The 60,948-nt window shown below is 37.2% G+C and overlaps 1 protein-coding gene across 1 annotated transcript, besides 3 other annotated features; it reads right to left on the reverse strand.

Annotated features, from left to right (window-relative positions):
• Window positions 1-12,055: 12,055 nt before the first annotated feature.
• SULT1B1 (sulfotransferase family 1B member 1) lies at window positions 12,056-51,509 on the reverse strand. The gene is made up of 8 exons (NM_014465.4): window positions 51,348-51,509; window positions 45,959-46,150; window positions 45,559-45,687; window positions 40,610-40,707; window positions 25,027-25,153; window positions 24,302-24,396; window positions 21,390-21,570; window positions 12,056-18,089 (listed from the first exon to the last, which is right to left on the reverse strand). Exons 2-8 carry the CDS (start codon window positions 46,104-46,106, stop codon window positions 17,977-17,979), a joined length of 891 nt encoding a protein of 296 aa, NP_055280.2. The 5' UTR covers window positions 46,107-46,150; window positions 51,348-51,509; the 3' UTR covers window positions 12,056-17,976.
• Window positions 33,722-34,221: an enhancer, noted in NCBI's record as "H3K4me1 hESC enhancer chr4:70608551-70609050 (GRCh37/hg19 assembly coordinates)". NCBI's record gives its function as "activates a minimal SCP1, AML or CMV promoter by ChIP-STARR-seq in primed H9 embryonic stem cells {active_cell/tissue: H9 hESC(primed)}" and the evidence as "EXISTENCE:reporter gene assay evidence [ECO:0000049][PMID:30033119]".
• Window positions 34,424-34,925: an enhancer, noted in NCBI's record as "H3K4me1 hESC enhancer chr4:70609253-70609754 (GRCh37/hg19 assembly coordinates)". NCBI's record gives its function as "activates a minimal SCP1, AML or CMV promoter by ChIP-STARR-seq in primed H9 embryonic stem cells {active_cell/tissue: H9 hESC(primed)}" and the evidence as "EXISTENCE:reporter gene assay evidence [ECO:0000049][PMID:30033119]".
• Window positions 34,926-35,425: an enhancer, noted in NCBI's record as "H3K4me1 hESC enhancer chr4:70609755-70610254 (GRCh37/hg19 assembly coordinates)". NCBI's record gives its function as "activates a minimal SCP1, AML or CMV promoter by ChIP-STARR-seq in primed H9 embryonic stem cells {active_cell/tissue: H9 hESC(primed)}" and the evidence as "EXISTENCE:reporter gene assay evidence [ECO:0000049][PMID:30033119]".
• Window positions 51,510-60,948: the final 9,439 nt, after the last annotated feature.

Raw genomic sequence — 60,948 nt, forward strand, 5'->3', positions numbered from 1 at the left:
AGTCTGTTCTTATGCTGCTAATAAAAAAACCACACTCCAGAGTAGGTAATTTATAAAGGAAAGAGGTATAATGGACTCACAGTTCTGCATGGCTGGGGAGGCCTCACAATCATGGCCAAAGGCAAAGGGGTAGCAAAAACACGTCTTACATGGCAGCAGGCAAGAAGATGTGTGCAGGGGAACCCCCCTTTTTAAAACCATCAGTTCTCATGAGACTTACTGACTACCACGAGAACAGCATGGCAAAGACCCACCCCCATTATTCAATTACCTCACACTGGGTCCCTCCTACAACATGTGGGAATTATGGGAGCTACAAGTCAAGATGAGATTTGGGTGGGGAGACAGCCAAACCATATCATTTGGCCCCTGGCCCCATCCAACTCTCATGTGCTCACATTTCAAAACCAATAATGCCTTCCCAACAGTTTCCCAAAGTCTTAACTCATTTCAGCACTAACTCAAAGTCCAAATCTAAAGTTTCATCTGAGACAAGGCAAGTCCCTTTTGCTTATAAGCCTGTAAAGTCAAAAGCAAGTTAGTTACTTCCTAGATACAATGGGAGTACAGGCATTGGGTAAATACACTCATTCCAAATGGGATAAATTGGTCAAAATGAAGGGACAAGACACTCTATGCAGGTCTGAAATCCAGGGGCAGTCACGTCTTAAAGCTCCAAAATTATCTCCTTTGACTCTATGTCTCATATTCAGATCACGTAGATGCAAGAGGTGGGTTCCCATGGTCTTGTCCCTGTGGCTTTGCAGGGTACAGCCCCCCTCCTGGCTGCTTTCATAGGCTGGCATTGAGTGTCTGTGACTTCTCCTGGTGTACAGTGTAAGCTGTTGGTGGATATACCATTCTAGGGTCTGGAAGACAGTGGCCCTTTTTTCACAGCTCCAGTAGGCAGTGCCCCCAAGTAGGGCTCTGTGTGGGGGTTCACAACCCACATTTTTCTTCCACACTGCCCTAGCAGAAGTTCTCCATGAGGGCTCTGCCCCTGCAGCACACATCTGCATGGACATTCAGGCATTTCCATACACCTTCTGATATCTAGGTGGAAGTTCCCAAACCTCAATTATTGACTTGTGTGCACCCACAGACCCAACACCACCTGTAAGCTGCCAAGGCTTGGGGCTTGCACTCTGAAGCAAAGAACTGTGCTCTATGTTGGCCCCTGTTAGCCATGGCTAGGACGCAAGACACCAAGTCCTGAGACTGCACAAAGCAGCAAGGCCCTGGGCCTGGCCCAGGAAACCATTTTTTCCTCCTAGGCCTCCAGACTTGTGATGGGAGAGCCTGCCATGAAGACCTCTGACATGTCCCGGAGACATTGTCCCCATTTTCTTGATGATTAACACTTAGCTCCTAGTTACTTATGCAAATTTCTGCAGCTGGCTTGAATTTTTCCTCAGAAAATTGATTTTTCTTTTCTATTGCATTGTCAGGCAGAAAATTTTCTGAAAGTTTATTCTCTGCTTCCCTTTTAAAAAGAAGTTCCAATTCCAAACCATATATATGTGAATACATAAAACTGAATGCCTTTAACTATACCCAAATCACCTCTTGAATGCTTTGCTGCTTAGAAATTTCTTCAGCCAGATGCCTTTAAACTATCTCTCTCAAGTCCAAAGTTCCACAAATCTTTAGGCAGGGGCAAAAATCCACCAGTCTCTTGGCTAAAACATAGCAAGTCACCTTTGCTCCAGTTTCCAACAAGTTCCTCATCTCCATCTGAGTTCACCTCAGCCCGGATTTTATTGTCCATATCACTATCAGCATTTTAGTCAAAGCTATTCAACAAGTCTCTAGGAAGTTCCAAGCTTTCTCACGTCTTCCTTTCTTCTTCTGAGCCCTCCAAGCTGTTCCAACCTCTGCCTGTTACCCAGTTCCAGAGTCACATTTTCAGGTATCATTTCAGCAGCACCCCACTACCTGGCACCAATTTACTGTATTAATCTCTTTTCATGCTGCTAATAAAGACATAATTGAAACTGGGTAATTTATAAAGGAAAGAAGTTTAATGGACTCACAGTTCTGCATGGCTGAGGAGGCCTCAAAATCATGGTGGAAGGTAAAGGAGGAGCAAAGGCACATCTTACATGGCAACAGGCAAGTGGGCTTATACAGGAAAACTTCCCTTTTTAAAACTATCAGATATCTTGAGACTTATTCAATAGCATGAGAACAACATGGGAAAGACTGGCACTCATGATTCAATTACCTCCCACCTGGTCCCTCCCAGGACATGTGGGAATTATGGGGGTTACAATTCAAGATGAGATTTGGGTGGGAACACAGCCAAACCAAATCAACCTCTTTTTATTTTAATTAAATAACTAAGCTCATTTTACTTTTGCAACTTGCTGTTTTTCTATTTGTCACTTATTTTATGTTTGTGTGTGTTCCTCTGTGTGTGAGATAACAACAGGAAAAATGTGGCTGGTTTAATAATATACTTCAGCTTCAAATAAAAGATTAAATCTAAAACCAATTGTGCAGACAGAAAATATTGCTTTGAAGGGGATTATATACCTTAGGGAAGGAACTAGATGAGATTTTTCTGGACTAGCCAAAAACTAAAATGCTTTTAATGTCCTAGGCAAGTCACATAAATGTGAGAGAGACTGAGAGGATAGTGGTGCTTATGTTGAACTGGAGATTATATGCCCCCAGGTAAAGATATTCAAATTCTTAAAAAAGTTAAGGACAAAAAAATGCCTTAGTACCAACAACAACACTGAAAATTCTACTGGCCAAATAGAATACTTCCAAAGCCAAATTTCAGTGAAGAAATTCTAGCTTGCCTTTTCATTGCAGATAATAATCAACAACTCATTCAACTCATTTTCAAAAGCTAGCCATTATATTAGAAATCCAAAGTAAGTAAAAGACACTTTTTATGTATTTTGTACATAAAGTTTTCAAAGTAGAGAGAAACACCAATTTGTTAAGGGAAGAGTGAGGAATTCCCAGTATTCCAGGGAAGGAGAGGTGCTAAAGCAGCTAATGTGCCCAGATGAATTCACGAGAGGAGACTGAGGTCTAGGAGAAGGAAGGAGAGCACAGCGGTTAAGACTATGCTCAGGTATTACACTACCTGGTGTCAAATCCCAGCTCCACTACCTCACAACTGAAATAAAATAATTATTTTTTTTAAAAAAAGAAAACCTAGATGGAGTGCAATATCTAACTCAAATGAATGAAGGAACTGATGGAATCAGGTAGGTCATCAGAGATGAGTTTATTGAGGAAAGATTTCTAGCCAAGAGTTTCAGGATGAGCTGTTGTTGCACCTAACTCCTGTCTACTCCAGTAAGGATGGCACCAGGTTCAAGAGGCCAAAGAAGAGACCAGAGTCAGCAAATGACACATTGGGTTTTATTGGGGACTTACATACAGGCCTAAAAATCTAGTATTAGTGGGCTGGACAGGAGAACCAACCACATAGCCCAGTGGTGGCGGGTTGGGCAGAAGACTGAAACCACTTGCAAAAGGAATGCAGTTTGTATAGCATTTTCATGTAGCACCCTTTCCCTAATAATTTCCACCTTACAACGTTTATGCAACCCAGAACTCACTCTCCTGTATGTCCCATGTTCCATAGGAGAAGCCAGGGTCTCAGAAGTTCCTCATAGGCTAGAAACAAATCTCTGGATGGCTACTCCAAAATTCTCTAGCTCTAGATCATAATACACATTCAGGTGCATGTGCCATGCAGGATCATTCTCAGAATATGCTTAATTATTGCTATCAGGTGCATTTACCATACACCTGTGCCTCATCTCAGAGTGGTCAAATCCTACTCCTCAACCTCCCTGATATGGTTTGTCTCAATGTCCCCACCCAAACCTCATCTCGAATTGTAATCCTCACGTGCAGAGGGGGGTACCTGGTGGGAAGTGATTGTCTCATGGGTCTGATTTTCCCCATGCTGTTGTCTTGATAGTGAGTGAGTTCTCAGGAGATCTGGTTGTGTGATAAGCATCTGGCATTTTCCCTGCTTGCTTGCTCGCTCTCTTTCCCTGCTCCCTTGTGAAGAAGGTGCTTGCTTTTCCTTCACCTTCCATCAAGATTGTAAGTTTCCTGAGGTCTTCCCACCCATGTGAAACTGTGAGTCAATTAAACCTCTTTTATTTATAAACTACCCAGTCTCATGTAGTATCTTTATAGCAGTGTGAAAATGGACTAATACACGTCCCTACCTCCTTGGGTCATGTGTTGTTAGGCGGATGAGCCTTCTTACTCAAGCTATTTGCTTGTGCATTTATGTGATCAACCTGTTAAAAGAGCCTGGATATTTCTCTACTTCATTTCTCTTCACCTGACCTCTGGGACACTCATTTCCATAGGTGAAAGGGATGGGAAAATGCCCTTACAAAAGCCCAGACAATGATTTCAGAAAATAACCTCCAAAGCAATGTGAGCAGGCAATGGTGGATGGGTTCCATGAGACAGAAAGGGCTGTGAGATGCCCAGGAGCCGAAGCCTGGAATCCTGCTCTCTGATTCTATGTAAAAATACAATTGATTAACAAATGAAAATTGTATATATTCAAGGGGTACAAAGTGATGATTTGATAATCATGCAGTGAGCATCAGCTGTTGGCAGTGAGCATCAGCTGTGGTCATCATTATGCAATAATCATGTAGCTAGTGTCAGTTGTGTAATAACTTGTGTAATGATTACCATAGCTGATGCTCACTGCATGCCTGCTTGCCTGCTCTTATTGCAATGTCACAGCAACAGAATATCTCACTTTCCGGCATGCAGAAAGCCCCTGTATAAACAGCACTGTCCCTATAAACAGTGGAGCTGAATTTGATGCTGGTTCTGAGGTATCAGCTCTAATTTTGTGAAAGTTACTTAACCCACTGAGCTTCAGTATTCTCACCTTTAAATAGGATAATATAAGACAGGAAATAAAATAAATGTTTGAATTTAATGCTAATACAACCTGGTACTTTGAAAGTTGTAGTGTGGCAAGCCACAGTGGCTCTGCACTTTGAGAGGCTGAGGAGAGAGAATCACTTGAGGCCAGGAGTTTGAGACCGGTCTGGGTAACATATCAAGATCTGTGCACTACAAAAAATGTAAAAATTAGCTGAGCATGGTGATACACATCTATAGTCCCAGCTACACGGTTGGCTGAGGTGAAAAGATCACTTGAGCCCAGGAGTTCCAGGCGCAATGAGCCATGACTGAGCCACTGCACTCCAGCCTGGGTGACAGAGCGACACCCTGTCTCAAAAAAAACAAAGACAAAGAAGTTGAAGAGTGAAGATAAAAAAATGTTTCAAGTGAATTATATTGATATGCACATATTAGAAAATTTAAATCTTGAAATTAGGAGAAATATGTTCTGGTGTTCAGCACAGGAGGGTGACTGTGGTTATGAATATTTTACCGTATATTTTTAAATGGCTGGAAGAGAAAATTTAGAATGTTCTAAACACGAATAATAAATGAGGTGATGGAAATCTCAATTACCCTGATTTGATCATTACACATTATATGCATATATCAAAATATCACATGTACTCCATACACATGTACAATTCTTACGTATTAACTTTTTTTTTTTTTTTCCGAGATGGAGTCTTGCTCTGTCACCCAAGCTGGAGCGCAGTGGCACGATCCTGGCTCACTGAAACCTCCGCCTCCCGGGTTCAAGCAATGTTCCTGCCTCAGCCTCCCAAGTAGCTGAGATTACAGGCACCCACCACTATGCCTAGCTAATTTTTGCATTTTTAGTAGAGACGGGGTTTCACCATGTTGGCCAGGTTACTCTCAAACTCCTGACCTCAGGTGATCTGACCGCCTCGGCCTCCCAAAGTGTTGGGATTACAGGTGTGAGCCACCGCACCTGGTCGTTTCAACTTTAAAAGCTGAAAATTAATGATCAAAGCTTCTATCTCTAGAAACTTGAAAACAACGCAAAACAAGCCTCAATTAAGAAAAATATAAAGGCAGAATTTAATGAAATCCTAGATGTAATATCAAAAAAGCCAAGTAAGTTTGGTATTTTTTAAGAGTAATAATATTGACAACTACCTGGCAAAACATTAAAAAATGGAGAGAGAACAATCATCAATATTAGGGATGAAAAAGTGGACATCACTAATATTTCCATAGAAAATATAAAGATAAAATAATAAAGAATAAATTAAAATTTTGAAAGAAATGGAAAAATGACTCAAAAAGCACAAGTTGTCAAAACTGACAGAGAAATAGAAAATTACAATATTTTTGTATACATTAAAGAGCTGAAAGTATTATTAAGAACTTTTCCACAAAGAAAATCCCAGTCACTAATGGCTTCACAAAGCTTAAAAGAGAAATATCATCAATCTTATTCACACATTTCATAGGCTAGGAGTAGAGTAAACACTTTCCAATTCTCTTTATGAGACTCCCATAAATTGATATAAAATCTAACATGGGAAATATAAGAAAAAATATTATGTATTAGCCTCATGAATGTAAATAAAAATATCTCAAAGATTTGTAAATTGAATGTAGGAGTAGATAAACAGGATAATCCACAACAATCAGGTGGGTTCATTTCAAAAATGCAATATTGATTTTACGTTACTTTACAAAAAATAGTCATTCACCTCTATTAAAAATTATAAAAGAGAATTAAATAATCTCAATATATGCATAAGGATACAATTCTAGCAACACATAATTAGAGAAAATTTTCTTAACAAATTGAAGAATTTCAATTTAAGAAATACAAAAAATAGAATTAGTGATAAAATATTAAAAGCTTTACTTCTGAGACTGAAAACAAAAGCCTAAGTGCTCAATTCACTATTTTTTAAATATTTTATTAAATGTGCTAGGCAGCACAAGAAGAACTAAAAAAAATACAAAGTTTTTAAAGGAAGAATTATAAACTGTCATTGATAACTGACATTATATTGTATGTAAAAAGACTTGATAGAATCTGTAGACTATTAAAATTAACAAGTGAAATTAATAAGGTCTCTGGATAAAAGGTTAAACTAAAAATCAAATGCATTTCTACATACCAGGAACAAAAATTATAAAATGGCCTTTAAAGAAAATATCATTTAAAATGATCAAGATAGGTCAAATGTGGAGAACTGAATCTAACAAAAGTATACGACTTCTACATTGAAATAACAAATTATTAGAGGTAAGCAAATAATTCCCAAATAAAAGCATAGTTTTTTGTAATCATGTAATTACTTGACTAATTGATCAATAGATTAAATGCAATCCTAATACAGATCATAGCAGGTTTTTTTTTAAGGGAAATTGTCAAGATTCTTCTAAAATGTATATGGAAAAACAAAAGGCCAATACTTGACCAGGCATTCTTGAGGAAAAATGAAATTGAGTTCTACTATCAGTCATTCAGTTACATTGTTAAGCTATATTAATTAAAGCAATATGGTGTTCATGTAAACATTTATAAAAGACCAGTGGAATAAAATAGTCCAGATACAGACCCACATTTATAAGGACAACTGATGTAATACAAATGTGACTGCAGTAAAGTGAGGAATGAATGGCCTTTTTAGTAAATTGTGCTAAGTCAACTGGATATCTCTAGGTGGGGAAAACCACTGGAGTCCTACCATATAAATATTCATTCCAGATATATTTTAGATTTACATGTGAAAGACAAACAATAAATCCTGTAGAAAAAAAGAGCATCTTTATTACCTCGTTGCAAACAAATATTTCTTATGTGGGATACAAAATGCTTACTCTGCAGAAAAAATTATAAATTGAACAATATTAAGACTAATAATACCAAAAGACACTGTTAAGTGACTAAAAACTCAAGTCATAGAATAAGCAGATGAAATAGCAGATGTAATATCAAAAAAGCCAACAGTTTTGTGTTTCTTAAGAGTAAGAAAATTGACGACCACATGGCAAGACATATTAAAAAAGAGAGAGAGAATACTCATCAATATTGAGGATGAAATAGGGATATCACTAATATTTCTATAGACAATATGAAAATAAGAAAGATTTTGAAAAGAGCAAAGATACAAAAAATCTTAAGGTGTATATATATACACACCTACATAAAAATATGTACATATGTGTAAGCAAACATATGCACATGCACACTCATAGATATTCATATTCTTCAAATCAGTGAAAAAATAGGGCAACACATAAAAAATAGACAAAAGAGTTGAATGGGTACTTCACAAAAGAGGTATAATGAATAATCAATATGATGAATTAATGTGAAAACTTACTCAAAATTTATCAGCAGTGAAATATCAATTATAACCAGAACATAATAAACATTTACCAAGATGGCTAAAATGAAAATTACATAAAATAATAGGTGATGAGTATAAAATCTGGGACTGGAATGCTTTTGTACAGCTGGTGTAATTGTAAATCAATATAACCAGGTTGGAAAAGTATATGGTGGTATATCTTAAACGTATGCACATCACGTTATTTAGTAAATCAATACCTAGGCTACACTCAAGGAAAATGCACATAAAATATATATACCAAAAATGTAAATAACATGTTCACTGTAGTACTATTTGTAGTAAACCAAACTGAAAATTTTGAAATGCTTATCAAAAGCAAATAAACATTGGTATAGTCTCATAATGGAATGCTATATAATAATAAAAATAAAAACTACAACTACATGCAACAACATGGATAAATCAGTAAAATACAATGTTGAGTGAAAAAAGTCACAAAGTCCACAGAGTCCATCTATACCATTCCATTAATATAACTTTCAAAATAAAAGGCAAAAGTAATCCATGGTGTTAGAAATCAGACTTGTGGTTTCCATTGGGAGTAACATTGACTGGAAGAGTGAGGCTCCAGTATGCTGGTAATGTTCTAATTCTTAAACATTAACCAAATTAACCAGAGACATGAAATCTGGTTACACAGGTGTGTTTATTTGGAAGGTTTCTCTGTATATCTATGATTTTTGGAGTTTTCTATCTGTATGCTATACTTAAAAAAATGGTAAAACTTCAATGACCATGAAAAATTCAGATATTGAGATGAAATTTTGGTACCCCTAAAATGTGCCTTGACCACTAGGCTGCTTTGAATAGACTTTATATCTATTTATTTTTATTGTATGTTGCTATCCCTTTCTGGTTTGCTTCCCTTGCATTTTGGCTTTGTTGCAGAGGCCCAGTGTGGTTCAAGCTCAAGACCCCAAAATACGACAGTAAGAACAACTCAGGCAAAACAATGAGAGAGTATAGTTTTATCATGTACTAATCTATTCAGAAACTTAGCTTTCAAAAAATGGAAGAAATAATTACCCAGGGAATAAGAAAAAAATGTTCTCAATGAAACCCAATTTACACTCATTGTTTAAGCGAATGAATAGTTTACACACTAAGCAAACTGTACTAGGAAAGTTACCCATTTATTTTAAAACACACTGCATATTTGGCTAAAGGCCAGTTTTAAGTTATGTGATTCACTTAACTTCCTCTTTCCCTTCAAATTATATTTAGCCATTGGCTTTAAGTTTTAAGTTTTCATTATTTTATTTTTCTGCATTTCTAAATATGAATTTCATTCGTACAAAAGGAGCTACTTTGTAGCTGTTAAATCTGTCTATCTATCTATTACTTGCAAAATGAGTAGTTCATCTTCGTCACTTGGAAATTGCAATATATAATATGGCTATTGAGTCACCTCTGGTGTTTTATAGAATGTGTAAATTAGAGTCCCACTCCAGGCTTTCTTAATCAGAATCTCTAGAGAGAGCTACAAGAATCTTTCTTTTACAAAAACTTCTACTATGCACAACAATGTTGATACTCTTGCCAATAGTTCTAGAGGAAGGGAGGGAGGGGATATAGAGGATGCAAGTTGTGAGAAAATAGTTTGTTCCCTCTCCTTTTTTCCCATATTCGAAGTTACAGGAGAAGCTTTTTCATAAGATTTGTGACATCTTGTTCTCTTTCTCTCAATAGAAGAGAACAGGACAGGGTACATTTAGTGCCCTTCTTATGAATAGGCTGCATTATCTTATTAATCATTTGTTGGGACTCTATGCATTTTACCAGAGACATTCCTTTCTAATGAGTAAGTTTTAAAATCAACACTTGAAACTCAAATTAACCTAGATGAGTTTGAACTATGGTATTGCCATCATTATTTAAGACTATAAACAAGCACCAATTATGACATAGTTTATAGAGAAAAAGCACTCATAAATCTAATTTTCATAAGTTCGTAGGCAGTGTCCTTGCCATATGAGGTCTCTAAGAGAGAATAGAACTTGTAAATTTCACATTGTCAGTTTAGGCACCATTACTTAATTATTTCCATGACATGTTTGAGAGGTAATCTAATATCCGAAGGTGATTATTTACATATAATTCTATGAAGTATCATGTAATGTTGAATGACATTTTGAAGACAAACAGACTTATATTTGAATCCCAGTTCTGAGTCTCAGTTTCCTTGCTTTAAAATGGAATTTATGGATACTTCTACAGTATTGTCTCATATCTAATAACTTATCAATTAAAATGGTAAAATATAAAATATACTAATTATATATCATTCTACATATCATAATAATGTTGAATTAAGTTACACAATTGCATATATCCAATTCTATTATCATATTCTATAATTATTAAGAAAATTATTTCTTCTTGTAGACTAATGAGAAAAGGCTGTGATCAGCCTTAGGTAAGATGATAAAGTAAGAGATAGAGCCCATTTGTGTTTAGCCATTTCCCAATTGCTGACCAATAAATTTATGATTTTAATAGGGCCAAGAAAATTTGCATTTAAGATTTTCAAGCACATTTGAAAATCATTTTCTATGTGTCCACTGGCATTTTCTAAAAAATGCTGAGACACGGCATTTCCCAATTGCTACCAAAATGATTACAAAGCATTACTGAGAGAATATATATGTGAATTTACATGACACCCAAATGCTATGTTTGACAGTGTGGACTTTATGGCTGGGCATGGTGGCTCATGCCTATAATCCCAGTGCTTTGGGAGGCCGAGACTGGAGGATCACTTGAGGCCATGAGTTTGAGAGCAGCCTGGACGACATGGCAAGAACCTGCTCTATAAAAATACATAAATAAAAATTTAAAATTTAAAAAATAGGCTTCCCCATGTAATCAAATTCCCACTGAGAAATTTCAATCCACCTATGTCACAGTATCTAACTTATCTTTATTTTTGCAATAGCTGGATTATTACAACCTATGTATCATTTGCAGTGTTATTCCAATCTTTATAGCCTTGCTGTGCTTTTCTATTGAATGATGATCATTGACACACGTTGAAAATATTAAGTACTCGAGAATAATGCCTTAAGCAGGAGTACTTGACACACGTGAAAAATTTAACTTGGTAGCAAACAACAAAAGAACAATGGTAACAGTAATGAAGCCAGAAACCTCCTTGCCTCCCAGTAATTTGCGACATATTTCTACATTTTGAAGCCAGCTAGCAGTGTGGAACAAGAAATCCGATGCCTCAATCCCATTTAGATAAATAAAATTTCAAGATTTTCACAATGATTACCTTCATGGCAGCTGATATTAAATGAGCACACTGAAGTATGCTAGGCACTGTTTTAATTGTTTTATGTATTATTTCATCTTTGCAATAAATACTCATTGTCTACATTGTACAGATAAGGAATTGAGCGCAGAAAAGTTGTGACTTGCTCAAGTTTTCAGGGTTAGAAAGTGGCAAAGACCTAATTCTAAAAAGGCTTTATAATTACAGATTTTGTGCTCTTATCTTTTATTCTATACTGCTTGGTCTTCAATGTTGCCTCAAATCCCCTCCTGATTTAGCCCCTGCTCCACGCACAAAAACAATATGCAGAGTTATTAACTAGGGAAGAAGCTGTTAATTTTTATGATTTTCCTACTACAAAGATACTCATCTATATTTTGAGGGTGGAAAATTAAAATAGCCACAGAAAACAGAAATGAGATTTCAAAATATAAGCCAGTTAAATGTCATAGTGGCAAGCAAATTGTCATCAAATAGTCATCAATAGTTTATTATAGCAAAATACAATAAATTATATTTTATTGAATTCATTAAGTGGCAGTTAAAAAAGGATTACTTCACTGCTGAAAGTAATGTCTCGATAATGTGGAAATTTTACATATATATATAAAACAGTTCTAATGATCATACATAAGAAGACATTTGTGAAGACAGCTTACATAATAAAAACAATTTATACATGGGTCATTGATAACCACCAGTATCTCTCTTTTTCCCCGGCCTTTCCCAGTTATCTGAAGATTGCTGCACAAAATAATTGTTTTCCCATATATCATTAATATCAAGCATTTTGAAGAAATTATAGTATCTTTTTTTCTGTATATGAAAGGAATTACAAAATATGGAGAAGGGTTGTATGTTGATTAATGGTGAAATGGGGCATAATACTTAACCTTCAAAAGCCTCCAATGACGCAATTTTTATCACACAGAACATAGGGTCAATGGGAAAGAGAATGAAGAATGTAGATAGAAAATAATTTAGGAAGATAACACAATAGAATAGGGTGGATTGAAAGGGAATACATGACACTTCCCTTTGAATGTATGAATCTGAGTGTCTATCCATGTCATGATGAAAAGTTCTTGTAAGCAATGCTTTGGCTTTTTAGAAAATAGCCCTTTAGTTTATTAAGGAAAATTTCCATGGATGAGGAAATAATCATATCATTGTCAGATATTTGTTATCACTGTCCTTACATCATGGTTCTGTTAGAGAAAGATTGTAATATGAGATTATTTTAAGTGTTTTCATTTGGAAATTGTACTGATGATTCAACAGGAGAAATAACGATAAAAGCATTGTTTTAGAAAAATTAATTTTGCAGTATTCTGATTGATTTCAAAGGGTATCAAATGTATTTGAATCATAGAAGTGCCACTGTGTGCTGTTAAACATAAACTGAGGAATTAGGATAGTGACATTTGCATCATAGAATAAATATATAAGAGGCAACAACCTATTTAAAAAGTAAAGGAAAATCTAAATTCTATTTTTATCTCCACTCTTCACTCAGTGCATAGAAACATACCTGAGGCATAATTACAACTTACTAAGTTTTCGTTGAATACAGTCCAATTACAGAGAGTTATTTCTACAAAGTAAAACTAGAAAATGTGGAAATTATTTTATCTTGCTAGTGAAGAAAGTGTAGCTAATCTATTACACAGATTAGAGGATAGTTTAGTGGTGTTTTTTCCCTCAGTAATAGACCATAGTATCAGAAATCCGTATATATTCAGGCCACATTAACTTATTATTTAATAAAGATAATAGAGGAAATAGATACATGATTTAGTTTACTTCTCGTGGACAAGGGTATTGGAGAAAGCTGGAACTAGTTCACAATACCTTTAGATAGTCAAGATTAACTCCTATAAAATATGTTTCTGTGGAACATAAACACAAATTATATACTCTAAAATACTTTATAAAACATATTGTAATAAATCTATAGAAGCAAGTATCTCCAGAATAATAGGTGTACTACTTCTATGAGGTTTGTTGTTACCACTAGACCAATCCTTTGCTGGGGTTGGAAAAGAGAAATGTTACAGCTTAAGGAGCTATTTTAGCTATTCCTGGCTATTCCTGGCTGACAGCGGAGATTCACCTGTGAAGTCAAAATACGATAAGCCATAGCTACCTCAGTTGTGGCTCAGAAAGTCTAACAGTATGTCCAAAACCACCACCCCCACCCCTTTCAGAACAAGTAAGGGCCCAGGGTACTGTACCTTCAGCTTGAGAACCATGGCTTGGCATATAACTTGGCACATGTGATATGATCTCAGGAAAAAGACTTTGCTGCACATGGGGATATAAACAACTACTTCTAATGCCAAGCTGGAGTTAAGATCAGAGCATAACTGAAGGAGACAAAGACACAAAAACCCCTTCAAAAAATCAGTGAATTCAGGAGCTGGTTTTTCGAAAAGATCAACAAAATTGATAGACCACCAGCAAGACTAATAAAGAAGAAAAGAGAGAAGAATCAAATAGATGCAATAAAAAAAGATAAAGGGGATATCACCACCGATGATCCCACAGAAATACAAACTACCGTCAGAGAATACTAAAAACACCTCTACGCAAATAAACTAGAAAATCTAGAAGAAATGGATAAATTCCTCGACACATACACCCTCCCAAGAATAAACCAGGAAGAAGTTGAATCTCTGAATAGAAAAATAACATGCTCTGAAATAGAGGCAATAATTAATAGCTTACCAACCAAAAGAAGTCCAGGACCAGATAGATTCACAGCTGAATTCTACCAGAGGTCCAAGGAGGAGCTGGTACCATTCCTTCTGAAACTATTCCAATGAACAGAAAAGGAGGGAATCCTCCCTAACTCATTTTATGAGGCCAGCATCATCCTGATACCAAAGCCTGGCAGAGACACAACAAAAAAAGAGAATTTTAGACCAATAACCCTGATGAACATTGATGCAAAAATCCTCAATAAAATACTGGCAAACCGAATCCAGCAGCACATCAAAAAGCTTATCCACCATGATCAAGTGGGCTTCATCCCTGGGATTCAAGGCTGGTTCAACATATGCAAATCAATAAATGTAATCCAGCATATAAACAGAACCAAAGACAAAAACCACATGATTATCTCAATAGATGCAGAAAAGGCCTTTGACAAAATTCAACAGCCTTCATGCTAAAAACTCTCAATAAATTAGGTATTGATGGAATGTATCTCAAAATAAGGAGAGCCCTCTATGACAAACCACCAGCCAATATCATACTGCATGGGCAAAACCTGGAAGCATTCCCTTTGAAAACTGGCACAAGACAGGGATGCCGTCTCTCACCACTCCTATTCAACATAGTGTTGGAAGTTCTGGCCAGGGCAATCAGGCAGGAGAAAGAAATAAAGGGTATTCAATTAGGAGAAGAGGAAGTCAAATTGTCCCTGTTTGCAGATGACATGATTGTATATGTAGAAAACCCCATTGTCTCAGCCCAAAATCTCCTTAAGCTGATAAGCAACTTCAGCAAAGTCTCAGGATACAAAATCAATGTACAAAAATCACAAGCATTCTTATACACCAATAACAGACAGAGAGCCAAATCAGGAGTGAACTCCCATTCACAATTGCTTCAAAGAGAATAAAATACCTAGGAATCCAACTTACAAGGGATGTGAAGGATCACTTCAAGGAGAACTACAAACCACTGCTCAATGAAATAAAAGAGGATACAAACAAATAGAAGAACATTCCATGCTCATGGATAGGAAGAATCAATATCATGAAAATGGCCATACTGCCCAAGGTCATTTATAGATTCAATGCCATCCCCATTAAGCTACCAATGACTTTCTTCACAGAATTGGAAAAAACTACTTTAAAGTTCATAAGAAACCAAAAAAGAGCCCGCATTGCCAAGTCAATCCTAAGCCAAAAGAGCAAAGCTGGAAGCATCATACTACCTGACTTCAAACTATACTACAAGGCTACAGTAACCAAAACAGCATGGTACTGGACCAAAACAGAGATATAGACCAATGGAACAGAACAGAGCCCTCAGAAATAATACTACACATCTACAATTATCTGATCTTTGACAAACCTGACGAAAACAAGCAATGGGGAAAGGATTCCCTATTTAATAAATGGTGCTGGGAAAACTGGCTAGCCATATGTAGAAAGCAGAACCTGGATCCCTTCCTTACACCTTATACAAAAATTAATTCAAGATGGATTAAAGACTTAAATGTAAGACCTAAAACCATAAAAACCCTAGAAGAAAACCTAGGCAATATCATTCAGGACATAGGCATGGGCAAGGACTTCATGTCTAAAACACCAAAAGCAATGGCAACAAAAGCCAAAATTGACAAATGGGATCTAATTAAACTAAAGAGCTTCTGCACAGCAAAAGAAACTACCATCAGCGTGAACAGGCAACCTACAGAATGGGAGAAAATTTTTGCAATCTACTCATCTGACAAAGGGCTAATATCCAGAATCTACAAAGAACTCAAACAAATTTACAAGAAAAAAAAAACAACCCCATCAACAAGTGTGCAAAGAATATGAACAGATACTTCTCAAAAGAAGACATTTATGCAGCCAACAGACACATGAAAAAATGCTCATCATCACTGGCCATCAGGGAAATGCAAATCAAAACCACAATGAGATACCATCTCACACCAGTTAGAATGGCAATCATTAAAAAGTCAGGAAACAACAGGTGCTGGAAAGGATGTGGAGAAATAGGAACACTTTTACACTTTTGGTGGGAGTGTAAACTAGTTCAACCATTGTGGAAGACAGTGTGGCAATTCCTCAGAGATCTAGAACTAGAAATACCATTTGACCCAGCCATCCCATTACTGGGTATATACCCAAAGGATTATAAATCATGCTGCTATAAAGACACATGCACACGTATATTTATTGCGGCACTATTCACAATAGCAAAGACTTGGAACCAACCCAAATGTCCATCAATGATAGACTGGATTAAGAAAATGTGGCACATATACACCATAGAATACTGTGCAGCCATAAAAAATGATGAGTTCATGTCCTTTGTAGGGACATGGATAAAGCTGGAAACCATACTTTTCAGCAAACTATTGCAAGAACAAAAAAACCAAACACCTCATGTTCTTAGTCATTGGTGGGAATTGAACGATGAGAACACTTGGACACAGGAAAGGTAACATCACACACTGGGGCCTGTTGTGGGGTGGAGGGAGGGGGGAAGGATAGCATTAGGAGGTATACCTAATGTAAATGACGAGTTAATGGATGCAGCACACCAACATGGCACATGTATGCATATATAACAAACCTGCACATTGTGCACATGTAACCTGGAACTTAAAGTATAATAATAAAATGTACATATATATATATATATATATATATATATATATATATATATATATATATAAATGTTCCAAGAAAACATAGATCAGAGACCACACAAATAGATATAAGCATGTAATAATAAGTAGAAGGAACATTGGGTCAAGAGGGCAGAGTGGAGATTCAGCCTAGAGAGTCTTCCTTGGGCACCAGATTGGGAAATATTTTGCAGAGGTTATGATCATGTCTAGGATATTAAAGGTGCTATTAAGGTATCCAAATCTATCCAAATATAAGATTAAGTAACTGAAGTTCCCAAATGGTGACCAGAACACAGCAGTAGGTGATTTCTCTGAAGTTCAAACGGGTCTGTTGGGAAAAAGAGGACTCCCCATAAGAAGTAGGTCACAGCCCTCAGGGCTGCTTTTCAGAACAGAGCTCCAGTTCCCAGGTAACCAATCCTACAGAGACTATTGTAGGCGTTTGCCTTTCGGAGACTTAGACATTAGGTATGATATAGAAAAAAGATTTCCAAAATCTGAACTACATGATCGGGGACATGAACTTTGTTATCCAAATAGAGGCACTGCAGGAAGATGAGCTATGACTCAGAGAACAACTTGAAACTCGGTAGACAGCAGTGGAACACAGTGTCCTGGGTCAAATTTTCGGCAAAGGGAAATTGGGGCAGAGTTAGGAAATATAGTCTCATTATGAAAACAGCATTTCTTGGACCATGGTACTAGGGAGGGGAACTTAATTCTAAATCATAATATATGGGAGATTAAGTAAAATAAATCCCTTCTTTCTTATCAGTACTAGTGTAGAAAAAGGCAGGAAGAGCCTGTGGTTACATTGTTCCTTTGTTACAAAAAGTTAACAATGAACTTTAGCCTTAGAGAATTTGGAAACTCAGAATCAAAGGAACAAAACTGGGATCTGATTAATAACATTGAAAAGAATCAACATATTAAAAGCATATTATTCTCCTTTATAAATTCATTTGATTGCCCAAATCAATTCATAACTGCCCTCGTTTCAATCAACTACAGACAATCTCTTATTTCTTCAGATGTGTGATTTAGACACTTTAAATCTCTGTGCGGAATTGAAGTGCAGTTTTGGACATTTCTGTCTCATAAATAGCATCAAATTTCTCATTTTGGGCCACGGTGAAGTAATTCTTCCAGTCACCAGCCGTCCCTAAAGGTAAATAAAAAAACATAGGAAAGAATAAAATATTTCCATAAGAAGAAATCAGTATATACCAAAGGAAAAGATTAGAAGGCCTAAAGAAAGACCTTCCTTTTATTTGAATGAATTCAAACAGTCTTTAAATTGTATTAACCTTTAAATTTTTCAGGCTTTTAAAATTTGAATAATTTTTTACATCTGGAAAGGTGGTTTATAATTAAATAGAGTCTGACATTTGAAGAGGCATTCTGAGAAAGACTAATTTTCTTGTTTAAATTCCTGGGCTTTACAATAGTTTCCCAAGAGTGATAATTTTACTGTTTCTAATGGTCGTAGGTCATGAGATTATCACTGAGCACTTGGATCAATAGTCAGGCATATTTTATTTCACAAAGTAATTTTTGGAAACTAGACAAAAAATTAGTCATCAGCACAGCAAAACTGTGAAATAAAAAGTTGATAAGTATCATTTCCTAGAATTTATAAACAAGGATGCTATGATATGGAGATGACAGTTGTTTTTCCTAAATTCACTAGGCTTGTTCTTTATTTGTAATTTAGGTGGGAATAATAACATTAATATCAAATATATAACATCCTGGAACCATGTTTTTTAAAGTAAATCTTTGAGGATAAAAATTTAAATTTAGTCTCTCATACTTGGGTATTTATAAATATGTGTTTGGAAAATGAATAAACTTTTAATGTACTGCCAATATTTTTAGAGAAAAACATCTCACTATTTTATGAAATAGTAATACATCATATTAAATTACAAGCTATATTAATCCACAGTGGTTTGATAAAACTTCCAAGTCTTTTAAAAGAAAAACATTCCTATAGATATGCTTTTTTCCCTAGTTGTTACATTTTGTTCTATGTTCACCAGATGTCAATAGCTCTGGAATTCAACATAGGGTTGAATAAGGGTTCAACATAAACATACTGGGGCTAATGCATCCGTAAGGATGTCATTAAAAACAGAGGAGAACACAGATTTAAGCAATTAAAAGTTATATATAAATCATTCCAGTGATCTGATCTGCATATAAATTTTATAATATACGCAAACACATTTACTTCAAAAAAGAACTTTTGATAAATGCTGGCCAAAGGCCAGGTTTTTCTATTTGTTATAATTTAGGACATACGACCAAACATTGGACATAATCTATCCCACCCTCATAATAATAACATTGATTTATCTAATATGGCATCTTTCAAGATTCAGTGTGCCTGGCACATTTGTTCATACTTAACTTCTTTCAGCATTCATTCATGTACATGCCCCTTGCACTACATTGTGAGCTTCTTGAGTCAAAGATATGTATCATTTACCTTTGAATCTTTTAAAGAATATGTGCTGTATATAGTTATTCATGAAGAAGTTTTTCTATATGCAAATTAACGAATGAGTACTCTAAATGTTTACTGGATACATCAGGGAAGGAAGGAAGGAAGAACGGAAGAATGGAAGGAAGGAAGGAAGGTCAAACTATTTAGACTAATAATGCTTTTTACTTCTGTATGCATTATTTATTGTGAGAAAATATCCTAAATGCTTACATATAATTTACCATAATCCTCCCCAGAAACTTTTGCCACAGGTGTTATTATATTATCTATTTTGCCAGTGATGTAATCAGAGCTTTGGCAGGTTAATTAATGTATTCAGGGAATGGTGTAGCCTGGATAAACCTCAGATCAATCTGACCACAAAAGTATGTTCTTAACCCCCTAGAGAGGGGATATAAAGACTACCTTCAATATTAGAACAGCAAGTGCTTTTTTTCTATTGAGGTTGGAGAAGCCATAGAATCCAGATATTGAGCTTGTCTTCTTTATGTCTACATCATAATTAGATGTCATGAAATGGCATCAATTTTCATATGATTTGAGATAAAATTTCTGGGAAATTATATTCACGTATCTATCACAATGAGAATTTGCCTTGTTTAATAAAGATTTATTTTCTGATTCTTCTACCAGGAAAAAGAATATATATGTACATGTACACAACTGACCCTTGAACAATACAGACTTGCGCTGGCCAGGTTCACTTATATGCAGTTTTTTTCCAACTAAAAGCAATAAAAAATACAGTATTTGCATGATGAGAAACCCACCCACATGTTTTGAGTGCCAATTTTCATATAGGCAGGTTCTAGTATATTCAGAGGCAGAGTTCCTGGAACCAATCCCCCACATATAGCAAGGGATGACTGTCCATACACATACATTTACATCTGTGTATAAGCATACAGATAAGATATATACACATCAGTCTTCTTTGCTCAAACTTATAATGCATACAATTTTTGATGAAAAATATACCTGCTTTCTTACTCTAGAAGTTATTTTTAATAGGTTAAATATATTGTTTTTAGAAAAGAAAGAGCACAATTTGAAAACACTAGGACTATTTGCTACCTTAATAAGTTAACAAACAACTTTTCAAAAAATTAATCATATTACTCAAAATTGGCGGTTTTGTTTCATCTGTTAATATGCATAATACATTCCTAAGGCTATGCTCACTTCCTAGCATACAAATTGAAATTCTACCCATCTCCCTCCAATTCAATCAAAGATATTGAAAACAGATCGTGGCATTATTAAGTGGATAACTTCTCAAAGTTATTTAAGTTAGTAATTGGTTAAATGTATTGTTATTATTAACACATTTTTGACATATATTATGTGTAATAAGCCACAATAAACAGACTACTTAAATGGAAGTAATGTATTTCAACAGTAAATGCCATATTCTTCTAAGTTAAATTTAGACTCTATGTTACTAATAGTTTAGACAGTATTTGCAGAGGGCTAAAACTTCTTATAAGGTCAAATAGCAGTTTCTCCTTTTGGTGAATTATTTTTAATACAATTACCATGGTTTTCTAAGTGATATGGGGACTTTAAAGACTATGGTACTGTACTAAGTGAAATTAGTATTTCACTGAGGAGCAGAAGGAAGGAAGCTTATCTATGCCATCTTAGACAAAGATTGAAGGGAGTAAGAATGACAAATTTGGAATTGCTCACATCAGAGTTGCCAAAACCACTCTCATTTAGCACAGTAGTAAATAGAAGAATAAATATTTATCATATATTCAAGGTATTCTAGTAATAGCTTTACATGCATTGTTTCATTTAATAATTTTGAATCTCAGCAACTTTTGGTGGTAGGTATTTGCTATAAAGCTTAAACAGGCTAAGAAACTTAGTAGAGATCACAGAACTAATCCTTAGCTCATGATAATTCATAAGAAAGTACGAAAGGGAAATTAAACCCAGCAAAGTATTTACCTTTACGCATAAAAGGGGATTTGCTATGATCCATCACTGTAGTTGGTAGATGTGTATAATTTACCAAAGGATTGTCCTTCATCACTTCAAATGAGGTGTGATGGATGATCCTATCCAAGATCTCATCATTCAGGTTCTTCTCTAGAAATCTAATGATCTTCTTGATTTCCTCCTTTGGATTCTATTAGTGGGTAAAACCCAAGACAATAAACAAGTAACTCACACAATGTGAATATTTATAAAACATTTATAATCCGTTTTTTTAAATGTTGACTCTGAATAGTATAGGAAATCCATATTTGTTTGGGTTTTTCTCAATTTTTAAATAAACTAATCATAAAATATTAAAAATCAAGAATATCTGTTATATTTTCTGTGTCAGTCCTCTCTGACAGAAGAATAAGATCAGAACTTAAGGTGTGTCAGTGGTTAGAATGAGTAAACGAGCAGACATGATGATAGTAGAGAGAAGCCCAAAATTAAAGATAGTAGTTGTGCTAGGAAAACATATAGATGGACAGGCAAATAGAGAACATTTTCTTTTTGGGGTCAAAAATATTTGGAGAATAATTTGGCTAATCCTAAAATATTAATGATGATAGTAGTCCAGGGATCGCCAACCCACTGGCTTCAGATCAGTACCAATCAGTGGCCTGTTAGGAACTGGGCCACACAGGAAGATGTGAGTGGTGGAAGAGCAAGCACTACTGCCTGAGCTCTGCCTCCTGTTAGATCAGTGGTGCCATTAGATTCTCATAGGAGCATGAACCTTATTGTGAATTGAGTATGTGAGGGATCTAAGTTGCACACTCCTTATGAGAATCTAACTAATGCCCAATGATCTGATGAAACAGTTTCATCTGGAAACCATCCATATACAGCCCCCTTGCACCCTGTTCATGGAAAAATTGTCTTCCACAAATCCCGTCCCTGGTGCCAAAAATGCTGGGAACATCTGTGTTAGTCTATAGACCAGTAGAAGTTAAAGCAGAGTCCTGGCTCTGGCTGAATCTTCCTCTGATCTGTTATTCTTTTACCTCACTTATTAGGAATGCATGTAGATACTCATAAACATGTTGTAAATTACTGGACTTTTTTTCAAATTTTATTATTGATGTATATTCTATAATTTTCTTCCATTATTGTTGTTGCATTAAACTTCTCTATAATATTATCTACAAATGATTGTATGGTAGAAGAAAAATATTGTCTGTTAATGCAATGTATGTTGCAAGTTTGAAGGAAATTGTAAATATATGGATATGCTTAAAAAGGTAACCGGTTAGACTATAAATCAAAATGAGTAAGTTTATTTGAATAAAGCATTTTAGCTAAATAAAGACAGAAATGGTCTCAAATGTTATGTGGGAAACAGTGTAATGGTTGATTTGGAATTTGAATAACAGCCAAACAGAGAGAATGTATTTCTTAGTCTTATGGAGAAAAGGGACTATTGCCAGAAGCTAAAATTGTTCTTTTCATAAAGCTTTTAAGTGGTGCTCTGCTGTCCAAAACATGAAGAGAGTTATTTGTTAGAGAGCTGGAATAATTTTCTCTCTTATGAGGAATTTATAACTTACCTCCGGCTAAACAAACTCTCAAGAGACATATCACTTTGTTACAGTAGTTTCATAAACCATGCAAGGTTTTGCAGCTGTGTGGTATGAGCAAATTAACATTAATACTCTCAAACCCTGTGTAAAGGGACAATGATAAGACATAGATCACAGATTCTTTATGGGATGTGGACAACTGTGATGGAGAATGAATACTTGGGCAGTGAATAAAATCTCAGAGGATTCTTTGTGCTAAGATACGAGAAACCCCTGGGAGTTTCCCAAAACTACCTAAAGCAAGTAATATTTCACATGGGGCCAAATTTCTGTGTTATATAAAGTAGGATTAATGCCATTAAAGTTTTGGATATTACCACTCACTCATTTATTTATTGAAACAATCAGTGATCCATGCAAGTAATCTTGAGCCCCTGTTTATGTTGTATGCACTGTATTAAGTACTGGGATGTAGTTACAAAGAAGACAAACTTCGTAATTTTCATTGTAGATCTGAAAGTATTCTAACTTGTATGTTCAGGCTTTTATAAGTAAGGAACTAATTTCAACATGTTTACCTGTTGTGTGTATGTCTGTGTGTATTTGGCAATTTAAGTAGAAGAGTTCCATAATGTGGCATGAAAATTTGTAGTTGTATTTAATTAATACTACTTCATACTAGATAGATGATTACAAGTTTCTACACTAACAGTGAGATAGTAAGGAAGTAAAGGAGGGAATGTTTTGAAAGATACAATAGATACACTATCTGAACCAATTGAATGTGCAAAATATAGGAAACAAAGACAGTAAGAATAACTTTTATTGTTGAAAGAGAACAAAATAGTAAAAATATTACATGTTGGAGAGAAAGAAAATAAGTTTAGTTTTGAGCATGTTAAATTTAATACAAGCATGGGCTAGAAAATCGAGGTAGAAGTGAAAATGCAGGCACAGATAAGGGATGATTAGCACATAAATAGTTGTGAAAACAATAAGCGTGGAAGGGGTAACTCGAATATAGCAAACAATTTTTAAAAACAATGTTAAAATATTAATGAGTAGATATCTAAGGATAACTGTAAGCATGTGATATCCTGGTAAATATAGGAAATAATTGCAGAAGAAAGAGTGGTCAGATATAACGCAGTGGCTAAGAAATAAGAGGAATAAAAATAAATAATTCTTTTCACAATTAGAAACTCATTAATTATAGCAAGATTTGGGTAAAAACACATGGTGGATAGGCAAAGCAATCATCATTTTGGACTCGATAGACTAAGTTGGAAAGCAAATATCAACCCTTTTACAGCATGATGCAGTGGGGAAATTATCCAGAATCCATATCTACCATTTTACCTCTTTCATATCTTCATAGTACAAAAAAAGTATTGGGTGTTCTTCCTTTTTCTTCCACCAGTTTTTAACATGAGTAAACCAGGAACCATAGGCCACTAAAACCAGATAAAAGTCTATTTTCATAAACATTCATCAAATTAAATATTTCTGTCTGAATAGTAAATCAAATTGTGAAAACATTTTGAATTTAGTAACCAAAGGAAGTAAGAATATGAGGACAATCTTAAAAAGTAAAATTAGCTATTTATGGATATATAAACATCAGATATTTTTTAATGTCAAGTACAAAGAAAGCATTTCAGACAAAAATACACTGACCTCCAAAAAGTTATACTTAGTCTCATAAAGAAGAAAACTATTATCTTACAAAGTACTCATATCAACTATTTACCTAAGTACTATAAATATGACATATGCATTAACAGATCTAACTAATTGCTTAAGCAAGTTAAACAATGTCTATTGTGAGGAGAGACTGATAATGGACTTCTAGCAACTGAGAACAGATTATAGAATACTTTTGTATGCCAATGATTAATACTAGTTTTATAAATTGAAGGTCATAGTAAAAATATTAGATGCATTAGATTTAGTTTTTTAGATAATATTTGAACATACTTTTCACTAGATTGGAAAAATAAGTATTTTGAAAGTCATAAAAGTTATTGTTAATAGTATTATTAAAATAAAAAATACTTATCAATTTTAAGATAAAGTCCACATACCTTTTCCAGTTAAGAATTTCTCCAGATATTCTTCCCAGGTACCAGGAAAAGGCTGTAAATTATTCATTAAGTCAAAATGGTAATATGAGACTGAAACATCCTTGGCATTACGAGCCAGATAAATCATCTGCAGTGGGGGGTGGGGGTAGGAGAAAAAAATAAGATAAAAGACATTTTGTTTAGGAAAAAATTAACCTATACGCATGTAAAAAAGCAGAGTACTTTTTCAAATAGAAATTGTGGGCCAGGGAGGCCCTTCTATTAACAGCTAAAATATAGAATCAATTCAAGTGATTTTCAATACAGCAATGCATTTTTGAGATTAGAACCATCGAGCTATAGACGTTTTGAAAAAAAGATTTCAGTTTCTGGCCACTTGACACTGTGAAGCATTAATAGACCACTGTGGCTTCTGGAAGATCTGCAAGGTCCTAGAACACACATTATCAAGAAAATGACACTGTGACTAAAGAGAATACCAGCAAATTGAAAATAACAAAATTGTGGGAAAAAAATAAAAGTTTTCACTTTTCACTTCTACCAGTGAAATACCGAGAAAAATATTAGGTGCTGATAAAAATATATAGAAAGGAAAAGAAGGTAAAGATATTAAAAGGCATTAAAATAAGTTTGGGGGCATCCAGTTCAGAAACTAGAAGGTATAGACTCACTATTTTCTACTTCGCTACTCTTTTTTTTTTTTTTTTGAGACGCCCTGTCGCCCAGGCTGGAGTGCAGTGGTGCGATCTCAGCTCACTGCAAGCTCCGCCTCCCAGGTTCAGGCCATCCTCCTGCCTCAGCCTCCGGAGTAGCTGTGACTACAGGCGCCCGCCACCACGCCTGGCTAATTTTTTGTATTTTTAGTAGAGACGGGGTTTCACCATGTTAGCCAGGATGGTCTCGATCTCCTGAGCTCATGATCCGCCCTCCTCGGCCTCCCAAAGTGCTGGGATTACAGGCATGAACCATCGTGCCCGGCCTTTTGTATTCTTAATGTCACTAAAGCCCTGGAAATTATTCAACTTACAATGATACAAGAACTCCAAAAGCATACTGGACAAAGAGCTGAGTAATGCCAATGTGGTGAGTTCCTCCTAGGTGTCCTTTTTATCTCCTATATACTCTTGGATTGGGCAGCAAAAAGGACTGTGACCTGGAACCATTTACAGGCATACACGAAACAAAAAAATATCTAGAAAAACCTGCTCTCCCTGGTCAAAGGATTAGGAAAGAGGAAGCCCAACAGAGACATAGTGGAGAATTCCAAACTCTGCTCCACACCCGGGTCTCTGTAGGTGAGCTAACTCACTGCCAGTAATGGCAATGAAGTACTGGGACATTCAAACTCCTGCGATATAAACGGGGCTTTATAAGCAGTCCCACCCATTCACAGTGATGACATCAGAGAAGCCCTGTTTCTCCCAGGCCCGAAGGCTTCTCTCCAATTTTCAAAAAGTCAGCTAACAAGAGTGGGAAGTCCAGGAAAGTACCTTATACTCCTTTTATGTGGCATCAGCAGGGATGGTACAGTATGTCCAGCAGCCCCAGAAATCAAATAAGCAAGAAAAACAAAACTGAGATGAATCAAATGTTAAGTTATCTGACAAAGATTTAAAGTAGCTATCATAAAAAAGCGTCAACATTCCATTACAAGTTGTCTTGGAGGGTGGACCAATCATCCCCCACACCTCAAAAGGAATATCAAATTTGCCAACTACCTACACACAGAAAGTACCTTCATGAGAACCAAAAATCAGGTGAGCACTCACAGTACCTAGTTTTAACTTCATATCACTAAAACAGCCACTGAAGATGATAGGAAAGACAGTCTTAGAATTGCTATTTCCATGCCTCCCCCAACCCTTAGTAGCAGCCGTGTGGCATGGTGAGAATCTGTGCACTTGGGAGAGGGAGAGCACAGCAATTATGAGACATTGCATTGAACTCAGTGCTGCCCTGTCACAGTGGAAAGCAAAACTAGACTGAACTCAGCTGACAGCCTTCCATGAAGGAAGCATATAGACCAATCCTATCTAGAGGGGAATCACACGTCCCAGTGGTAGAAATATGAGTTCCAGCAAGCCTCACCACCATAGGCTAAAGTGCTCTGCACCTGTAAATAAACTTGAAAGACAGTCTAAACCACATACTTCTAGACATGTTCTAGTGCTGAGATGGCCTCAGAGCCAGTGGACTTGGAGGGTACAAGACACACTGAGACATACAAGACTAAGGGACTGCTTGTGCCACCCTTCCCCAGACTCCAGGCTGCACAGTTGGTGGATTCAAAAGAGATCCCTACTTTCCACTTGAGCAGAGGAGAGGGAAGAGCAAAGAGGACTTCGTCTTACATCTTGGATACCAGCTCAGCGACAGTGGGATAAGGTACCAGTCTGAGTTATGAGGCTCCTATTCACACAAATATATATATACATATGGTATACCCACAAAAGTTAAAAATTGAAAAAAAATTTAAAATAAATGAAAAAATAGAAAAGAAATTGGAGTTATATTTGTAAAGTTAAATATATGGAAATTATAGATCTGCAATGTATAATAACTGAAATAAATAAATAAATCACTAGATGGACCGAATAGTGTAATGGCAGTGTTAGAGGACAGAATCAGCAAACATAAAGGTATATCAATAGAATTTACTCAATGTTAACAACACAGAGAAAATAGAATAAAGACAATAAAGAGAAACTTAGGAACCTGTGGGACAATAACAAAAGGCCTAACATTTGTATGTTTAGAGTTACACAATGATAGGTGGAAGAGTAAGGAACTGAAACAGTATTTGGAGAATTGGTGACCAAAAACTTCCCATAAGTGTTGAAATAAATAAATCAATATATCTAAGAAGTTGTGTGAACTCAAAAAAAGGAAAAAAAAAACTATGTCAAGAAACATCATAAAAGTACTTCTAAAATTTAAAGATGAATAAAACTCTTAGAAAAAAAAGCCAGATATACAGCACATTGCATAATAAAAATCACCAATTCAAATGACAAGTTTCTCATCTAAAACCATGAAGGCCAAAGGGAAATAGCACAATAGTTTTTCAAGTGCAGAAAGTAATATATTGTCAATTCCAAATCCTGTATCCAGTAAAACTGTTCTCACTCAAGAAGGGAAAAAAGACATTCTCAGAAAAAGGAAAACTAAGAGAATCAATTGCTAGCAGACCTATCTTATGAAATAGCTAAGGGAAGTTCTCCAAACAGAAAGAAAATGACAGTAGAAAGATGAAAACTTTAGAAAAGAAAAAGAAAAAGAGAATGGGTAAAAATAGAAGTAAACATAGTAGCTAATCACTCACCCAATGCATTTCTTAAGTCATATTTTACAATTGAGGCAAAAGTTACATTATCTGATGCGGTGTTCAGTTTATGTACAGGATCACTTGGGACCATTATGTTGAAAATACGGAGATAGTAAAGGGGCCTAAATGGAAGTAAGGTATTTACACTTCACTTAAAGTGAGAAAATGTTGACACCATTAGACTGTGATGAATTATGTATATTTATGGCAATAGCTAAAGCAATCACTAAGAAAACTATACAAAAATATATTCAAAAATATTATAAATAAATAAAAATGAACTCCAAAATGTTTAGGTACAACCAAGGAAAGGAAGAAAAAGAAAATAAACGAGATATGAAAGAACAAACAAATAACGTGATAAATATAAGTCCTAAAATGCCAATAATGTCTTTATTTATTTATAATTTTTAACTTTTAGGTCCAGTGGGCGCATGTGCAGATTTGTTGCATATTTGTGTGTCACTGGGGTTTTGTGTACAAATGATTTCGTCACCCAGGTAGTGAGCATATTACCTGATAGGCAGTTTTTTGACTTGTACCCTCCTACCACCCTTCACCCTCAATTATACCCTGGTGTCTATTGCTCCCATCTTTGTGTCCACGTATACTCAAGGTTTACCTTCCATGCATAAGTGAGAATATATGGTATTTGATTTTCTGCTCCTAAATTAATTTGCTTAGAATAATGGCCTCCAGCTGCATCCATGTTGCTGCAGAAAACATGATTTCCTTTTCCTTATGGCTGTGTAGTATTCCGTGGTGTATACACACCACATTTTCTTTATGTGCTCCACCATTAATGAGTATTGTATTAATAAGTTTTCACTCTGCTATAAAGAACTGTGTGAGACTAGATAATTTATAAAGGAAAGAGGATTAACTGACTCACAGTTCTGCATTGCTGGAGAAGCCTCAGGAAACTTACAATCATGGCAGAAGCAAAAGAGAAGCAGGTACCTTCTTCACAGGGTGACAGGATGGAGTGAGTCCAAGCAGGGGAAACACCAGACACTTATAAAACCATCAGGTCTTCTGAGAACTCACTCACTATCATGAGAACATCATGGGGGAAACTGCCCTCATGATCCAATTACCTCCACCTGTTCCCTCCCATGACACATGGGGATTATTACAATTGAAGATGAGATTTGGGTAGGAACACAGAGCTAAGCCATATCATTCTTCCATGGTCCCTCCCATATCTCATGTCCTCACATTTCAAAACACAATTATGTGCTTCCAACAGTCCCCCAAAGTCTTAACTTAATCCAGCATTAACCCAAAAGTCCAAGTCCAAAGTCTCATCTGAAATAAGGCAAGTCCCTTCTGCCTGTGAGCATGTAAAATTGAAAGTCAGTTATTACTTACTAGATACAGTGGGAGTACAGGCATTGGGTATAGACACCCATTCCAAATGGGAAAAAAATGGTTGAAACAAAAGGGGCTAGAGGCTCCATTCAAGACAAATCCAATGGGGCAGTCAATAAACCTTAAAGTTCCAAAATGATCTCCTTTGACTCCATGGCTCACATCCAGATTAGGCTGATGTAAGAGGTAGACTCCCACGACCTTGGTCAGCTCCACCCCTATGACTTTGCAAGGTACAGCCCCTCTCCTGGCTGCTTTCACAGCTGGTGTTGAGTGTGTACAGCTTTTCCAAGTGCAAAGTGCAACTCTCAGTGGATCCACTATTCTAGGGTCTGGGGGATGGTGGCCCTCTTCTCACAGCTCCACTAGGTGATGCCCCAGTAGGGACTCTGTGTGGGGGCTCCAATCCCACATTTCCCTTCTGCACTGCCCTACCAGAGGTTCTCCATGAGAGCTCCGCCCATGAAGCACACCTCTGCCTGGAGATCCAGGTGTTTCCACATATGCTTTGAAATCTAGGCAGAGGTTCCCAAACATCAATTCTTGACTTCAGTGCACCCACAAGCTCAACACCATGTGGAAGCTGCCAAAGCTTGGGGCTTGCACCCTCAGAATCCACACAGCCCAAGCTGTACATTGGCCCCTTTTAGCCACAGTTGGAAGGTCTGGGACACAGGTCACCAAGTCCCTAGACTGCACATAGCAGGAGGGCCCTGGGTCTGGCCTGTGAAACCATTTTTTCTTCCTAGGCCTCTGGGCCTGTGATGGGAGAGGCTACTGCAAAGGTCTCTGACATGCCTTGGAGACCTTTACCACATTGTCTAGGTGATTAGCATTTGGCTTCTTGTTACTTATGCAAATTTCTGCAGTCAACTGGCTTGAATTTCTCCCCAGAAAATAGGTTTTTCTTTTCTACTGCATCATCAGGCTGCAAATTTTCCAACTTTTATGCTCTGCTTTCTGTTGAATGCTTTGCCACTTAGAAATTTCAAAGTTCTACTGATATCTAGGGCAGAGGCAAAATGCTGCCAGTCTCTTTGATAAAGCATAGCAAGAGTGACCTTTACTCCAGTTCCCAACAAGTTCCTCTTCTCCATCTAAGACCACCTCAGCCTGGACTTCATTGTACATATCACTATCAGCAGTTTGGTCAAAACCATTCAATAATTTTCTAGGAAGTTCCAAACTTTTCCACATCTTCCAGTGTTCTGAGCCCTCCAAGTCTCTAGGAAGTTCCAAACTTTCCCACATTTTCCTGTCGTCTTCTGAGTCCTTCAAACTGTTCCAACCTCAGCCCATTACCCAGTTCCAAAGTCACTTCCAGATTTTCTGGTATGTTTAATAGTAGTGCCCCACTACCTCAGTACCAATTTACTGTATTAGTTCATTCTCACACTGCTATAAAGAACTGCCTGAGAATGGATTATTTATAAAGGAAAGAAGTTTAGTTGACTCACAGTTTCCTATTGCTTGCAAGGCCCCAGGAAACTTACAATCATGGTGGAAGGCAAAGGAGAAGCAGGTATCTTCTTTATAGGGTGGCAGGACAGAGGGAGTTTTAGCAAGGGAAATGCCAGGTACTTATAAAACTATCAGGTCTTGTGAGAACTCACTCACTATCATGATAACAGCACAGAGAAACCAACCCAATGATTCAATTACCTCCACCTGGTCCTGCCCTTGTCACATGAGGATTATTACAATTCAAGGTGAGATTTGGGTAGAGACACAGAACAAAACCATATTAGGCATCTAGGTTGATTCCTTTGCTACTGTGACTAGTGCTATGATGAACATACAAATACATGTGTCTTCTTGGTAGAACAATTTATATGCCTTCAGGTAACTACTCAGTAATAGGATTGCTGGGATTCATGGTAATTCTGTTTTAATTGCCTTATTTTGAAAAGTGCTGTTCATGTCTTTTGCCAGTTTTTAATTGGGTTGTTTTCTGCTCATTGATTTAAGTTCTTTATAATTCTGTATATTAGATCTTTGTCAGATGTATAGTTTGTAAATATTTTCTCGCATTTTCTATGCAGAAACTATTTAATTTAATTAGGTCCCTCTTCAACATTCTGGTTTTTGTTGCAATTGCCTTTAGAGTCTTAATCATGAAACCTTTTTCAAAGCCTATATCGAGAATGATATTTTCTAAGTTTTCTTCTGGGTTTTTATAGTTTTTGGTAATACATTCAAGTCTTTAATCAATCTTCAGTTAATTTTTTGTATATGGTAATAAGGGCTCCAGTTTCAATTTTCTTCATCCTACTAGTCATTTATCACAGCATCATTGATTGAATAGAGTTATTTCTTCATTGCTTATTATTGTCAACTTTGTTGAAGATCAGCAGGTTGTAGGTAGGTGTGCATCTTTATTTCTAGGCTCTCTAACCTGTTCCATTGGTATATGTGTCTGTTTTTGTACCAGTACCATGCTGTGTTGGTTACTGCAGCCTTGTAGTATAAAGTTGGATATTGTGATGCCACTGGCTTTGTTCTTTTTGCTTACGGTTTCCTTAGCTATTTGGGTTCTTTTTTTGTTCCATATGAATTTTAAAATAGCTTTTTTTCTAGTTGTGTGAAGAATGTAATTAGTAATTTGATAGGAATAACATTGAATCTGTAAATTCCTTTGGGCAGTATGGTCATCTTAACAATATTGGTTCTTCCTATACATGGGCATGAAATGTTCTTCCATTAGTTTTTGTCATTTCTGGTTTGTTTTAGCCATGTTTTGTAATTCTCATTGTAGAGATCTTTTACCTCTTTGATTAGCTATATTCCTAGTATTTTATTTTTTTGTGACTATTGTGAATGAGATTACGTTTTGATTTGGCTCTCAAGTTGGACGTTATTGGCATATATAAATGCTACTGATTTTTATACACTGATTTGGTATCCTGAAAGTTTGCTGAAGTTGCTTAACAGTTTTAGGTGCTTTTGGGCAGAAACTGTGGAGTTTTCTAGCTAAAAAATCATATTGACTATGAAGAGAAATAATGTGACTTCCTCTCTTTCTATTTGCATGCCTTTTATTTCTTTCTTTTGTCTGATTGCTTCAGCTAGATCTTCCTGTACTATGTTGAGAAAGAGTGATGAAAGTGGGCATCCTTGTTTTGTTCCAGTTCTCATGGGGAATGCTTTTAACTTTTTCCTGTTCAGTGTGTTGGTTTGTCATAGACTGCTCTTATTATTTTGAGGTATGGTCCTTCAATACCTAGTTTACTGAAGGTTTTTAATATGAAGGGATGTGAAGTTTTATCAAAAGCCTTTTTCTAATTTGTTGAAATGATTTTGTGGTTTTTGTTTTTAGTACTTTCTGTATGAATCACACCTATTAATTTGCATGTATTGAGCTAACTTTGCATTCTGGGAATAAAGCATACTTGATTATGATGGATTAGATTTTTGATGTACTCCTGGATTCAGTTTGCTAGTATTTTGTTGAGGATTTTAGCATCTATGTCAATGAGGAATATTGTCCTGAAGTTTTCTTTTTTGTTGTGCCTCTTCCAGGTTTTGGTATGAGAATGATGATGTCCTCATAGAATGAGTTGTGAGGAGTCCTTCTTCCTTGACTTTTTGAAATAATTTTAGTAGGATTGGTATTAGTTCTTTTTTTGTACATCTGATAGAATTCAGCTGTGAATCTGTCTGGCCCAGGGGTTTGATAGATTAGTAGGTTTGTTATTACTAATTCATTTTCAGGACTGGCTACTGGTCTGTTCATGATTTAAATTTATGGGGGTTTCAATCCTAGTGTTATGAGATCCTTGGGGTTTTGCTTCACCAGCCGGAAACCTCTGTGGCCAGTGGCGCCTTTGTCCAAGGTTTGCTCTGGCCCTCTGGGCTTGCTCCGATCACTCAGCCTTGCAGGCTGCACTTGGCTCATGCTACCAGCCTGGATCTCATGCCTGCCGAGGGTGAGCCATGTGTGGAGCAGCAATGGGTGTGTGAGCAAGCCTGTAGTCTGGCCATTGCGCAGAGCCCGGCCTGCCAGCTGCGGTGCGGTGGGCAGCTCCAGGCACCAGCATGGCCCCAGCCTCATGGCCTCAGCTCTCTGCAAGGCTGCAGCTGGACCAGGCACACCATAAACAACTTCCACAGCTGATACCGAGGAACACAGTGGCACCCAGAAGCTTGGAGACACCAGGAACCACAGAGCCCTAAAGAGGGTGTCACAACCCTGGCTCAGGGAGCTCCTAGGTTTGGGCTCCTTGAAGGGCCACAGGTCTTCTCTCTTTCTCTCTTCTGTCTTTCTTGTCACACACAAGGTGGTGAGCAAGGTGTGTGTTTCAGGCCTGTTTGTGTTACAGCCCTTTCAGTTCTGCCATGCAGCGGGTCTCAAGTTCTTGTCCTGCATTCAGGAAGACTGAGGTATACAAACAAATAGAGGGTGAGCAAGATGAAGAGGAGCTTTATTGAGCATGGTAGTCAGGGTTTCTGGATGAGTGTTTAGCCCTCAGCAAAGAGGGCACCCTGGAGTGAGTAGCTTCTCTCTGTAGCTGGTCCTCCCGTCATCTCTTCTGGTCTGAGTCTAGGACGTTTTATGGGCCTCAGAGGGGAAGAAGTGCAGTCCCATTGGTCCATGGGCAGCCATGGGTGGGCCCAGAAAAAGCACCACAAGTTCCCATTCTGGTCCACAGGACCAGCAGCCCAGCTCCCAGGCTTCAGGCCCTCCCCAGCTTGAAGGTGGGGCTTCACCCGGGACCCACCCCCTTCTGCCCAGGAGCCTGTCTACCACCTACCACACTTCATAGCACCAAGGCTGTTACTGCCAAGGGTTGCCTGCAGGCCAGCTTCGACCTGCCCTCAGCAGTCCCTCGGCTTTCCTCCTGTGTTCTGGGTGCCCAAAGTCCAGAGGGGACCCAGGGGGCTGGTGTGTCAGAGCTGTCCCAAGTGTGCACACATCCAACTGGGCTATGACAGCACCCGGGCTTGGTGTCAACCATGATCCGAGATTGGAGTGTGTTCCGCGAGCGGGTAGTGGCCAGATAGTGGGAGCAGACACCTCTGAGCCTGTGGGAACAAGGTGGGGGCCTTCCTTGGCCTCCTAGATTGCAGAAATGCCTGGGTCAACAGCTGCGCATGGGTGGCTGCAGATGTTCCCAGGAAGGCAGTGCTCCTGCCTGCTCCTGGCCCCCAAAAGCACAGGGAGCCCTGGGTCCATAGCCATTACTTGCGCTGCTGTAACTGTGCCCAGGAGGGTGGGGCTCCTGCCTGCTCCCTGCTTCCGCTGGCTTCGTGGAGCAGGGCACTACCCTGGGCCCAGCTCTGCCTTGGAACCCCTCTATGCCCTTCCCTCCATGTCTAACCACGCTGCTCCCCCATTGGCGGGTGACTGGGTGCGGCCTCATTGCGGTAGCAGGGTGATACCAGGGCAGCAGGCTCTCGGGGGAGTGCCAGGGGTGGACTCTAGGGACTGACTGTCTCCTCTCTGTGTTTCCCCTCAGCGGAGGCGCAGCGGCCCTGGCCAACTTTGTACAAAGGAACCCGACACAGTGGAGGCTCTGGACCTGGAAGTGGGTCCTGCCCGGCCATGCAAAGGTAAGGGTGGTGCAGTAGGCTGCTATGGGGTCATGGGGCACAGGGGTCCCACTGCCGCCTTTGCTGTTCCTGCAGCCGCTCCTGCCACCACCACCCATGTCTCCCCACTGCAGCCGATGTGATGGCAGCAGCCACTCTGGACTATAAAGGTGTTCCTAGCAGTCTCTGCAGGTTCCTTGTATTTTTGTGGTGTTGGTGGTTATTCTTGCTTGTGTTTATTTGGATCTTCTCTCTTTTTTTCTTTGTGAATCTAGCTAGTGGTATATCTTATTTATTCTTTCAAAAAACAAACTTTTGTTTTTGTTGATTTTTTTGTCTGGATTTTCACATCTCAGTTTCATTCAGTTCTGCTCTGATTTTCGTTATTTCTTTTCTTCTGCTACTTTTGATATTGGTTTGCTCTTATTTTCCTGGTTCCTTGAGGTGCAATGTTAGGTTGTTAATGTGAGACCTTTCTAACTTCTTGATGTAGGTATTTAGCACTATAAACCTTCTTAGTACTGCTTTAGCTATGTCTCAAAGATTCTGATATGTTGTGTCTTTGTATCTCTGTTTTCATTTGTTTCAAAGACTTTTTTAAAATTTTCTGCCTTAATTTCATTATTTACATTGTTTCAGGGGCAGGTCATTTAACTTCTGTGTAATTGTAGGGTTTTGATAGGGCTTTTTGGCATTAATTTATATTTCTATTATGCTGTGGCCCGAGAGTATGGTTGGTATGATTTTGGTTTTCTTGTATTTATTGAGAATTGCTTTATGGCTGAGTAAAGCATGTGGTCAATCATACAATATGTGCCATCTGCAGATGAGAAGAATGTATATTTTGTTGTTGGGTAGATGTCTGTTAGGTACATTTAGTCAAGTGTTGAGTTTAAGTCCTGAGTGTCTTGCCTTGATGATCTGACACTGTCAGTGTGGTGTTGAAGTCTTTCACTAATATTATGTGGTTATGTAAGTATCTTTGTAGGTCTATAAGAACCAGTTTTATGAATTTAGATGCTCTAAAGTTGGATGCATATGTATTTAGAACAGTTACACCTTCTTGTTGAATTGAATCTTTTATCATTGTATAATATTATTCTTTGTCCTTTTGATTGTTGGTTTAAAGTCTCTTTTGTCTGAAAAAAATAGCAACTCCTGCTTTGTTGTTGTTGTTGTTCTCTATTTGCTTGATATATATTTCTCCATCCCTTTACTTTGAGACTATGGGTGTTGTTGCATGTGAGATGAGTCTCTTGAAGTTTGAAGGCAGCAGAGTTGGGTCTTGCTTCTTTATCCAACTTGCCAGTCTGTGCCTTTTAAGTTGCTCATTTAGCCCATTTGTATTCCAGATCAAAATTCATATGTGAAGATTTGATCCTGTAATTGTGCTGTCAGATGGTTATTATGTAGACTTGATTATGTAATTGATTTATAGTGTTAATGTTCTGTGTATTTAGGTATGTTTTTGTGGTAGTTGGTATGTCTTTTGCTTCCATGTTTAGCACTCCCTTAAGGACCTCTAGGAAGGCAAGTCTGATGAGAATGAATTCCTTTAGTATTTCCTTTTCTGTAAAGGATTTCATTTGTTCATCACTTATGAAGCAGTTTGACTGGATATGACATTCTTGGTTGGAATTTCCTTTCTTTAGGAATACAGAATATGGGCCCTCAATCTCTTCCAACTTGTAAGATTTCTGCTGAATAGTCCACTGCTAGCCTGGTGAGGTTTCCTTTGTACATGACCTGCCCCTTTCGCTAGCTGTCTTTAAGGTTTCTTATTTCACATTGACCTCGGCGATCCTCTTTCACTCTATATTTTGGGAATTGTTGTCTTATGTAATATCTTTTTGGGGTTCTCTGAATTTTCTGAATTTGCATGTTGACTTCTCCATCAAGGTTGAGAAAATTTTTATTGACAATATCCTCAGATATGTTTTCCAAGTTAATTGCCTCTCTCTATCTCTTTTAGAAATTCCAGTGAGTCACAGGTTTGGTGTCTATATAATCCCATATTTCTTGGAGGTTTTGTTCATTTTTTATATCCTTTTTAAAATTTTTGTCTGCCTGTGTTGATTCAAAGGAACAGTCTTCCATCTCTGATATTCTTTTCTCAGCTTGGTCTATTCTATTATTAATGTTTCCCATTGTATTATGAAGTTCCTTTAGTGCATTTTTTATTTCCAGAAGTTCAGTTTTGTTCTTTCTCAACGTGTCTATGTTTTCTTTCTGCTCTTTATCAGTTTTACTGTATTCCTTGGATTGGGTTTCAACCTTTTTCTATATTTCATTGAGTTTCCTTGACATCTAGGTTCTGAATTTTATGTCTGTCATTTCAACAATTTCAATCTGGCTAACAACCATTGCTGGCAAGCTAGTTAGGTCATTTGCAGGCAAAAAGACACTCTGGCTTTTAGAGTTGCCAGAATTCTTGAGCTGTTTCTTTCTCATCTGTGGCAGCTAATGTTTCTTTAATCTTTAAAATTCCTTTTCTTTGGATGGTGCTTTTTGCTTTTATATTCTTTGTTGCCCTTGAGGTTTTGACTGTAGTGTAAATTTGGGTTTATTAGATTGTTTTCCTTTTTGGATGCTTTTAGGGGACCAAGGCTTAATTCAGCACTCCAGGGCTATGTGCTCTGTCTCTACGGGGCTAGAGCGAGAACCTTTGCTTTGTTCTCTGGCCCCTTGAGGTCAAGCACCTGCTCTACCAGAGGTGCTGATGTGTTCCCAATCTACTGGCAACAACATTCCAATCAGGGATGCTGGCAAAAGTGCTTCAGCGGAGCATTGGAGATGACATGGGAGAGTGTAATCCAACATGGAAGCAGGGAGCCAGAGGCACTTATGTAGCGATGGAGCAGTCACGGGCAAACACTTGATCACAGGGTAGCAGGGGTAGGCTGCAGGTTACTGAGCACTGGTGGGAGAAGACTGAAAGTGAATCTGCACCAGTAGGGATCCATATGCAAAAGCAAAAAACTGGGCAAAAAACTGGAAGTTAGGGGCTGCTGGCTGAAGAACTATGACAGCGGCTGCTGGCAAGTGCTTCGGCAGGGCAGCTGAGGCTGTGCACTAAGCCAGTGTGGCTATGCAGGGGCCCTAGTAGAAGCCAGCACAGAGAGGAATGGTCAGATCAGACTGGCCCAGGCCTATGTGCAAAACAGGCCTGCTTTCTCCAGACCTGGGAGCTAGCAAAAGCTAAAGCCACCTAAAGAAATATGGAGAGCCTTGGGGGATGGGCATCTATGGCCATGTTCCACTGCAGCTATTCCTGCACCAAACCCTCTGGACTCCACACAGCGTAGAGTACTGTCTCTGCCAATTCTCTGGGAAGTTCTCCCTGCCAGCTAAAATGTCTCTGGGCATCAAGGAGTCTCCTGCAGCTAGGATCCTGGAGGTCCATGGTAAGAGTGGGCTGTTCCATGTCTGTTTCACTCACTCCTTCTCTAGGAGCTGTGCGGGGCCAGGAATGAGTCATGGTGCTCAGCAAACCTATGCAGGATTCCTAGCTTCCTCCCCTTTTAGCTCCAGGGTCTGCATTCTCCCTCTATTCACCCTTAATGCCTTTTATCCAAAGATTTTTTTGGAGTATGCCAGCCTGCTTGATATTCTGGTCTTTTTCAGGGGGAGAAGCTCTTCCAGAATTCATCTAGTCAACCATCTTGGCTCTATCCCATAACTACTTTAAATGTATATAATATACACACATGAATCTAAAGACAAAAATTGGCAGAGTGTATGAAAACAGAACTTAGCTGTATGCTGTTCAAAAGACACACTTCAAACAAAATGACAATGATACGTTGAGAGTAAAAGGGTAGCAAAAAATATATGTAATGCAAACATTAATCAGTAAAAACTAGGAGTGGCTATATCAATACAAGACAAGATAGACGTCAGTGGAAAAAAAATTACAAGGCACATTACATAATGACAAAAGGACTAATCTGTTAAGAAGATAAAGCAATTCTGAATTCCAAACAGCAAACAGCAGAACTTCAAAATACATGAAATGAAAACCAGTAAAGCTGAAGTAAGAATAGACACATCATTAGTCATAGTTGAGCATGTTTACAATCCACTGTCAGGCAATTGATAGAACTGCTAGACATAAAACAAGAAAGGATATAAAAGAACTGAACAACATTATTGGTCAAGAGGATGTAATAAAAATATAGGGAATACATCCACCTACAAAGAAGAATATGCAACCTGCTCAAGAGCTCAGAAAACATTTAACAAGATAGAACAAGATGAACCATAAGAAATTTAAAAGAATTGCAATTATGTAGAGTATGATCTTTGACTAAAACGGAATAAAATTAGAAATCAATAACAGAATGAAAACATAAAAATCCTCAAACACTTAGAAGTTAAATCATACACTTCAAAATCTTGCAGTAAATGAGGAAATTTCAGATAAAATAAAAATGTGCATAGCATTGAGTGCAATTGAAAGCATGACATATCAAAATGTGTGGGATGCAACTAAAGCTTTACTGAGGAAACATATTTACAACACTAAAGGCTTATTTTAGAAAATAGGAAAGAAACAAATCAATAATATCAGTTCCTACTTAAAGAGATTAGAAAAAGAAGAGTAAAATAAATCCAAAGTAAGTAGATGGAGAGAAACGATAGAGAAAAAAAGCAGAAATCTATGATACTAAAAACAGATAAACAACAGAAATAATTGATAAAACGAAAAACTAGCTTTAATAATATCAATAAAATTAATATACTTAAGAGGGACAAAAAAGAAGGAGAAGGCACAAATAACTGAGATCAGGAACAAAACAGGGTATCAGAACAAATCCTGCAGCCGTTAAAATAATAATGAGTATAATATTAACAACTTTTCATTCATAAAGTCAACAACTTAGAAAAGTTTCTCACACATCACAAATTGTCAAAAGTCAGATAAGAAAAAAACACATAATCTACATAGCACTGTAGCTATTAAATAAATAGAATTTGAAGTATAAAATTTCCCCAAAAGCAGATAAGCAGGAACAAATGTTACAACAAAGAATTATACCAAATCTTCAAATAAGGACTAACGTCCTTAAGTTCAGTTTTTACAGAAGGCCTGAAGATCTAGGGAGAGTTGGAAAAAAAAGTAGTAATATTGTGCTGAGGTTTGGATTCTGTTGCTGCTCAAGTTTGGAAAACTTGAGTATATAAACTCAGACTAAAACTTAATGGCTTTTGAAGATTTACGTACAACGTGAGTGGGTATAGTATAGATTGTTGCAAGTATATGGTTAAAGAAACAAAAAATATTTTAAAAAATAAACTATGTGAGTGGGTAAAGGGATAGGGCCATACTAAAAAACTGACATGGAGTCTGGAGTATACCTTGCAATTGTTTTCCCAGAAAGATTTAGGAAGAAGATCAGTCGGTAGATGTGTTTTCACAATCCGGGGTGATGGATTCTTCTCCAATTGTTCTATACCTGAGAAATTTAGTTAAGTATAGGGAAATATTAGAGTCTCCAGAAAGGCTACGTTTCCTTATTTTGCCAACCAGTTTTTCAAGACATTTTTGAGCATTATGTAATGCAGATAAATTCTGAAACAATCACAGGCATTTCACCACATTACTAGAGTCAGTATTGTGTAACATTCAAGGATACACATTCTGAGGTTAGCCACCCTGAGTTCAAATGCTAACTCTATCACTTAAGCATTGTGAGACACTTTGAAAGTATCTCAGAATCTCTGTACTTCACTTTCTCCATCTCCAAAAGGAGAGATAATAATACCCTCTTTAATAATTTGGAGTTTTATTATACCTGTGCATTGCTATAAATGACTATTTAAATGTTTTCTTCATGCCAAAGAGGTATCAATAACTAGTAAGTCTAAAACTGGCTATCGTGTTGTATTAGGTACTGTAGCATAGATGATGTTAACTTTGTATATAATATCAGCTGTTTTATCTATATTTTCATTATATCCTATATGTGTCATATGTCTCTCCATATATGTATAGACAGTAAAAATGTGTAATCTTTAGATATTAGCTTAACTCTCTAAAGTCATACAACAAATATGTGGTAGAACTTGATTTCAAATTAAGGTCTTAAGATAGATGATACATAAACTTCTTATGCATTCTTTTATGTTCCACAGTATTACTTATATACAGTCTAAACTCTAGAATACCTGATAATCTTACATAATCTTGCCATCTCTGAATAGAAAGGCAAACCCACACAAAATTGCATCTGACTCACTCATTGAAAACAATGCTTTGTTTTAAATGTTCACAGTAATTCACTGCATATGCTAAGAAGTCATTCAGCCTATTACATTTTTCTCTTAATGTTCTATGAAACACATTTTGACTTCATAGTTTATTTACTTATTTGTTTGCTTACTGTATGTCCCCATGTCCCTTCCCCAACCTCACTCCTAAACTTAGACTAAAATGGAGATTTCATAAGAACAGAGATGTAACTTGTTTTGTTCATAAATAAATGTCCATCGAGAACCGTGACTAGCACATGGTTAATATGAAGAAGCCTATTTAATGTCAGTAGACACAGGTTTGGCATACAGGAAATTAAAAAATGTGAAAATCCAAGTTAAATTTGAATTATCAGATAAATAGGTTGTTTTTAGCAAGAATATTTCCCTTACAACATTTGGAAAGTACTTACATACTTAATAAAATGGTTATTTATCTGAATTTGAAATTAATTAATTGTCCTGTATTTTATTTGCCAATATAAATGACTGTAAACATAAATTACTATACAACTCCATCAGGGATTTTACTATGCCTCTACTGATCTAGCAGCTACAGTCACTTTACCCAGCATATAAAAATGAGAAATTGTAATCCTCCACAACTCGTTATTACTTAATGTCCATTAGATGAACTTATGTCTGTTTCTTTTAAGAAGTTTTTCTCACATCTGTTGTTCCTTGTTCCGCATTCAGCTTCCCTGAAAGATTTCTCAATTTCCCCTATTTTGCAATCATTTTGCCAAGTGAGTCTTTTAATGAACCCTTTATATCCACAAGTATGAGTGTTAGCAATGTATAAAGACAACAAAATTATCCACATTCAGGCTCTGGAGTTTGTTTGTTTGTTTATTTGAGACGGAGTCTCACTCTGTCGCCCAGGCTGGAGTGCAGTGGCGCGATCTCAGTTCACTGCAAGCTCTGCCTCCCGGGTTCACGCCATTCTCCTGCCTCAGCCTCCCGAGTAGTTGAGACTACCGGCGCCCGCCACCACGCCCGGCTAATTTTTTGTATATTTTAGTAGAGACGGGGTTTCACCGTGTTAGCCAGGACTGTCTCGATCTCCTGACCTCGTGATCCACCCGCCTCGACCTCCCAAAGTGCTGGGATTACAGGCGTGAGCCACCGCGCCCGGCCTAGAGTAGATTTAAATGCTGCAGTTTACCCTCATCTACCTGATGAACTTCAGCCATTCACTGTCAGGCAATGCTGCATATCCTCCCTCTCTATCCCCAATCCTGCCTTCCATCTGTTATCCCTGACTCCCATGTCTCTGATTACTTTGGTTCTGTCACTTTTTCATTTCATACTTTCTATGGTTCTGAAGTCTTGCCTCCCTCTTGAACTCATTTTGGTTCCTTGCCCCAGCATAATCCCTCAGTTCCAAGCTTTCCAAGGATAGGCATGTTTAAGAACATCAAGACATAACATAGTCATGTTTAAGAACATCTTATCATAACCATTTGTTTTAAGAAACTTTGCAGTTTGCATTTTAAGTCCTTGACAAATGTAAGATTAACAACTTTGTGAGAGTAACAGATTTGCTTTGTAATGCTAAGTAAAAAATGTTGAGTATTTATACTTGAATTTTAAGTTGAAATCTTGCTAAGTGTCTAATTTTCTTTTTTAAATTTGTTTAGAGACAGAGTCTTGCTCTTTCGCCCAGGCTGGAGTACAGTGGTGGAATCATTGCTAAGTTTCTATGTAGTTTTGGAACATTTAAAATGGCTAAGATTTGCTGTATTTATGAGCTTAATTTATTGGACTATAAGTACTTGGGAAGGTTTGTCTTGGTCAGATAAATTAAGTACTCAAGGAAATGAAATATATTAATATATAAATGCCACTTAAGTGTTTAAAGGAGCTTAATTAAATAAAACTTGGATTGAATATTAAACTCCTTTTGTTATATAAGTAAAATAATAATATTTATAAGCTGAACTTAATGGCTTAGGAAACAACTGGGATTTTATATTTGTAACTTTGAAAAATTGAATATATTTTTTAAACAAAACAAAACAAAAATTGGCATTTGCTGTCTGAATTCTGGCAATGACATAGAAGGACTGACATCTTGCCAGTTGATCCGTCTCTGCCTACGGAAGTAACTAGTTCAGTCAGCCTGCTGAGGGGCACCTCCATTATAGAAGAGGATTTGGATATTTCTCTTCACATTGGCATACAGGTCTATCACTATCCTACTACTTATTTGTTTCCCAGGATTCCAGCAGCATTTGAAAGTCAAGCTTCACTTCTTGAATACCCCTCTCATTTACTTACAGAACACCATACTCTTGCATTCCCTGTTAGCTCATTTTTTTTCAGTTTCCTTTGCTAGCTTCTCTTTCTCACCTAACTTCTGCATGTTGATGTTTTTCACAGCTCATTGCTTCTCTTCTCATATAGCTCCACAGGCTTTCCTTGGGCAGTCACATTGATTCCAATGTCCAATTATGCTGAGCATTGCCTAATGAATATATTTTTACAAGCTCCAAATACCATCATTTTAATTCATTATAATTTTCTCCAATGTCACAAAGCTAACATTTCACAATTGAATTATTAATAACCCTACACCCAAATGTGTTCCTCTCCAAGTACTTTTCCTTGCAAGCGAATGGTTCCATAGTCCACTTGCTTGATGAAAAATAAAACTGTCATTTTTCTTTCATTTTCTTCATATTTCTTTTACAGTCCATCAACAAGTCACAAATATGTCTTATCTAGCATCCTCAATTCCACCTCTACCAAGCAACCTGTGGAGTCTTTGTATTTAAAACAACAACAAAAAACAAAAACTCTATATAATTTTTCTTTGCATAAAACCCTTCAATATCTTCCTCAATGTTCTTGGAATAAAATGAGAAAATGTTTTAAGAATTACAAGTCCTACATGGTCTATCCTAGCCTAATTTCCAATTGTTTTGCATCCCACTTTTTCCTTCTTTCATGGATCATTTTAGTCTCCGGACTATATCAAGATCTTCCTGGAATATGCTTTCCAGGACTGTATCCTGGGATATTCTTTCCCCAAGTATGTACAACTTTTTAATCTCAATTTGGAGTAGATACCCCTTGTTAAATTAAGTTTAGACTAAAGCTGTCATCTTACACATTTTAAGTTTGGCTTAAAGGTTTCTCTATACATAGTGAATTGTAACCTAACTGGATGTGTAAACATATTACATTCTACCCTTGTGCGAATCACCAAGTTTTGGCCAATCAAAGGTGGCCAGCTCTTCAGACTGTGTTCAAATAAGTCAGACACTAAACTTTAACTAAACCAGCTGTTTCTATATCTCAAGTCTGTTCTCTGTATGTCACATTCCTTCCTTCCATAAACCATGTAGCTATTCTGGAATCTCTGAGGCTATTTTGGCTCAAGAGGCTGCCTGATTTGTGAATTGTCCTTTGCTCAATTAAACTCATTTAATTTGTCTAAGTTTTTTTCCTTTATTACCCACTTAAAGTAAGCTTTCCTATTGTTCGCTTCCACAGAACCCTATTATTTGACTATGTAAGACTATGAACATTGACATATTGTTATTTACTTTTTGACGTCACAATATTGCTGTAAGCTCCCTGTGATACAATATACAATTTCTAATCTTATATATCTATACCATAGCACAGTGAATAATTCTTTACAAGCATTCCATAAATATTTTGTGGAAGAAAAATTAATAGTATTAGTGAATTTTATGTTTTAAGAAAAGTTGCTTCTTATTTATTAATTACAACAAAGTCCTAAATTAGGAACTTACTAATCTAATCAGACAAATTCTACCAAATAAAAGTCTTAAAAATATTGTTTATTTTATCAATCAAATTTTTAATTGTTTTGTACAGTAAGACTCTTTCATCTTTGATATCATACCTGGATGTACAACAGATAAAAATAAAGTTTCTTCTTATTCTTCAGTTTTATATTGTTTGCCACCTTCCATTTTATGTCACCAAATCTACTCCGGTTTCAGTGAAAGTCACACATACAATAATGCATATGCTGTCTAAATAATATTACAAAATAATAATTCCAAGTGGGTTAAATTTACCTGATGTTCTTAATCCAGGGAGAGTCATTTCCAACATTGGAACTTTTTCAGTAATAAAACCTCGCTTACATTTTTCAATATCTCCATCATTTAGAATCATGTCTATAATTTCACTAACCCAAGTAGTACCTGTGACAAAAGGCAACATTTTCAAAATAATTACCCAAATTGCACGGGAGAGGGAGAAGAATTTATTGGAAACACTACCATCTTAACACATTCTATTACAAACTTAATTCCCCTTTCTATGCACCAAATGCCAATTTTAATATACTAAAATAGATGGCTGCACAAAATGAATATTAACTTTATTTAGAATGGTAATGATTTTATGGACAAGTTGATTTCCAGGAAACAAAAAATGAGGTCGGACTTGAATTTGTCAGGCCACAGAACTCACCTGATTTAGGATAAGTGGCTATCACAATGTCATCTGGTCTGCTATGGAACTGTTCAATTTTTTCCCAGTTGCTTGCAAAAGCACAGGTCATGGGATAACCATGGACCAACTTCAGATCTTTTCGCAGAATATCTTTTGGGGAAAGCATTTTAATACCAGATTGTACAAATATATAATAGATTGACAGTTGTTCTGGAGAAATATAGAGAATAAAAATCAGAATCTGAGTAACTAATGTTGGTCTTAAGACACTGCAATTTGTCACAAAGTAAAATTGGCCTTTAACATTCTGCGCACATGGAGATCTAAGTACAAAGGGCATATTTTGTGGGCATTAGGTGCAGTAGATTGCAAGAGCAGTAACTGGCTCTGTGACAAGCAGGACAAAGGTCTCTAGTGGAAGTTTTGGAAAGAAATGAAACTGCATATCTCTCTTTGAATTAAAAAGCGTGTTTCACAGAAATATGGCAAAAACAATCTGAACAATCTGACTTAAGGCAAAATAAATCCACTGCTCATTATTAAGACTTCAGCTACACGTCATTTTTCCTTACAGAAAATTTGCTGTCATTCTGACCTTTGATTTTCAGTTTGTAATTCATCCTTTTTCTTTGTGTGCTTCTAAGGTTTCTTTCTTTATCACTTATTTTGAGCAAGTAGATTATAATGTTCCTAGGTGTGGTTATTTTCATGTGTGTGTGTGTGCACGCGCGTATACATTTTAGCTTTATTGAGCTTCTTGAAATTGTGAGTTTACGGTTTCCATCAAATTTGGATAATTTTCAGCCATTATTTCTTCAAATATTTTTTCCATCTCTCTCTCCTTCTGAGACTATAATTACATGTATATTAGGCCATATGAAGTTGCCCACAGCTGAGAGATTATCTATTTAGTTTTTTAAAAAGCTTTTCTCTGTGTGTGTTTCATTTGGGATATTCTCTATTGCTATGTCTTTGTAATTACTAACCTTTTCTTCTGCAATGTTTAATCTGTCTTTACTCCTATCCAGTGTATTTTTATCTCTGGCTTTGTAGTTTTAATCTCTGGCTGTTCAATTTCAATATGTTTATTTTTTTGTTCTCAACTTTTTAAGCATACTAAGTACGGTTATAATGATTTTTTTCTTTGTTTAACATCTGGGTAATTCTATGTTGTTTTCAATTGATTGATTTTTTTCTCATTATGGTAGGCTTTTTCTCCTTGTTTACATGTCTGATAATTTTTTATTGGATGCTTGGTGTTCCTGTTAACTTCTTCTTGATTAGAAGCTGTCATTGATAATTTTTTGTGTCAACCTGACTGTGCCAAGGAGTCCCCAGACATTTGGCCAAACACTACTCAGAGTGTTTCTGTATTGGTGTTTTAGGACTAGATTAATATTTAAATTGGTAGACTGAGTGATTGTCCTGCCTAAGTGGGTGATCTTCAGCCAATTAGTTGAAGTCTGAGTAGAACAAAAAGGGTGATGCTCCTAGGAGTATTCCTTCTACCTAATTGCCTTTGAGCTTTAATCAAAACATCGTTGTTTTTTGTTTGTTTCTTTATTCCTGCCTGCAGACTCAAACTGAAGCATTGCTCTTCCTGGATCTCCAGCCTGCCAGCCTTTTGACTAGAGCTAAACCATCAGCTCTACTGGGTCTCCAGTTTTCCAGGTCACCCTACATATCCTGGAATATGCCTGCATACCTGCCTCTAAAATAATGTCATATATGTATGTGTTCAAAGGCAGTCAGACAGGAAGAATTCCTCTTTACTTCCAGGAGAGTCACCCTTTTGGTTCTATTCAGGCCTTCAACTGATTGCGTGAGTCCCATTCACATTAGGGAAGGCAATCTGCTGTACTCAATCTGCCAATTTAAATTTTAATCTCATCTGAAAACACCCTCACAGACACACACACACACACACAGACACACACACACACACACAAAGTAATTTTTCATCAGACATCTGGGTTTCCTGTGGCCCCATCAATTGGACACATAAAATTGGCATCACAAAGAGCTACTTATTATTTATTTTTTCCACTATTTCCACTGAACTTTGTAAGTAAAACCATAGCCTTGCTTTTAATAATGTTTTTTCATTTTACATCAACTTTATTTATTTTACAATTTATAGATTCCTTCATAATCGATGTTCCATTTATTTCTTAAGATCTGTTAATTTAATAACATATAACATGTTTACTATTGTATAGATAGAATTTGAACTAATTGCAGCATAAATTGCATAATATCTTAGATGAAATCGCATTGCTTCTAGTAAAATAACTTTAAAGATTGCCAATCAGAGGTTCTTAATTGATTAAGTATAATAGTTTCTGGTAAATATTTTGTAAGTAATTTGTGGACCCACAAACAAAAATCAATAATTTAACAGCTAGCTGGAGCTTAAACTAGTTTACCTAATGTTAATTTGTATAGAAAGAGGTATGCTTTTGACTAGGAAAAACATGTTAGTATAACAGCCTTGTATCTCAAAGCCAACTCCTCCACCATCACTACCCCCATCTACACACACACACACAAAATCTAGGAGGGAGAAATTTGGGCAAATATTTTTTCATTTTATATTGTAAGATGTGTATTACGTAACATATTTTTATATGTTATCATTCATGGGTTTTACAGAAAAATGCTGTGTCATTTTGTTTTTCCAGTAAAAGTCATTATTCAACAATACGTTTGTCCTGAAACATGTAGCATCTTATGCTACAAATAGAGTGAAAATTAATAAAATAAGTTGAATTTTGCATTTTCATACTGTTTATTGAGTAATGGAGTTGCAGGCCTCAAAAACCTGAAATAGAGGATATTAATGGAGAAGCAGTCTCAAAATAGATTAGACACAATCAAGTTTAGAGCATGTGAGACCCTGGGGCAAGGATGCCAATGACAGCTGAGTGAATGGAGCATTTTAGGAAAATTATATTCAATATTTATCTTCTATATGCTTCTCAGTTATCCTCCATTTCCAGTAAAATGTCAGGTAGTCTTTGCAATACTTTGTTAGTGGAGATAGTCTTGTAGAAAAGATTCTCCAGCATGAAATACTGTGGAACATGTTAGCAGCTCAAGAAAGGAACAATTAATGTGGATGGTCAAGAAGTCAGCAGAAGGAGGAAGTTGAAAGAAAAGAAAGTAAGTCTGTAAGCAGTGTACTTGGGATGAAGTTGGTATTGAATAAATTGAATGAAGAAATGAATGAATGATGAGATTTCCACTTCTCACCCAGAATCTTTTGATATCTTGAGAATAGTGCCCCTTCTCAGTTTGGATATAAAGGAATCAGAGTCCACAGAAGTCAACATAGTACATTCAGATGTTAGACTTGATTTCCACATGATGAATGAAATAGCTCTTTCTGAAACATTTTATTTTATTAACTTCTTAGCAAGTTGTTTCTTCCCAAATTATCTAAAGGGAAATATCAATGGCACACCTCATTTCAAAAATTGTCTATTCTGAATTAATTGAGAAAAATAAATGAGTCTCTATTCATCGGCTCCAGAATGTAATGTTTAGTAGCAGTATAACTTTACTTACCAACTCCTATAATGCACACATATTATGCAAAAGTGAATGAATATTGAGGGAGCTGATACCCTTTTCATACTGTCTGCTAAAATTATATAGACAAATTGATTCCCCATGTAGCAAGTAGCTTATATTATATATTTATAGCATCATTTCTGGTTCCATTTCATGTCTTGGTTCATCCTTTGCCTTTTCTTTATTTATTCATCTTAATTTAATTTGTACTATTCTTTTATATGCATAAAATTGATTTACAGTTTCTATTCAAATTACAGTCCATGTACAAGCCCCATGTGTTATTGGCCTTAACGGAGAGCTTGTTGGAAATGTGGAATCTCAGGTTTCAACCCAGAATCAGAATCTACATTTTAGTAAGATCCTCAACTAATTTGTTTGCACTTAAAACTTGAGCAAATGACTTTAAACTACCTTTAATTATCTAATGATACAGGGTGTAAGTAAATGATTTAATCAAAATGAATTCAGGGTCTTTTAAAACAAATTGTACTGATTGTGCTTCATGTATATGATCTCTAATCATTACCTACCCTGAAATGATAAGTCTTACTTGCATTTTGTGGATAAGATTAGGAAACAGATCTTCAGAGCGTCTGCTCAAAGAAACACAGAAAGGGAGTGGCAACCCAGGAATGGACTTTAGTTTGCCCAGCTCTGTTCATGTGATCATACTGAAAATTTACCGTAGGCCCAACCCAGAGTCAAAAATGTCCGTGATTTATCTCATTCAAACAAGAGTATTTACAAATTGGAAGGGATTTTTGCTTTGACAATGAAAATCCCCCGTGACAAAAAGGTCAGGCACTTCATGCTGTAAAATTGTTGCCGGAGAAGGATGGAATGAGTAGGAAGATGAAAATAAGGCAGCTGTTTGTGAATATATGCTAGTCACCTCTGGGAAGTGGGTGTGTCCAATTCAGGAAGCTACAGGGTATTAGGCATCAAACAGCATTACCTCGTCATGACCAGTGGATAAATGATGAGTTCTGAATTATATGGGGAGAAGAGTATGGAGAGGAGGACTGGAAGATGTCAAATAATTAATATAATTAAACTAGATATGCTGAAAGATGATTTATGAATGACATTTACTTTAAAATCTAAAAATTAGTTCATAAAATATTTTAAACCCTATTGGAAAGGAACAGGCTATTTAAAGTAGTTGTAAATTATACATGGGATCTCAAGACTTCCTATTTAAGATGAGCCATAGGCTGAAAATTAAAATGTCTAAAATTGACTTTAAGGAATATTAATGGAACAAAAGAGAAAAATAAAAAACAATGCCTGTTTTAGAAGAAACTGAGTCATTTTACATTAAAACTATATTTTTCCATCAATTAGAAAAAACAATTTCTTTCATTTGTCATACTCTGACAAAGTTTAGCTCTATCTGATACACATCAAATCAAGCTACTTAAATAAATGTGGTAAACGACATATTTTATATTCTGGAGTGCACCTTAAAGGTGTGTGTATGTGCATATGTGTGCATGAATGCATGTGAGTAGGACTGGATGAAGGATGGGAGCAGAGAAACGAAAACTTGAAAAAGATTTCTTTTTCTTTAAGTGGCTTACAGTTTCTTGAGAAGACCTCCATTCCTTGCATGCTTCAGTTCCACTAAATGTAGAAAAATAAAATTGAACATTGAAAGCTTGAGAGATTTTAGACAGCATAAACAATGAAAGTTTCCTATAAGAAAATTGGAATTATGCAAAAGACTTTCTAATTATAAAATATGTTCAAAACAGAAATTGTTCTGAGGCACACAATATTCTGCGGGGATAGGACAAAACTTCAAGGAAAGAAATTGAAAAGCAAATTTTACCTCACAATTTAATCCCTTTGTTCAGTTTTCATTTTCAGGCAGTGAAGCTGCTGTAGAGTAACCATGGGAAACGGTGGTGGTTCTGGCAGGCAATGGGGAGCACAGGAAGGCTCCTGGCACCAGAAAAAAAAAAGTTCAAGGTTTGATCTGAACGTAGCAATCACTGAGTTTACAGGCAGCTAAGATATAAAAAGGTTAAACTACCCACACCCACAATCACACACACACACATACACACACATGAGGCAAGTTCCACTGTTTCAACAGCTAGCAAAGCCAGGAAGCCAGGAAGTGGTTCAGGGTGGTGGCCATAAGTCAGCACAAGCACAGGCTGTTTAGATTTTAAGCTCTCTGCAAGCTTCAAAGTGTCTGAGAAATGCAGAGGGAAAGAACATGAAGGGTTAGTGGATCAAAATTGTTGCTTCTCTATATCTTATAAGAATGTCTTCTAACAATTTTGGTCATAACAGAAATAAAAATTGGTTTTGTGTGTGTTTGTGCATGTGTCAGTATGTTTCCATCTGGAATAAACGTGAGTTTCTAATATCATTAAATGTCAAACATATTAAAGATGAAATGATTAATTACTTTGGCATCAGAAACACAAATACTCTAATCATTTCCACAACTCTTGGTTTTTTCTTCTTTTGGTATGCAGAATCACATAAACAAGAAATGAGTGGAAATCAATCCATTTTTTAAGAGCACTCGTCTCAAACTTACACACAACTACAACCACCAAGCTCTTGCCCCTGAGTTATACCTATGAAGGCCTGGGAAAGTCAGGAAGACCAGAGGGAAACTAGCACATTCCTTTAGACCATCAGTTTAACTTATAAATGTATTAAAGAAATGTAAAGCATATTTTCTTCTTAAAAGATGCTGCCGCTCTCCCTCTCCCTCTCCCTCTCCCTCTCCCTCTCCTCTTTCCACGGTCTCCCTCTGATGCCGAGCCGAAGCTGGACTGTACTGCTGCCATCTCGGCTCACTGCAACCTCCCTGCCTGATTCTCCTGCCTCAGCCTACCGAGTGCCTGCGATTGCAGGCGCGCCGCCACGCCTGACTGGTTTTCGTATTTTTTGGGTGGAGACGGGGTTTCGCTGTGTTGGCCGGGCTGGTCTCCAGCTCCTAACCGCGAGTGATCCGCCAGCCTCGGCCTCCCGAGGTGCCGGGATTGCAGACGGAGTCTCCTTCACTCAGTGCTCAATGGTGCCCAGGCTGGAGTGCAGTGGCGTGATCTCGGCTCGCTACAACATCCACCTCCCAGCAGCCTGCCTTGGCCTCCCAAAGTGCCGAGATTGCAGCCTCTGCCCGGCCGCCACCCCGTCTGGGAAGTGAGAAGCGTCTCTGCCTGGCCGCCCATCGTCTGGGATGTGAGGAGCCCCTCTGCCTGGCTGCCCAGTCTGGAAAGTGAGGAGCATCTCTGCCCAGCCGCCATCCCATCTAGGAAGTGAGGAGCGCCTCTTCCCGGCCACCATCTCATCTAGGAAGTGAGGAGCGTCTCTGCCCGGCTGCCCATCGTCTGAGATGTGGGGAGCGCCTCTGCCCTGTCGCCCTGTCCGGGATGTGAGGAGCGTCTCTGCCCGGCCGCCCCGTCTGAGAAGTGAGGAGACCCTCTGCCTGGCAACCGCCCTGTCTGAGAAGTGAGGAGCCCCTCCGCCCAGCAGCCGCCCCGTCTGAGAAGTGAGGAGCCCCTCCGCCCGGCAGCCACCCCGTCCGGGAGGGAGGTGGGGGGGTCAGCCCCCCGCCTGGCCAGCCGCCCCGTCCGGGAGGTGAGGGGCGCCTCTGCCCGGCCGCCCCTACTGGGAAGTGAGGAGCCCCTCTGCCCGGCCAGCCGCCCCATCCAGGAGGGAGGTGGGGGGGGTCAGCCCCCCGCCTGGCCAGCCGCCCCATCCGGGAGGGAGGGGGGGGGTCAGCCCCCCGCCCGGCCAGCCACCCCGTCCGGGAGGTGAGGGGCGCCTCTGCCCGGCCGCCCCTACTGGGAAGTGAGGAGCCCCTCTGCCCGGCCACCACCCCGTCTGGGAGGTGTACCCAACAGCTCATTGAGAACGGGCCATGATGACAATGGCAGTTTTGTGGAATAGAAAGGGGGGAAAGGTGGGGAAAGGATTGAGAAATCGGATGGTTGCCGTGTCTGTGTAGAAAGAGGTAGACATGGGAGACTTTTCATTTTGTTCTGTACTAAGAAAAATTCTTCTGCCTTGGGATCCTGTTGATCTGTGACCTTACCCCCAACCCTGTGCTCTCTGAAACATGTGCTGTGTCCACTCAGGGTTGAATGGATTAAGGGCGGTGCAAGATGTGCTTTGTTAAACAGACGCTTGAAGGCAGCATGCTCATTGAGAGTCATCACCACTCCCTAATCTCAAGTACCCAGGGACACAAACACTGCGGAAGGCCGCAGGGTCCTCTGCCTAGGAAAACCAGAGACCTTTGTTCACTTGTTTATCTGCTGACCTTCCCTCCACTATTGTCCTGTGACCCTGCCAAATCCCCCTCTGCGAGAAACACCCAAGAATGATCAATGAAAAAAAAAAAATAAAATAAGAACTACAAAAAAAAAAAAAAAAAAGATGCTGCCAACAGATTCCTAATCTTTGCCAGTCAGGGTTGTTTTATTTTCATTTTGTAAAGAGGGTGGAAGAGTATTAAAGAGAGAATACAGACAAAAGGGGTTTATGTGCACCTATTATAGTTGTATTTTGTTGCCCTTATGGGGAAGCATTAGGCTTCCAAATGAATCAGGAACAGGCACATAGAGGGCATTGAGACAGTCGTATGTCAATCTGTCTCTCTTTGATTGAGAACCTGAAATGTTTGAATTTTCTGAGATTCCCTAGCTTAGAAAGTTAGCTTTCTAGGCTAACTTGTTTATTTTCTAAATGTGATTTTGTGATTTTATAAGCTATGATTTTCTTTTCTCCTTTTGATGACGCATAGAGCCATTGGCTCCCACAGACCACCTCCACTTCCTACCAACCTTCATGCAGTCAACTGACACATTCCATAGACATAGAGTCTGTATAGGTCAACTTTCTGCAGTAGTGAACTACTGAAAACAAAAGCTGAACAAATTATATTTTCAATTGTGTATACAAATCTGCTATTGAAAATTATTTTATAGTGTAAGTTTAAAACCAATTCAATAGGCAAGATAATATAATACATTCGGACAGCCTGAAATCTGACAAATTTTGGAAACCTGTGGAATTGTACCTCAGGCTTCCTTAAGTAAATTTATCAGTGAAAAAATGTGATTATTCTAACCTAGACACAACTTGTGAAGCTAGGAAAACACACTGAAGGCAGTGGGAGAGGACTAGTGAGCAAGAGGGTGGGCTATAGCACAAGTCCTGGGCTTTAAATCCCAAACACAATCATTAACCAGCCTTGTGAGAGGGACAGGAAATTTAGCCTCTCTGTGCCTCCATTGCCCCACTGGGAATAATAGCATCTTCTTTATGCAGTTGTTTCAGTTTTCTCCTTTTTTTGAGTGTGGGAAAATACATATAATATAAAATTTACCATCTTAATGAGTTTTAAGTATACTTCAGTAGTGTTAAGTATATTCACACTGTAATGTAATCAATCTCCAGAACTTTTTCATCTTGCAAAACTGAAACTCCATACCCATTAAAGAACAACTTATCCTCCCTCTGATCCCTGTTAACCACCATTGTACTTCTGTTTCTATAAATTTGATTCCTCAAAATACCTCATAAACGTGTAATCAGACTGTATTTGTTCTTTTGTAACTGGCTTATTTCATGTAACATAATGTTCTTAAGGTACATTCGTGTCGTAGCTTGTGTAAGATTGCTTTTTTCTTTTTAAGGCTAAATATTTTACAGATACCATAATTTTTTTAAAGTAATAAAAATAAAATGGATACTTGGGTAGCTTCTACCTTTTAGTTATTGTGAATAATGCTGCTGTGAACAAGAGTATGCAAATTTTTTTATGAGATCTTGCTTTCATTTCCTTTGGATGTGTGCCAAGAAGTGGGATTGCTGGTAATTACGTTTTTAACTTTTTAAAGAAACCACCATACTGTTTTACTTGTCTATATCATTTTACATTCCCACCAACAATGCACAACACTTCCCATTTGTCTACATACTTGGTTTGATTATTAAATGAGTTAATATAAATATTGTGCTTAGAACATATCCTATCCATCACATTCTTTCAAAGAAATTTAGTCATTATAATTAAAATGTTTGTTTAAAATGTAGTGTTTATTGTTACAGAGATACAAATGAGCTGAAACCTTAGCATCTGTCTTGTGAGAAAGCCCTATATATGATTATTCTAGCAGCAGCATATGAGATACAATCTACAAAGCTTAAAGGAAACAGCAGAAGTTTTAAAAAGTATATTTAATTTTCATGGGTCTATACTAGATTATATGTTACTATTTATAGAGTATCTATGATGTTTTAATACATGCATACAATGTGTAATAATCTTTTGCAACCCAGAAGAGAGAATCAAGTTTAGAATGAATTTAAGGAAAAGCAAATTCTAATAAAAATATATTTAAATTACTTAATTATTACTTGGTGTGAAATTTAAAATCATCTTGGAAGATGAATTGTTACATCATAGAGTCATAGGGAAGAAAATGGTGAGGCTTCATGCTGCAGATATCGACCATGATGTCTGGGCAGAAAAGGAAGATGTGTCGTTATGCAAGGACACTAGTAATTAGGTCAACTGCATATCTCAACTATATAGAGCAAAAATAAAGCCCTAATGAAGAAATTTCTCATACAATAATTAGGCTTTTGTTATTCTTGTTCACTTATTTGTTTTCATTTAAAATGTAAAAGTAGTATCTGTGTGTGTGTGTACATGTGCACACATGTGTTAAAATCAAGCAACACATTATAAAAAGGAACATAAATCCTGGTTGTTGTTGTTGTTTTCTTTTTAATGAGATTAACATTGAACACTTACTGTACTACACTGATGTTAGCTTAATAAGTTTATTTGTGTGGAATTGTCGCATTTATTCATGAAGAAAAATAATCTTCCATCAGACACTCTCGGAAACAAATTAATTTCTCTTTAGAAAATATACATATTGAGCTTTCATTAAAAAATAAAATTTCAATCAACTACTGCAATGCAAACCTACATGGTTTTATTTATATAAGAACATAACTTCAGAACAAATTAAGAGATTTGAAAGAAGAGAGTTGACTGTGGAAACTATAAGAAGCTCAAAATTAGATTTACAGTGTCACTTAAACAATGTTATTATCAACAATGTTCCCACCCTGGAAAAATATTATAAATATATCTAAAAAAAATTAACAAACTGATTTATGTACAACCTTTCAGCAACATCAGGAAACTACCCAAAAGGACTCCACCTGGTAGCTACGCATAGTCTTTGACAAAATTGTCAAAATTGTGAACATTTATATTTAGGGCTTCTTATGACAAATGAACCAGTGAAAACAATATTGAATTTTTAATCTATATATTCATAAAAGCCAGAGTTCTCAAGATATTGTGCTGACAAAGAAAGGAAGTGAAATTATTTGGGAGTTTAATCTGATGTTTATTATTATTCAATTCATGCCAAATTCCTAAAATATACTTAGTGCAAAGGCATTTCCTTAACTGATTGAAACAGTTTAAAGACATATTTCCCTTTATGTTTCTCATTTTAAAGGTGGTCTTTTAATTTTAGAGTAAATATAATAATACAGAAGGAAATATTACATAGATTTAAAGAAAATATATAATATTTCAAAAAATATTATTCTTGAACAGATCATTTGAGCTATGCCCCTTAACTTTTCTTCTTTCCTTTCCTCGTGCCTACGGGCATATTTACTTTCATCTCTAATTAGAGAGAGTATCTTCAATATTAACTTTGAACAGGGCTGACATTAAGTCTGGAATTGCAAAAACACATGCTTATGAATAGGGTGACCCATCAGTTATCATCCAAACCAGATATTTTGGGGAATAAAAGAGAGGCTATGAATAATTATGTGGTGACAAAAGATGTAAACTGGGCCTCAGACAAACCTGGAGGATGGGTTACCCATACATTCATGGAACATTCATGAAACAGTTTGAGATTAAGAAAAGTAATAGCTCAAGCAAAACAATAAACCGATACATGGTCTCTGTTTTGGGAGAATAATACGGTGATAACACTGGAGAGGCTAAGGTCCAGCATATTCTTGTTATGAAGAACAACAAGGCAACATTTTAAAGATTTAGATTCTTCATGAGAAGGGTGCATACAGTAAGTGTTTAAGTATTGATAACCAAACACATGCACCAGACAAACACTTTTGTATGGCACATGACGAGATGCAATTTGCAAACTTTGACATAAGGTATTAGTTACATAAAAATTCTACTTAAATGTACATAGGTTACCTGGAAACCACGTTATTAATTAACTAATTAAACTCCAAATCAATATTGAAAAACAACCTAGAGAAGAGATTCTTAAATTTTAGAATGCTTCAGAATGACCTTGAAGGGCTTGATAAAATACAAATTCTGCTTCCTCCCCGACACTCAGTGTTTTTGATTCAGTTGGTCTAGGCAAGAGTCTGAAAATCTGCAATTCAAGCATGCTCCTAAATGATGGTGAGCTACCAGTTTGAGGACCATACTTAGAAACACAAATGAAAAATCACTCTTGCTTTAAAGATTTCTATGGTTAATTCATTCATGAATCATTCTTTCATGTATTTGTTCATTCAGTTACCAAATTTATCAGCTCCAAGATACTACACTAGGAAAAAAAAGCGTTGGGTTTGTCCCTCAACTCATAAATAATAATTTATTGATGGCATTCTCAATTTGTTACTAGCTCAAATTTTACCTATGAGGAAACATATTCAGAGATTCTAAGTGATTTGGTTAAGATCTTATAAGTATTAGGTAAAAAGTCAGGCTCAGAAAACTACTTGCGACTTCTAAGTAAGTCATGTAGCTTTAACAAATAAAATAATAGAGATAGAAGAGAGATTTTTTAAAGACTTAAAGACTCACAGGGAATGCATTTTTTTCCTCTACAGTTGGTCCTGAATGCATATCATCCAGGCTACACAGAAGTATTTAAGAAGTTTGGATTCTTTCAACATCACTAAATTTCTAAGAATTTTTAAAAAATCTATTTAGAGTTAGCTAAAAATGAGAAAGTATGTGTTCCCTAGTTTACTTTATAATTTGAGGACATTTGTTTTACTTTTCTCATCTAGAGACATGCATTTTAATATTAGAATGTGTAAATTTTCCAAATTTATTGGTTCATTTACCAGCAAATTCTACATGCATTTTTTTCAGCTACCCTTCTTTTGAAAGTGTGAGTTCAAAGAAGCAGCCAGTTTTTTTGCAGTTATTTGCACCCATATAAATTCCTGTGCACAGGGTTATCGTTTTTCTCTTGTGATAGAAACAATGGTAAGATTCACATCCTTGACCTCCCTTGTTTCATCATAGCTCATCCACTTGAGAAGTCAGGGATTAGAATGAAGATGAATCTACTTTTCTCTCTGAAGGTGTGTTCCACTGACAGGTGTCACTAGAATGCTTTTTCTCACTTCCTTTTGCAGAATTGAAGTCTCTCATCTGAATATTGATCTCCCTGTACGCCTGACTTATCTTTAATGAGGAAGAAGGATGGTAACAGTAAAGGGACATTATTAGATAAAGTAATATCCAGAATAAACAAAATTTTGACATTAGGAAATAAGTGAAATATTCAAAAGTAGGCTCATAGAATTTGGATCTTCCTTCTTTAGATACAATCAGAAGAAAAGGAATCTATTTGCTCAACACTAGCTCAGTGTCCTTTCATGGCAACACCTCTGACTTTTTCCTCTTCATAAACTCACTGTTTTCAAGATCCCACTTAGGGACACCATGTTGTGTGCTGTGATATGAAATTTACTACCTGGAACTGTGAAGTGCACAATATGCACAATCATAAGTGCTGGTGTCAGAGGCTTGTGAACCAGAACTACTCCATCTTAAATAGGAGCTAGGTAAAATAAGGCTGAGATCTCCGGGGCTGCATTCCCAGACAGTTAAGGCATTCTAACTTACAGGATAAGATAGGAGGTTGGCACAAGATACAGGTCATAAAGACCTTGCTGACAAAACAGGTTGAAGTAAAGAAGCTGACTAAAACCCACTGAAATCAAGATGGTGACCAGAGTGACTTCTGGTCTTCCTCACTGCTATGCTCCCAACAGCACCATGACAGTTTACAAATGCTGTAGCAACGTCAGGAAGTTGCCCTATATGGTCTAAAAAGGGGAGGCACGAATAATCCACCCCTTGTTTAGCATGTCATCAAGAAATAACCATAACAATGGGCAACCAGCAGCCCTCGGGGCTGCTCTGCCTATGGAGTATTATTCTCTTATTCCTTTACTTTCCTTATAAATTTCCTTTCACTTTACTTTATGGACTTGCCCTGAATTCTTTCTTGCATGAGATCTAAGGACCCTTTCTCAGGGTCTGGATTGGGACCCCTATCCTGTAACATCTTTGGAAAGGACAATACTAAAGAAACCCCTGACCCAAAGGCTAACTTTGAGTACATGGTGGGGTCCAGTAACATCTTTCTGGCAAGCCTTGAAGGGACAATACTGAGGAGACCCCGACCCAAAGGAAAGAAGATAGGAGGTTGGTACAAGATACAGGTCATAAAGACCTTGCTGACAAAACAGGTTGAAGTAAAGAAGCTGACTAAAACCCACCAACTGCAGAACTGATTAAACGACTTTGGATAAGTGGGGTGCATATACCTGGGTAAAGGATGGGATTGGGTTAAAGGCCCAACTTAAGGGAATTAGAGTGTCTCCTAAGACAGAGTGGGTTAAAGGCTCCTTTCAATAAAAGGCAAGGAAGCTTGACCAACCTTGGGTTAGAGGCCCAACTTAGGAGGGTTAGAGTCCCTTCAAAAATTTCAGGGGTTAGAGGACCCTCTTGGTAAACTCCCTCTCTGTAAAGTTTCAGCTAAGAATGGGTTTGGCAGTCTGGGATGTTAACTGCTGTTCTCTCTGGATTGATCTGCCTTGCACTCTTCGCTGATGGCTATGAGTGACAGGATTAGGCATGTACAGGATTGTGGGACATGGGGGAATTTTTGCCTCCCTAAAGGGGAAAACTTGAGAGCTGATGAGAATGCTGGAAAAGATCCCTCTGTGACCAAGAAGCAGCCGGCTGAAATTAAAGTATCACTGCAATGACTAGGTCTTTCTCTGGGCTCCCTGAGTGCTTCGCCTACCCCACCCTGCCACAGGCAAAGCTTTACTCTCTCTCCTTTCCCTTTCTTTTCTTTTCTACTACTTGGGGTAACCTTCTTTCCCAGAGATCACATGTTGAAGCTCCTGGTCCGAGGTTGGATTAATAATGATGGGGCCCAACTAGGGACAAATTTGAGCCTTGCCAGCTTGATATTGGGTGCTAAGAAGAGTGGCTAATATATATGTTTTGTCACAGGTATCTTACTTCAGCCAGAAAGGAAAGAGATAATTTTCCTTTATGTTGCGGCTCAGTCCCCAGGGCTGTGGTGCAGCCAGAAGGGTCAGTAGGGTCAGTAAGACCCCAGAAG

Source organism: Homo sapiens, chromosome 4 (assembly GCF_000001405.40).
Source record: "Homo sapiens chromosome 4, GRCh38.p14 Primary Assembly".
In the NCBI taxonomy this organism is placed as follows: Eukaryota; Metazoa; Chordata; class Mammalia; order Primates; family Hominidae; genus Homo; species Homo sapiens.

Excerpts from the sequence above, each read along its gene's own strand:
- SULT1B1 (NM_014465.4), bottom strand. The coding sequence starts at position 46,106 with ATGCTTTCCCCAAAAGATATTCTGCGAAAAGATCTGAAGTTGGTCCAT. Across the intron at positions 45,688-45,958 it reads AGCCACTTATCCTAAATCAG|GTACTACTTGGGTTAGTGAA; the intron begins GTGAGTTCTGTG and ends CTTTTGTCACAG. Across the intron at positions 21,571-24,301 it reads ACTATGAAGATATGAAAGAG|AATCCAAAGGAGGAAATCAA; the intron begins GTAAAATGGTAG and ends ACCCACTAATAG.